At 36.5% G+C, this 60,948-nt stretch overlaps 3 protein-coding genes across 3 annotated transcripts in view; 2 read left to right on the forward strand and 1 right to left on the reverse strand.

Moving 5' to 3' along the window:
- The window catches only part of LOC128025351 (gamma-aminobutyric acid receptor subunit pi-like), a 22,330-nt gene extending 17,067 nt beyond the window's left edge, over positions 1-5,263 (forward strand). Inside the window, exons 7-10 of the mRNA XM_052611621.1 lie at positions 1,823-1,960; positions 2,286-2,438; positions 3,139-3,332; positions 4,439-5,263. Coding sequence (XP_052467581.1) covers positions 1,823-1,960; positions 2,286-2,438; positions 3,139-3,332; positions 4,439-4,774 — 821 coding nt within the window. The 3' untranslated portion in view covers positions 4,775-5,263. The remainder of the gene's footprint in view (positions 1-1,822; positions 1,961-2,285; positions 2,439-3,138; positions 3,333-4,438) is intronic.
- A 19,326-nt stretch (positions 5,264-24,589) lies between these two features.
- LOC128025765 (adhesion G protein-coupled receptor A1-like) lies at positions 24,590-38,203 on the forward strand. The gene is made up of 7 exons (XM_052612293.1): positions 24,590-24,906; positions 25,441-25,589; positions 31,344-31,471; positions 32,187-32,310; positions 35,213-35,364; positions 36,107-36,202; positions 36,410-38,203. The coding sequence occupies exons 2-7, from the start codon at positions 25,587-25,589 to the stop codon at positions 37,869-37,871; spliced, it is 1,965 nt and encodes a 654-aa protein (XP_052468253.1). The 5' UTR covers positions 24,590-24,906; positions 25,441-25,586; the 3' UTR covers positions 37,872-38,203.
- Positions 38,204-49,356: 11,153 nt separating this feature from the next.
- On the reverse strand, positions 49,357-60,351 carry LOC128025352 (zinc finger protein 518A). The gene is made up of 2 exons (XM_052611622.1): positions 60,098-60,351; positions 49,357-56,255 (listed from the first exon to the last, which is right to left on the reverse strand). Exon 2 carries the CDS (start codon positions 56,235-56,237, stop codon positions 51,783-51,785), a length of 4,455 nt encoding a protein of 1,484 aa, XP_052467582.1. The 5' UTR covers positions 56,238-56,255; positions 60,098-60,351; the 3' UTR covers positions 49,357-51,782.
- Between the last annotated feature and the right edge of the window lie 597 nt (positions 60,352-60,948).

Raw genomic sequence — 60,948 nt, forward strand, 5'->3', positions numbered from 1 at the left:
CAATATTAAAGAGGTTTTATATTATTTAGACACATAAGAATTGAGAATTGAAGCCACTGTAAGACAGTCAAGGCAGCAATCATTCAAAATATTTCAAGATTTACTCTGTCACCTCTGCTTGACCTTTTATTTATCGGCCAGTTGAATGGACATTACCCTGCTGAAAAGACAAGTATGGCTGGTCTCTAGCATATGGTGTGTTTTGGATGCTGACATCTCTACTTGGCTTCTACCTTAAAAGAAAGACTACTGTATGTGCTTTTTGGCAATACCGGATAGATTACTCACACAATATGCAGCAAGAGACGAATGAGCCAGCTACTGTAGACCATCATGAAAACTAAAGCATAGACCAGCATGTTAATTCATCACTGAATTCAATGATGAACTGCCTTTAACAGAAAATGTAATGTTTTCTATTGTCCTTTTCCATTGACACATTATTTTGCTATTTGATACTAAAGTTGCTTTGACACAATCTGTATTGTTAAAAGCACTATATAAATAAAGGTGACTTGAAATGACTTGACTATAGCCTAAACAAAGTTAAATTAACAACACAAGCTTTAAAAAAACAACTATCTAACAGCTTGAGTTATTTACTCTTTACAGATCAGTATGTGCTTCTTGTCTGATGAAATAACTAATTGCTGGGTGTATCATGGGAGCATATTTCACAATGTTTTATGCTCTAGATTGGTAGAGGTGAGGATATTTAATCTGAGCAAGGTTTTTTTTTTATCGCCTTTTCATACTTAACTGTGCATGACACAGTGCCATCTTGAGGTGCACATTATATATTACATTATATATTTTATATATATAAATACAAAATGCTGCAAGTATAGAGCTGCTTATTTAGTGGTTCTGTTTTAAATAGTTTTTTCTTAGTTTATAAGGGAGAAAAAAACCCTGGTAACCAGATTTCTGAAATGGAAACTGGGGACATTTCCTAGTATAGTGTTTAAAATATAAAGTTCTCACTTTAAAAAAATTGGGACAATATATTTTTGTATTTTTCTCTACTTAGGGTTATATTATTGATTGACTGATTGATTGATGTGTGTGCGTCAAACTAACCGTAACTTGTTTTAATACAGTTCACCAAAAATCACATTATGAAACAATTAAAAATATGAATAGCAGATTAAAACTATATTATATTATATTATATTATATTATATTATATTATATTATATTATATTATATTATATTATATTATATTATATTATATTATATTACTTTAACACATTACAACAACACATCAAAAAATAAGAAAGAGTGACAAAAATGTATTTAACAAAAAACATTTTCTCTTAATTAAAATGATTTGATTAAAACTTTTTTCAGATTTTTTTGATGTTCTGCATCTGAAAATGGATATTTATTTATCCTTAATTTGGCTTATTATTTTGCATTTCACGCAAATTTTTTTATCTTCTTTTGCAAATGTAACTGTATAATTTTTTTATTTTATTATTTATTTATTTATTTTTAAAGAGAGAGAGAAAAAATGGTTAACAAGGATGTAACTGTTGCCGTCCTTATTTAGCAACTTTCCTCAGGGAACCCTCATACATTAACATTTCAAGTTGGCCTATAAATGATTGAATTGCTCTGTTCAGAATTATTGATGGTTATGATAATGCATATATTACAGTATAATCCTCTAGTAGCATTGCATATAAAATTAGTAGTAATTAAATTCTTTCTTACTGCTGTATACAGGAAGTGTAATTTGGTGGAAATATAACAGCGCTCAGCATTGGAATTACTTATGTAGTGATAACTGTCTCCTTGATTTATATTATGTTTTTCACAGGGGGATATAATGTGAAAGATGTGGTTTTCTATTGGACAAGAGGAAACCAGTCAGTTAGCGGTCTTGATCATTTACATCTGGCTCAGTACACCCTCGAGGATCACTACACCTCTGAATCTGAAGCTGTTTATGAGACTGGTATGTCCACACAGACACACACACACACACACACACACACACAGGTTTCTATTTTTTTTTGTTGGGACATTCCGTAGACTTAATGGTTTTTCTACTGCAAAAACTGTATTTTCTAGCCCCTTGCCCTAACCCTAAACCTACCCCTCACACATAACTTTTCTGCTATTTTAGATTTACAGAAACTTAATTATTTATATTATATAAGCTTTTGTCCCCACATGGTCAACATTTATTGGTATTACTATACTATACAAGAGACACACATAATGCTGGAGACTGTATGTGCTGTATTGATGTTTTTACTTTCTTTTTAATAATGTAACAGGTAATTACCCAAAGTTGATCTTCCACTTCAAACTCAAGAGGAGCATCTTATATTTCATTCTGGAGACATACGTGCCTTCCAGTGCTCTTGTGGTCCTGTCCTGGGTCTCATTCTGGATCAGTCAATCTTCTGTACCTGCTCGCATCTGCATAGGTAGGATCGAAATGCAATCGTTAGCACATTAACATGAGATCAAAATATATAAACACCTCTTCAGTATGACACCAATCTCAACAGATGTCCTTTACACTATCATTCAAAGTTTGGGGTCATAAGTTTTATTTATTTATTTTTCCTAAAATAAATTTCATTTACACTTATAAGTTTTTGCATAAAATTCTGAACCCCCATCCCCCCCCCACCAAACTAAGTAGTTTTCACAAAACTATTAAGCAGCATAACTGTTTTAAACATTGATAATGATAAGAAATGTTTTGAGCAACAAAACTACACATTAAAAATGATTTTTGAAGGATCATGTGACACTGAAGACTGGAGTAATGACTTCTGAAAATTAAGCTTTGCCATCACAGGAATAAATTAAATTTGAAATATATTAAAATAGAAAACAGCAATTTTAAATTGTAATAATATTTCATTTCATTACTGTTTTGATCAGTATACAGTGCCTTGGTGAGCATAAGAGACCTCTTTCCAAAACATTTTAAAAATCTTTCCGTAGTGGACCTTTTGTAGTGGATCTGGATTTGCTTTTTCACCTAAATAACTTATGCAGCACTGTTGTCAAGTGATAGCTTGTTTCTGATATAACAACATACTCTCTTCATCACCACAATAGCCCAATACTCAAGAACTCAACAATAACTCAATCCTCTTTGTCGTTAACTCACAGGAGTGACCACAGTCTTAACTATGACCACCCTGATGATGGGAGCCCGCACCTCTTTACCCAATGCCAACTGCTTCATCAAAGCCATTGATGTGTATCTTGGCATCTGCTTCAGCTTCATCTTTGGCGCTCTGATTGAATACGCAGTTGCACATTTCTGCACATTACACCAGCCAAACGCTGCCAATGCATATATGGTAAGAACCTTTATCAAAATAAACTATTTATGCTGCTTGTTAAATTCACATAACACAGTTGTTATAGAAGTTTGTTTTGTTCATTCCATTTAAATGTATGCAAAATTGAAGTTTGCTTCAGTTTAATCCATTTTTGCTGCATTAACTGAAATGTACTATACTATAATGTATCAAGTCTCAATGAGAAGTTTATGATGTGCAAATGTCACTGCAGTGACACATCATTTCCAGCTTTTGTTCTTCAACATTAACAGGTCTTTCCATTTACTCAAAACACTGACTGGAATATATTGGAATCTTCTTAATATAATTGAGCTGATCTAAAAAAGAAAACATTAACTAATTAAAAATTTATTTTTAATATGAAGAATATTCAAAACCACTTAACTTAAAGAAATAGTTCACCAAAATAAGAACATTTGCTGAAAATTAACTCACCCTTAGGCCATCCAAGATGTAGATGAGTTTGTTTCTTCATTGAAATTTAGCATCATTTGCTCACCGATGGATCATCTGAATGGGTGCCGTAATAATAAGAGTCCAAACAGCTGATAGAAACATCACAGTAATCCATGACTAATCCACACGACTCCAGTCCATCACTTAACAACAGATATCACTGAAAAATGCAATATTATGGATGGAGGATTCGCATTTTAGACGTAAACGTTTATTAAATAAATAAAACGTCGTAATAATGGATTTGTTTATTATAAACAGGCAGGTTTTTAGTTCACAAGACATTCATTGATGGACTGGAGTTGTGTGGATTACTGTGATGTTTCTTATCAGCTGTTTGGGCTTTTTCTGACGGCACCCATTTACTGCAGAGGATCCGTTGGTGAGCAAGTGATTTAATGCTAAATTTCTGTTCAGAGGAAATAAAAACAAAAATACATTTTTATCGTGGGTGGTCTGATGGTGAGTACATTTTCAGCAAATGTTCATTTTGGGGTGAACTATTTCTTTAAAAATAGTGAGTAAATTCAAAAAGCTATTTTTTGCAGTATAGTAACGATAACATAATGGCCAATTATATAATTATCGTTGCCTTGCCATAGTCATAACAATAAATCAAACACATTTACGTCTCATTGTTGCATCAGTATGGCCAGGAAATGCAGGAGCGCGAGAATGAGATGAACGGCATCGTCAACTCCATTGGCAGCCACACTTTGCGGGCCCGTAAACATGAGGAGATGCTGTCCCGAATGGGTAGCGCTAGCAACCCCACCCCCAGTGAGAGTAAGGAGGAGATCAACTCCTCGCAGCCACAGACCCGCTGCACCAAGTGCATGTCGACGGCTCGCCAAATCGTACGCTGTCTGTACTGCTGCAAAGTGGAAAACCCACACTACATCGACAACTACTCAAGGCGGACCTTCCCCCTCTCCTTCATCATGATCAACCTCCTCTACTGGACATACTACTTGTACTTCTAAAGCTCCTGTCGTTTGTGTGTCAAGGGGTCTATAGTGATGTACTGTATGTGTTTCCCTTTTTGTGTCACAGTTTCAGAGATGTATAAAGTACTAGAGAACCATACTTGAGTAAAAGTACAAGTGCTCTATCAAAAAAGTGACTTGAGTAGAAGTAGAAGTGCTCTTTAAGCACCACACTTAAGTAGAAGTACTAAAGTATTCAACATTTTTTGTACTTAAGTATTGCAAGTAGTCTATTTTAAAATTTACTACTCAAGTACTGAAAGTAAAAGTAGAAGTATTGTGTTATGTAGCTATTAAAGAAAATAGTCAAAAGTTTGAACATATTGTTTTTACTATTTCAAATGATTAACCTAAAGGACAATCACAATTCCTTTGACTGTAACTTCTTGTAAACAAAAAATGGTTACTAGGGTTAGTTAGCCCAATTTGCAAAATGATGTCATTGATAACTTACCCTCATTTTGTTTCAAACCCGTAAGACATCAGAGGGTCATTTAGAATTTTTTGAAGCATCGAAAATACATTTTGGTCAAAAATTGTCTTCTCTCTTCCGTGTCTGTTGTAAGACAGTTAAAAACAAAGCAGTTTGTGATATCTGGTTCGCGAACGAATCATTCGATGTAACCGGATCTTTTTGAAACAGTTCACCAAATCGAACTGAATCGTTTTAAACAGTTCGCGTCTCCAATACGCATTAATCCACAGATGAATTAAGCTTAACTTGTTTAATGCGTCTGACACTCCCTCTGAGTTAAAACAAACCAATATCCCGGAGTAATTCAAACAGTACACTGACTGAACTGATGTGAAGAGAGAAATGAAGATGAACACCGAGCCGAGCCAGATAATGACTCGTTCACGAGTCAAGAACCGTTTCTGTCAGACGCGTCCGATTCGTGAACCGAGGAGCTGATGATACTGCGCATGTGTGATTTAGCGTGAAGCAAACCGACACACAGAGCTTCTGGAACCGAACTGATTCTTTTGGTGATTGATTCTGAACTGATTCTTAATGTAATGAGCCAATGTGCAGTCAACGCCAATGACGCCATTGCATCGAGCGCAAAAGAATCGGTGAACTGTTTTCTTCAACTGGTTTATTGAATCGGACTGTCAGAAAGAACTAACGTTACTGGTCATCCGAAAACCGATGCAACCGGTTCTTGACTCGTGAACGAGTCATTATCTGGCTCGGTTCGGTGTTCATTTCTCTCTTCACAGACAGCAGTTCAGTCAGCACGCGCAGTCTTCTTAATCGCTTGATTCGCTCAATGATGTGCCAGCTTCATCAAACCTGCCATCTACAGTTCTGGCAGTGGTTTGTAATGGAATGATTCGTAACATCATAATTGTAACGAGTAACGATGCAACACATAAAAAAAAATATCGGAGTAAAAGTATTAAACTCAGCGAAAATATGTACCGAAGTAAAAGTGGAAGTAGGAGAAAAAAATAATACTCTAGTAAAGTACAGATACCGCCTTTTAGTACTTAAGTACAGTAGTGAAGTAGTTCTACTTCGTTACTATACATCTCTGCACAGTTTTCCTAAGGGTTTTTACTCTTACATGTCAGCATGCATTTCAGTTCAACTCAAGTATGACTGATGGTGTTCATTTCACCCAAGTATGTGTCATTCCTTGAGGTATGCAGGATCTGAGTTTTGACTCAATATTTGGATATATTTGTACCATGTCAATACCTTAAAGATGCATCTACTTCTATGTGTCAGGAAAACGTGGCCTTCATTTTCAGATGGAGCTTTAGATTAACTGAAATCTGCAACAAAATCAGTCTAGCTGTAAATTGAAGTTTATGACCGCTGTACAACAATTTAAAATGGACCTAAATGAAAGTGTGATTACTTCTCTTAAAAAAACTAAAGCTATTGAAACAAGTAACAAAACAAATTCAGTACTGGTATGTCTTGATTATCAGCTGCCAACCAAAAACCAAGCTGGTTTGACTAATTTTCCCCTTGTGATTTATGGGAATATTCTCTTAGGGATAGAATTATTATGTATTATTCGCATGATTGTTTATTAATTCTTATGTATATTTTTGTATTTATTAATTTATTAGTTTTGTTAATGGAATGCATTTATCTGATCTGAGCTCTCTGACTTAATTAAAGTTTCAATATTAATGAAATAGTTGACCCAAAAATGAAAATATGTTGAACATTTTCTCATCCTCAGGCCATACAATATGTAGATTAGTTTGTTTCTTCACTGGAACAGCTTTGCAGAAATTTAGCATGACATCACTTGCTCACCAATGGATCCTCTGCAATGATTGGGTGCCATTAGAATGAGTCTCCAAACAGCTGATTCAACATTGACATAATCCACACAACTCTAGTCCAGCAGTTAAGATGCATGTTTGTGAGTAACAAATCCATCATTAATGCGTTTAACTTTAAACCATTGCTTTTGGCCAAAATATATCCATAATCCAATAATATTGCCTCCTCCAGTGAAAAAGTCAACTGTTTTGGACTGTTTTTGCTCCTTGATTAAGACAAGATATCTTTTTTCACTGGAGAAAGCTTTTATCAGCTGTTTGGACTCTCATTCTGACGGCACCCATCCACTGCAGAGCAAGTGATGTAATGCTAAATTTCTCCAAGCCTGTTCCGAAGAAGAAACAAACTCATCTACATCTTGGATGGCCGGAGGGTGAGAACATTTACATTTTTTGGTTAACTGTTCCTTAAAGAACCGCACTACATTCTTTTTGATAGCAGACTATTTTGTGAAAATGCCAAAACTGAAACATTGATGTGAAAATTTGCTAATGGCATATTCAACATGCATATTCAACATTTATGCAATGTTAATGTCAATTGCTCGTATTTGCATATAGTTTGCAGTTCATTTTGCTCACTGTCAACATGTTTTGTTATCAATATGTCATAGCGAATTGGTTTGTATGACCTTTTTCAAGAACATGTTATCCACCTGACCTTTGTGGCTAAATATTTTATTTTACTGTGAATGTCATACTTCTTATAGGTGAATATATTTTGTGCTCGAGCTGCACAGATATTTTTATGTTTTCATTTTGCACTGAGATTTTGAATTACAAAGGCAATATTACTTTGCCAAGAAGCATTTTGTTTTTGTATATACTGACTCAATATTGCAAATTATGTTGACCAGATAATATTTATTATTAATACTGTTATTTTAATAATGCATGAAAGTTGCATACAATAGTTAGAGAGACAACAGTCATGGTGTTTTCCGTGCATGCTCTGCATCTTTTCCCACAGATTTGGATACAATAAATAGTTGTACAATCCATAAGACTGGCTTTAAAGTTATCTATTTCATGACAGAACATTTTTAAACATTTTGATTAAAAAAATATTTTAGTTGTTATTTTGCACATTTATCAGTGCTCAATACTCTCTGGAAACATTTAGTAACATATTGACAAATGTAACTTCCATGTTCCTCTGTTCTGTACAAAAACAAATAATGATGGTGAAATTTAGCAAACGCTTGTAATATCCTGCCACAAAATCCTTCAATGGCATCTTAAGAGTCCAACTGCCTCTTACTGGTGAGTCCAGTTCTCTGAAATCTTCCAAAATTTATTTTTATCCTCATCTAAATTTATAATCAACTCAATTCAGAAAGAAACACTTGGCAATACATCTGGCATATTACTGCCCTTAGGATAGTATGTTGTCAGTGCTGATGTTGATAAAGCCAGTGTTTTAACATAAGCACTTCCATTTAAAAAATGAAAATAACAGTTTGTTCTAATTACACAGTTTATGCACATTCCTTTGCAGTCTTTATAGTAGTTTATAATACATTCTTAAATTCTGTATTGACTGGTCAAATTTGGATTTCAGCATGTAAATGAACTCTTAATGTGTAATATAATGTTTTAATGTGAATTTATTTATTTATTTATTTTTTATGTAGTAAGATATTTCACTATGCATGTAAATTAATGTAATAAAATCTTTTTACTGAAAGATGAATATTTGTGCATTTGTCAGTTTATAATTATGTTTTCCACCACCCAGAAATGTGATTTCTTAGCTTCCTTGTTAAAAACAATTACCAATTAATTAACCAACATTTCATTAACGTCATTATTATTCAAAGCCTGATGAAACCCAACCACATGGAGGCGCTGTGATATCAACTTCACTATGAAGGGCTCCGCTCAAAATAGACATCACAGCTGTTCTCACTGATTTTCTCCATTAAGAAGAATCTCAGTCTCTCTCGTCTTCTTCTAGAGCACGACCCGATACCTATTATCTTGGTCGCAAACCTGTGTAATCAGCTGTCTCTTAACCCAGAAGATAGCATGTCTGAGATGGTTTAATAGATGAAGAAATGGGAATATGGGCCATGGGCAGGGCCGCTGCACAAGATAGGCATAGGCATAGGCAGTCCTAATGGGCCCCCCTCCCCTTGAAAATATATATTCCAGACTTTTCAAGGGCCCTCTCTTCCTTTGGGGCCCTGGTAATCAGTACTGGTTTTACCCCAAGTCCAGCGGCCCTGGCCATGGGGTTGTTAACATCTCAGTGAGATGCCCAGTCAGCCATGCTTAGGGTAGACTCTTTCTCCTGCTTCATCTAGGATCACACAAAAAGGGAGCACTTCATCAAAACCCCCTCCTTTATCAATCATACATGTGACAGCTAGCATTACAGTTTTGTGCTGTAGTTTGGTATTAGGCTGGTAACATTGCGACCTATACTATTCATTATGATTTATTATATTAAAAGAAATTACATAAAAAAATGTCAAACTTAAATATCAAACGTACATAAAAATGTAGAATGTAACTATATATTATTTTAAATTAATTTTATTACATTAAATTAATCATTTTGTAATAATAATAGTAATAATAATAATAATAACATTCTTAGCAGTATAAAGTATATATACATGGTTTTTTAAAAATGATTAGTTATTCATTGCCTTGAATAGAACTTTATATAATCATAATAATAAGAATAATGTAATTAAAAGTAAAATAAATAAACAAATGGCTTAATATATTACAATAGTATAATAAAAATAACAGAAACACATATGTAACATTTACAATTTATAATTTATACATTGTATATAAATTATATATATATATATATCTGTGTGTACACATTTACTGTATCGCAATAAATTTAATGTAACAGAGACTTAAAAGCAAGAAACTGGTTTCATAGATTACAAATCATCCAGAGGAAATCTGTGAAGCATGCATAATGTTTGAGCTTTAGCCTTTATTTATTTAGCTTGGCGAAACACTGAGAGCTGCAGCCACGGTGCATTATGTCATTGAGTCACTCCACTTTCTGCACAGATGAGCTGCTCTCTACTCCCCTATCGCACTCTCCAAACTCTCTGAGTCAATAAGCACATTTGGCGAGTAAGGAAAAAGAGCCAGTACATTCTGTCTGCACCTGGAGCAATGAGGGCCAGGTGGTATGCATATGGCTCAGGGACAGGAAGGTCAAAAGCTGTACAACATGGATCATTTTCCACTTAAGTCCTTTTTTTCCTCTCTCATAAAGGGTTAAAGCCCTGCCCCTTCCGCTCTATTTTCAGATTTCAGGTCACATGTTTAGCACCAGTCATTTTATATTCGGTTCACATGATGTATAGGGATGTGCATATTCAGCAGAATATCCAGCATTTGAATTCAATAGTGTAACATATAGGATTTGTGTGTGTCTGTGTGTAAATCTGTTGTGTGAAAGCTATCAGAGGAATACAGCAGACAGCTTTATTATGGATGAGGTCATCTTCCAGCAATGTTTGTATATATATATACAATTTTTAATTGATTTTGTCAGCAAGACCATGTTGGTTGTTGTGTTTCAGGGGGGTTAAAGAAGCTCCCAAAGTAGCGCAATGACCATATCCCATATCAGAACTATAAATATGTAATTTCCATAACTAAAATGCATACTGTAGGGCCTATTTTACAGTCACTGTTTGGCAGATTGATTTTAAACACAGCTAAAAGGCTTCCTACCAGTGTTCATCTTTCACAAAACTTAACATCTGCCACAGTTTTATCATAGTTTTATCAAAATGTTTCAATACAAGCATTTCAATCAAATATGCAATATTTAAAACCTTCATCCCCCAGGAGAAAATCAACCAATGAATGGGAACCTAAGAAGAAGAAGAAGAAGATGCGTCACACGCTGGCTGTTGAGAACTCGCTCAGGACCGTTCAGAAATTGCGGTGAATCAGAGGTAAAAAGCTGTATACATAATGTTCAGTTTCTTGCACAGACCGATCGTTTCCTTTCTTACACATCAGTGTATCATCATGAGCTGCATGAGCTGTTTTTTTTTTTTACTCTAAAACAATGATTCCTGTTTACTTCCATTATATGATTGACAGATTGCAACGGTTTGACTTAAAAATCTTTGTTTGTGGTCTACTGAAGAAACAAAGTCGCCTACATCTTGGATGCCCTGATAATCAGATAAACATCAAAATTTCATTTTATGGTGTACTATCCCTTTAAGCAGCAGTTTTACTAGAAAACGTCGCTCAGAAACACAAGGAACAGGTAAGAGATGTACTGAGCTGGGTGAGAGACAACTTAAAATAGACAAAAAAGATGAATACAGCTGTAGGCTTTGTTTAAACAAGTAAATGACAAACACACTGTCATACATTGAGGCAACAGTAACTTTATGTTGAAGGTAGATAGGGACAGGTTGTCCAAATTGATTGTATTTCATAAATTTTAAGTACATGGTCAATTAATATTTTTTATGTTACTGTTAACATTTTTTTGTTACTCTTTTGAGTTTATGCTTCAAGAGGGTCTGGCTGCAGACTTGCACTTGCACTCTCAGACTTGCACTCTTAGTGACATCATTTGCAGTCTTTATTTTTTTATTTTGTTGAATTTTTTATTTCTTTTTGTTTGAATTTCACAACATTTCATAACAGTACCCAGGTGGCGAAGACAAGAAAAAATAAACTAAATTACAATGTCACTTGCAATCGCTACTTGCACTCTCTGTTACCTGTGACACTTGCAATCGAAACAAATCGTGCATGTTGCCAATGGAGACAAGACGCTGTGGTGGTGATTAAACGATTAAACCTAATTTAGTACTATAACATACAGGGTCCTGCAAGAAAAATACAAGCCCGGCAAATCCGTGGCCAGAACACCAGAATATGAACACTTGCGCACAGGGGCACTGGACTGGGGGTAAAACCAATACTGATTATCAGGGCCCCAGAGGAAGAGAGGGCCCTTGAAAATTCTGGAATATATATTTTCAAGGGGAGGGGGGCCCATTAGGGTCTGCCTATGCATAGGGCCCGGCAAAGTCTCTTTATCATCTTAGTCTTTTAGGCCACATTAAGCGTTTTGCTGTATGGGAGGATCTGCTTGCCTTGTAGCATTAAATAATAACTATATATCGAATTTGGTCTTTTAATTGAACTTAATGTACCTTAATACATTATGCCATATTAAGTGTTTGTTTTTTCTACAGGAGGAAAACGCTCAACAAAAAAACTTGCATTCATATTCTGCTGTTCTGGATTTGCCAGTCTTGTCTTTTTCTTGCAGGACACTGTATGTTATAGTAGTAGGCTTACTAATTTAGGTTTATTCATTTAATCACCACCACAGCTACTTGTCTCCATTGGCAACATGCACGATTTGTGTTGATTGCAAGTGACGTCACAGGGAGCAGAGAGTGCAAGTGGCGATTGCAAGTGACATTGTAATTTAGTTTTTTTCTTTTTTCTAGCTTTTTTCTTGTCTTGACCACCTGGCTACTGTTGTAAAATGTTGAGAGATTCAAACAAAAAGTTATCAATAAATAGAACAAAAAAAAAAAAAAATAAAGACTGCAAGAGACGTCACCAGCGGAAGCACTGTCGGAAGTGTCTGAGAGTGCAAAGCCTGAGAATGCAAGTCTGAAGAGTGGAAGTGCACTTTTTAAACATCAGCCCCCCTTTGCCCCACCTTTGCTAAAGTGTCAATTGAACAATATCTTTTTATTATTAATAGTGGTGAAAATGTTCAGTAGTTTATTTATTTAAAAAAAAATTGTTATCAAGACTTGGTTAGAAACATTTTCTCTCTGTGCACAGAGAAACTGGCTTTCAAAAAATAAACCTACTGAGCAATTGGCCTACCCTAAAGTAAAATATGACAACTACTCAATCACCCAATGTATTTCACCGAGTTGGTATGTTGGTAGTGGAAGGTGCAATCATTAGAAGCAGTTTTTTGTCAAGAGACAGTGCAAGAATATTTTCAGCCATTATTTTCAATTTGGCCATATAATTTCCTGTGCCAATAGATGCTAACTGGTACATACATTGACTTTTTCTGAGGTGTGGAGGAGTGTATAATGTACTTACTAAGCATACAGGGTTCACATAAGGTGTAGGACTCAGTCCCAGCACATTTCTATCCTTTTTTTTCTCCCCCATTTTATTTTTAGTTTTCAGACTGCAATCTATCCCTAAGGGTCTTCATGAATATTCATCTCCCAGTTTTTATGAGAAAAGATTCACAAATGCAAGAATAACTATTATACATTCTCAGAAGCTTTTAGACGCATAACTGCAGTGCGCCATAAATGTCTATTTGGCACTTAACGTACAGGGACTGTAAATGTCATACAGCTCGTATTTTCCTCTACATTTGTAATGGCATGCAGATTTTCATATACAGTTGGACCACAGCTGAACACGAGACCTGCATTATAACAATGCATGATGGAAAAGGTTAGAGCTGTAAACATTATAGTCTACCACTGCTATCTGGTATTGTTAACACAGTGAACTATTTCCAATTGATCACATGTTCATAAATGTAAACTAAGGTTATTAGGAGAATGAACATGAAGGAAAAATGGAATGGAAAGCCAGCAAAGGATAAAGAGGAGTGTGTGTAAATGATGAAAAGCATGGTGCGCTTCTCAGGGCACTATGCTTCAGAGCACACTGCTTCCACACAGGGAGTGGTGTTCTTTGGCATGCTGTAAATCTAGGCCATTTACTCGGCTGTACGGCAATGGCACACATACATGCACGTGCATATTTAAACACACACAGCAAGTCTATGGGCAGACAGCAAGTGCATATATGATGCAGGGGGTCCAAACATGAAGAGCCGTGTTATCTTGGACATATCTCGTGCTGTCATTCTGGCTTGTGCGGTAAGTGGGGGCAGGGCGAGCAGCTTTTCGCGGGACACTACTAATTAGAAGAAAGTCAGTGAGGTTCAGTGCTGCAAATGTTGATTCGTATGAGGATGTATATCAGCCTGGGTGGTCAAAATGAAAATCTCATAGGATATTATAATAGATTGAGGCTATTTAAATAAATTTACCAAAGTTGGCCACTGGCTTATGATATTGTTTTCTGTGTTAATGAAAAGAAATCTGAGCTGTGTAACATTAAGTCACTGAAGTAATTGCCTCGTTGGAAGTGTGAGCATTTTTCCTAGCCTGTGAAACATTGATTTCATGGATGTTTTCAGGTCAGATCATCATGTTTCAGGGGTCCACACATTTTGATTTTTAATGACTGTAAAGGGTCTTGTTATATAAATGGAAACCATTATGACAGAATATACACAGAATGCAACATCAAAATTGCTCCATTTACTTGGATGCATCCCCCTGGCCTTATTGTGAATGATTAATGCATGATATATATATATATATATATATATATATATATATATATATATATATATATATATATATATATATATATATATATATATATATATATATTTTTTTTTTTTGTAGAACAATTTGATTAAAGGTCATGAAGTTAAATATATATATATATTTAACTTCATGACCTTTAATCAAATTGTTCTACAAAAAAAATGGTTCAAATGTTACAATGAGGTGTTTACAAAGGAAGTAATAGGGGCCAATTTTGGCAGATTTAGAAGCAGAAACATGAAACTTATAATTTAAAAAATAATAATAATAACCAAGCATTCAATAGCACTTAATTCTGTTAGAATATGCATTAATTTAGATGTAAAGCTGTGTAAATTATAAATTTGCTGTTGTTTTAGTGTTTGCAGCATCCTCACTGTAACCCAGTAACTGTTTAGTAGATATTTAGGCATTGTTTTAGGCTCAACTCTGCTATGTAATGCCCATCCAATCACATTACATAAGTAAATTGGGTTACAGGCGGCATTTTTCTGTTGGTTTTAGGCCTTTTGTTTCTTAGAGCAGCACAAAAAGAAGAGTTTGACCTCTGTAAGGAGAAAGCCAAAGAGACAAATGGGCTGCTCCCATTACCCCATCTCTCTGTAGAAGCAGGCTGATGTTATTTCATGCATAACATTACATAGATGTCAGCTCACACATTCTTTCAGGGTGGCTGTGTTGTTATTTTTAGGAGAGCACAGATTTTGATCATACTGATGTTTGAGCACTTGCCCTCATGCTGACTCTTTGTACCGACCCAGAAATGTGTTTATATTTGCAAACAACATATATATAAAGGCAGACGGAAACAAGTGGATGCAGATAGGGAGCGATGGAGAGATTTATATGACTGATCACATATGACGTGTCTAATGATAGATGCTGACAGCAGATCCCCTTAAACTATGTGCTGGACTTGCAAAGGTAACTAGCTGAGACATGTTTCTTGCATTGGATGAATTGAACAGAACTGATGGGAACATGCAGAACTCTATGGGTACCAAAGAAGTGCAGGAAGTATTGTACACCTCTCTGAAGACTCACCTTATATTTTCACAACTACAACACTCAGAGTAGTCTTAGGTAGCCTTCTTTGTTGCTCTTTGTAGCCAAGGGTTGCCCACTTTAATATGAACAACGATCAACTTGTTTTGTTTTAATTTCAGGGCTGGAGTATCTGCAACGATCTGATTAGCACAGTAATTGTTATGGAATTTTTTTTTTTTTTTTTTGATTCTCAATTGGAACAAATGTTTTAATATAGCCTATATTAATGTGATGGTGGCAAAGTTACATTTTCAGCAGCCAAGCACATTGCTCAATGTTTAATGTCAAACAAGCCTTCAGAAATAGATTTTTGTTTTCTTTGATTAAAAAGAACAAAAGACCATTTTCTTTGTAATACAAATCTTTTATAACATTATAACTGCCTTTACTGTTGCTTTTGATCAAATGAATGCAGCATGCTCAATGAAATACATTCTTCATCAAAGTTTATACAATAAAAAAACAAATGGTGTAGAAACACTTTTTTTTTATCAACATTCTGCTTCTGAATCTATAAAATATTAACTAATATCAGATTTTTCTGAAAAGAAACTGTTATTTTCCTTCACATTATACAATTGTAATGTTTTTATTCTGCTTTGCATCAAAGGCCTCGGTCATGCAAATAATTTAATGAAGTGTCCTGTTGTGTCATTTGCATATTTGCACAGAAAAGAAAAGCACTGTAATCCAATATTAACTCACTCTTTCTTCAACCAACTGATGGTACTCTGGCATAATGTCACTACATTTTAACACCTCTGTGCTCTTTAACTAATGCCACGGATTGTATGGGATGTTGACCTCATAACAACAGGAACAGATGTTGATCCATAATTACCAAGCTGCTGCCAACTGCATTTCTGAAGGAAAATGACTTCATTTGATAGTTTAGTGAACTAAAAGCTGTGATTGCCACAGGACATAATAATAATGCTTTCACACTTCACACACAGTAATGGTTATGTGAGCGAAAATATTTAATCTATAACACTTCTCACACACCAATGAGAGAAATCCCACAGAGGCTCCAGCTTTGCACTGGTTTAACTAGTTCAAAATCAATAGATTATCTGACTAGCTGTTGACTTCTGTGGTGCAGAGTAAGTGTTTCTAAGATGCTAATGACACATGAAAAATATTGGGTAGTTCACTAAGCTGTAAGCTTTGATTTTAGTGCATAAAATGCAATGCAAGTTGTCGGTTAACAGTTGCCATTAACAGGTACTGAAATTGTGGAGACTAATGTTGATTTGGACCTCACTGACTTTGATTAGAAAAAATAGTTGAAATTTCTTTAATGTTCAGCATAAGATGATTCATAAAGGTTTAAACAATACTCAGTATGACATTGTTACTGTTTAATTTTGGTGGGTACATGTCGATGGCTATATTTTGATGCTGTATATCTGAAAAAGCTGCAGCCTCTCTCAGGGTTTGCCCCCTTTCACCATGCTCATTACATGATTAAATAAAACTGTGCATAGCTATCAGTGCACTTAGCTGCCATCAGCACTGACACTTGCATGGTGATGTACATTCTGCTCTCAAGCACTCTTTCGCTCTCTCTCTCTCTCTCTCTCTCTCTAAAGAATAAGAGTACTTTATTGTTTCTGTGCCAAAATGCAGGATATAAAGCTCCCCACTGCATTATAATGTGGGGTATCAGTCCTGTTCACCAAATAATGGAAAAGAGAGGATTGCACAGCTAATAAGGTAGCTAGATTTGAATGATGTGTAGTAGGTAAAATTTCATCACGTTTATTAATTAAATAAATGGTACATCATAAAACTCTAAATTCTGATTAGACAAGCCACACTCAAAACTGTTGTTTTATTATATTTCCCTAAAGGTTCAAACAATTCAATAGCAAATAGCTTCCTAAATTGATCTCAATAGATTTTATGGTGTGGTAAGGGGAATAATAAAAAAATAATTACACATATATGTTTAAAGAGCCCTCTGCACTTCTTATTGTAATCAGTGAATCATTGTGAAACCTGGTAGTAACAAATACCATTGAAAAAGTGGGTTAATTCCGTTTACAAAGAAAAATACCTGTTGCACTCAATTTATTTTCTCACCCCCAATATTGAAGTTATGGAAGTCCTACTGAGTTGATTGGATTTAATTTTATTGCATTCTTCTTCTGAATTAGAGATATGTGATTTAGCCTTCTGAGATATTTGAATGCATCTCATCTGATCTATAGAAAACATGCCAAGCTATCTTTTCCACTCAGATCTCAATACTGACAGTACAATGCAATGCTCATTCAAGCTTCATACGTGTCTTAAAATGTTAGCTTGATGTCTATTTTCAAGGGTTTGTTTGCTTATGTGTCTGAGATGCTAGGATGTACTGTAACCCTTCTTGTGACTCTTTGTCATTGCATCTTTTAACAGACATATTCTCATACACAATTAATGACTTTTTAAATCACTGAGATGGGCTGCTGCACAGTAAAATAGAAACCTCTATCACTTGCTGTCTGATAAGTGCTCTTTGACTATTTGGGGAAGTGTTGCCTTGGCAGCGGTTTTCACCATATGACACAGAATCTCAATCTGAGAATCACGTTAACCCCATATCCTCCTGAACTTTGTTGACCCCTGACCTCAATTGACCCAGACCTTTTGCTCAGAGGAACTGGATTGTTTCCATAGTAACAAAGATGTGGGCTGGTCCATGTGGAAAATGAACTGTGATTCACAATCCCAGGTGACATTTCCTGTGACTTAGCCATATCATGTTGTCCCAGTAATCCTGTTGCTTCTGTTTTACTATGACAGGACATACTTCACTTTGTTAATGAGTTTTAATTCTTCACATTTGTGAAAATCTTTTGGACTCAGTTAGTTAAAATATTTACATATTTAGCCACCAAGGACTCTATTTACTCTATTTATACAGTGGGACTAGATAAATACAGAGTTCTGTCATGAAACTCTATATGGTGCAGTCCGATAGGTCTAATTCAACCTGATCTAATGACATCATTATCACATGACACAGCTGATTCTCTCCTGTATCGGTAGCCAATGAGCTTGCTGCTTACCTGTATAGATCTGCTAGATGATTCATGTATGCTATATGGGGGTTATTTCATGTATGTTATATTTGCAGCAGCAATATTTCTTACATGTTCACAGCAGCATGTTTTGGATGTATTGGCAGTAGAAAGTCTAGGTACTTGTTCTGCCGCAGCAGCAGCACCGAAGCAAATCTATTCCGCCAAGACCAAATACATTAACATTATCATGCACATTATCATGCCAATCTCTCCAAGATTTGTCATAACAGACATAATATTAATTACCAATGTTTAAATATACTACTGTTAAAAACTTTAGGGCTTGGGATTCTGACTAAATTTTCTATTGTAATATATTTTTCAGCTGTTTTTTTCTCTCACTCTGTGATGGCAAAGTTGAATTTTCGGCAGCCAGTGGCCAACTTTGGTAAATTTATTTAAATAGCCTTAATCTATTATAATATATGAGATTTCCATTTTGACCACCCAGGCTGATATACATCCTCATATGAATCAACATTTGCAGCACTGATAATTGTAATATGCTGATGTGTTGCTCAAGTAACATTTCTTTTTATTATCAATCTTAAAAATAAATCTGCTCCTATTATATTTTTATGAAATCATGATATTTTTTTTTTCAGATTTATTTGATGAATAGTACATTCAAAAGAACAGCATTTATTTTAAATAGAAATCTATTTAGAAACACATTATAAATGTTGATTTCAGTGATTTAGTGTATGCTGTGCTAAATAAAATATACTGGTCCCAAACATATTGAATGGTAGTGTATATTGTCAGAATTTTGCCCAATGGCAACATTTACCATTGTAAATCTAACAAATTCTGTCTGGTAATCAAGCACTCTGTAAAAGCTTCATCTCCTCTACCATATACTCTTACAGTGCTGCCACTAGCTAATTATTGTACATCCATCACTTTGGCTCACTGCCCAACATTTAGCACCTTCTCCATCCAAAATCCTAAAATAACAATGCATCCAGAACACTGTTATGCTGCTGAAAATGAACAAGAAAAAATCAAGTATCTCTCATGTTTAAAGGGGTCGTATGATGCAATTTCAGTTTTTCCTTTCTCTTTGTAGTGTTACAAGCTGTTCATGAATAGATAAGATTCCATAAAGTGGCAAAGACTACAACCCAAAGAGATATACTTTATAAAAGTTAAAACTTGTCCATGTCCTCCTAAAATGGCTCGTTCTAACATGCCCCCACATCTCTATGTCACGTTGTAGGAAGATTTGCATAACACCGCCCAAATGTTCACCCAAAGAAAGAAGATGTAACTTTATTGTTGCTGCCACCACCGCCGACAAGTTGTGGAGACGCTATGTGTTTCGGTGTGAAAGAGAAACTACTTTGTTTGGTCTTCCAAAAGAGGACACAACTAGAAATCAGTGGTTAAGTTGTATTTACAACAGTGTTCCAGAACAGTTCAACACAAATATTCAGATGTATGAAGCATATTTTATGGAGGACTGTTGTCCTGATCCTGGGATGGTAGACTACAATGCCAATGTATCCTACTCATCAGATTTTCCTACCAGAGTTGCGCACATCAATATTGCGTCCTTTTTCTCATGCTGAATTACATTTAAAATATGTGCATCACTTTAAGAGTAGGTTTAGGGTTGGGGTAGGTGAAGACATTAATAAACCATAGACAACATTTTTCGTTGATTAATTGTGTACTACCTACTGTTTTAATGGAAGGTAGCAAAATCTAAAAGGGTAGCACAAATCGACAGAACACCGACTGACTCACAAACGGTATGTTTTCAAATTTAAAGGATTTGCCACTGATGATTGAAATGCGAGTTTTGAGTATTGTAGAGAGTAGTGCTTGTTGTTTGTCATTTCTCCGATTACACATCCATACATGGTTTTATGTTAACGTGCCACAACGCAATGTGTAAAACAAACAGTAAAAGTAATTATAATCCGGTTTCTAGAGAACAGTGATTGGTTGAGGCAGCCTCTCCAAGAGGATGGCAAATATTTAACATACCTGTAATCACATGTGACAGTTGACAGGCACTTCCTGTCCAAGACAATGCTGTCACTCAGTCACAGCCTCGTGAGGAGAGCCAGGCCATTGAATATCAAATTGATATAAATAATATTTTCCCTACTTTGACTCATATGGGTTAAATGAGAACACTCAGTGGAGAGACATCTGCCCCTCATCTCGCTGACTCTTGCACATTATTAAATATTAAATACTCTGTAGTAGAAGAACATGTCCCCAAGTGTGCTATTTTATATCACAGTCCACTCAAAATAGACATTTGCCACTTGTGATGTCATTACAAAACCCCATGAAATCTTGTTGTAGTCTTCTCTCTTGTGTGACATGATTTCTTATAGAAGCTTTAAGTTAGGACTGAACCTATATATATATATATATATATATATATATATATATATATATATATATATATATATATATATATATATATATATATATATATATATTTATCATCCATCCATCCATCCATCCATCTATGCATCAGCCTTTAGTACTTGCTACTTCCTTTGCTAGTCAAAGTACCTGGTATTAAGGATGACATTACATATATACACAGACTCTTTTCTGCATTTACTATAGTCAAAACCATCAAGTTAAGCAAAGGCAATTACAGCATTCATTAACAAAGTCATCAACTGATTTTTTACAAAGTGCTAGGTATGCATCAATAGCTATGTTTACATGTAGACAAATAATATGTTTGTAATCAGATTGATGGCTCAATAGGACTGAAAAGCTTTCGTGTAAATGTCTCAATTAATCTGTGCTCATCCAAATGAAATTTCAATTGGATTGGAAGGAGTGGTGTAAACCTGGAATAATCTGATTATAAGAGACATTCTAAACTTCTGACCATCTAACCAACCTAAATTTGTGCTTTTATCAAAGTTACACAATAAACTTTCACATAGACATTACTACTTTAGTTTTACTGATGTTCATGCATCCAGACATTTCCTGACCCAAGGCAGAATATTTTGTTTGAGATGCCTGATAGGTCATTTTATTTAATACATATTTTCACAATGCAATACATTGAAGTTTCTTCGGAGGAATAATTTCTTCTCGTTTTATATTGAAAACAGTCACTTGTTGGTTACAGGGTTTAATTACGCTTGGCTAGTTATGCTTTTAACACACCAACAACTGGATAAGGGACCTTTCAAAATTCTCTAGGGCAATTGCTTTATAAATTTCAATTAGCATGCTAATATAACCATATTGAATACCATTGTAGTGTAACTGCATATAATGAGGCTCATAGAAAACAATAACAACAACAAAAACAGGCACACTTGTGAAAAAACATGAGTGCATAACATGAAAGCTAGCAGCTGTTCCATTGCTGATAAAACAGGAAAGTATTTAGATGGGGACTGTTTTCATTTAGCAATGTGGGTGACAGGGTAAAACACGCCCCACGGCATTGCATTACTGAGACCTAACATGGCAGAAAACGAGTGGGTGGTCATAGTTTTAAGAGGAAATTGAAAAAGAGTGACAGTGGTACCACCTCAGGAAAAAGAACAACAACAACACATCTTTGGTATATGACTATCTTTGTCTGTATTCTGCTTCTAACCTTAATCCAGAAGTGACAACACATATCTTCTTACATCTCTGTTTAATTTATCTTATTTTTCTGAGCAGCAGAGTAGCCTATTGATAATAAGAAGATGCTTTTATTTACTTGAGTCTAACTGCGGATTAGACAAGGCTTCAAATCTGCATATGAATACGTTGATATTTTTCTCCTAAGCACGTAAGCTTATTTTATTGCTGATTTTCTATGATGTTATTTAAAATTACTTTATATATTTAAAATTGTTTTTGCATTTTATTGGTGACATGGGAAGTGTGGGTTGTGGGGACATTGCTCATTATTATTATTTTTAACTCACTATCAATGCATACGAATATGCCTACTTTCATATATGTAGCTTGGACGCTTTTCAGCACTGAACTCATTGTCTTATGTCTTCCAGTTTGTATTTCCACAGGGTGAAAATAAGGTCGTGAAAATTTATGAATGAATCGCTTGTTTTAAAATTTTCCCGGTACAATGCACATGACAACTTTCGTTAACTAAAAATTTTCCTGATCATTTACTCACCCCACCCCCATGTCATCCAAGATGTCTTCTGTCTTCAGTCATAAAGAAATTAAAGTTGTGAGGAAAACATTCCAAGATTTTCCTCCATGTAATGGACTTCAGTGGTAGACATCAGGTTCCAAATTGCAGTTTCAATGGACTCTACACAATCCCAGCCGAAATTCATGCATTATGTAATCATGTTGGAAATGTCATAAGCAGTCAGCTCTTTGACTGTGAACTCCGGTCCAAAAAGGTAGGGTAGGGCAGAGCAAAAAACTCCATCCTTTAAGCAGTGATGCTATAGAATTATACAGAGTTACTGCAAAGACTGAAGTTCAAAGTCAGTATTCCAAAGATGGCTGCACACTTGTTTCTTTGAAAAGGTCTGTAAAATGCAAAAAAAAAAAAAGAAAAAAAAAGAAAGAAGAGGTCCGAATTCATATTATTTGAAAAACACCCGGAAAGTATGACTTACTATTTCTACCAAGATTGTGGAGTGTGTATTCAATGGACACTTTACTGTAACATGGAAGATGTAATACATCTAAATTTTATTTATACTACCAATATTCATACTATATAGAGCAAAATTTTTAACTGCTGTGAAGTGTCAAACCAAATACCTTCTAGTAAGTATGTTATATTGGACACAGTGCAGGCCTATATACTCTACTGTCAATTGCACAACTAGTGATGTTGTGGCATCATCCATGGAGGAAGCAAACCGCTTTTTGAGAAATTTCATAAATTGATGGTCAATTCTTTTAAGTAGGCCTATTTTTTTTGCCAGAACATTTTTAAGTACACCTTTAACATAATATTAGCCTGAAATTAACATAAAACAGCACTTTCTTTCATTCATACACACGCATGCAAATACAGACAAACGCATAGAAATCTTATAAGAAACGCGCACTATTTTTAGTGCGCCTTTTAAGCAATAACAGTGTGGGGTGAAACCTCCCGATGATTCCCCAAAACGCGCTGCTTGCGAAGGGTAAAACCTGGTAGGTTGTCTCTTTGAATCAGCGCTGCAGCGGTGATGTGCCCGCGAGCACAGACGGTTTTACAACCATTTCCACCTCTGCAGTGGGTAACTTCAACCACACGCGCGCGCTCAACAGCCTCGCACGCGACACGTCATTCAGCATCCACACTCTCCTACAGACTGTAGATCCCACGCTAAAGTAAAATATCCAAAATTTCAGAAATTCCAAAAATTCAACCCACTATATTTCTGAGAAACTTTTTACTTTTCTTCCCACACACAGTGCTTTAATAGAGGCCATCGTCAGACCTGTTTTGGGTTACTTAACTGCTCAATTAACTATATAGCCTAGAAGAACTTTTGATTAATAATTATTTTGGGGAAAAATACATCGATTTCTGACTGAATTTATGGCCAACGACAGATATTTAACAGACTACAAAAAAAAAAAAAAAAAATCAAAATTACAACCCATACATAAAAGGTCTGTTCACAAATACAAACACTTTTTAGGGGTAACTAATTAATCCTAAATATGGTAACATTAAATGTATTCATTTGTTTTAACAAATTACTGATTACAACAAAATATAATGTGAGCAAGATGTCAGTAGCCTGTCGCAAGCCTAATAACAAGCCCAATTAAGTCCAATAACACTAACAATTCATTTCGAGTCTGACATGACGAAAATAATAATTTGGCGTTCAGTAAGTCATATAAATTCAGTAACAGCTCAAGGATTCAAAAGTGTTTTGATTCTCAATAAAGAACCGACTCATTGGAATCATTTGCTCGAGAACCGGACTAAGGATATTGTATTATAGGCTATGTTTTTGACTGACTTAAAGATCCGGCTCATAAGAGTTATTCGTTAAACACCGGTCGGGCTGTGTGTCTCACGCTGTAGAGATTCAGTGGCGGACGGTGTTGCGGTGCATGGCAGGATACACACACTGTCAGAGTATTTCACTACGGTGGTCCTTCTGCATCGGAGGAACAATGCAGATTCGAGAACCATTAATGGAGCCGAACGTCATGTAAATAATTCGGTTCCGCTTAGTTATTTGAAAAATGGAACATCCCAAGACCTGATATTTGGCTTCCTTAGAGATGGATTTTATTACATGCGCTCACGCTCGATCAGATAACGGGACGTAAAGATGGGGTTCGACACCAGTTGCTCTCTTTAAAATAGGTAAGGATGTATGCAGTAAATGTTACCTTTAGTAGCCTATATATCTCGCTCTGATACGGTAGCCTAAGTGATATTGCCAAAACATGGTGGCTCATACTCCTGTATTCATTTAAAAACATTTTCCGATTAAGTCCTGAGTGTGCCATTCTGGTTTAAGGTAAGGGGTGTTGGCTTTGTTTGCTCGTCATATGATTATGATTTTGGAGACGCGAGAGTGTTAAACTGTTCTTAGGGCTCTCAAACGGCAGTAAGATTGTTTTATAACCATCTTTACACTACCTACCTTGTCAAGAGGTCGTGCTGTTATTTTTCTCTAATGCTTGTGCTTTAACGTTTCACGAGTGATATTTCTAAAGACTTACGTCACGGCGAATGCGCACGTGCCCGACTGAAATCACCTCAAATGACTGAAGTTCATCAGTTCGAAACTGTTTTTAACAAGGAATGGTTTATGGTCATGCTCGCTTTTTTTGTTGGTTTGTTTTGTTACTTATTTATTTCTTTTTGTTGCTTTTTTTCTGGGATGTTCTGCAGCCTCTCCTGCTGAAGAATGACCCCCCCTCAGCGCCTTTCGGAATGCCGTTTCTCTCCGCGTGCGCAAGGGCCACGCGCCAGATGGCCACATCATAACCGACTGTGAAACTATTGCACTAAAGCTGGAGCTTAACTTTGCGGATCTGATGGTGAGTGACTTTAAGTACCTCCTTTATATTTATTTTATTACATTTTAAGACAGATTGTTACAAGATAAAACTTTGGTCGCTCTTCCTGTGTTGACAACACGCAAAAAAAAAAAAAAAAAAAAAAACTTCGGTGATGATATAAATCAACTGTTTTTTCTTTTTAGTTGAAATACCAGTGAATTGAGAGTTTCTCCCAAACAAATAGCCTATGTGTTTACGTGGCCATTAGCATTGATCTCAGGTGTGATATACGAAATTAAAGCGATGCAGCTGCAGAGAAAGAGGATCCATTTGTAGCAGTAACAGACGCTTGCTCAGTATCGCTGCACTGTTAAATAAACTTTATTCAATTACGTATAGATGCAATGTATTTGAATCTTTGAAAATGGTAGAGATTGTGTAGACGGGATTTAGTCAGAGGGTAACCGCACTGGTGGCTCTGGAAGCTGGAGAGCGCGTGCAATGAATATCAATTGTCATTGTTAGCTAATCATCAAAAAGGGCTGTGGCTTGTCCGTGGCGATCTTACTTTGTTTTCCGATTACACTGTTTTTATCTATGACAACACCAAGGTATACTCGTGGCGTGGATGGTGGTTTTAATTGTGCGTTATGACGTCTACATTGGCTATATGACGTCGGCTGTAGCCGCTTCCTCTTTTCAGATATCCAGCCAATCAAGTCACTGGTATTAGCCAACCAGGCAAAATGTTTTTTTTTTTTTTTTTTTTTTTTTTTCATCATACGGAAAGCACATAGGATCACTGCAGCACCATGGAGAGTGCCTTAAGCGCTTTATCTGTTTTAAGCACCAAGGACAGAGACCCGAATCAACTAGGCCTACAGTCAATGACAATGTCCGAAATTGACTTGATCTAATAATTTAAGAACATAGATCTGAGCAAGGGCATATGTTTGCCTTGAAAACAAGGACATATTGCAAGGAGGCAGGGGAAATGATTGAGATAAGATTAGAATCTTTGTAAACAAACCAGCTATTAAAACAGTGAATCACAGGATCAAATGGTGATGATGTTGAGAAACGTCATTTAGGGACGCACATCTGTGATGAAGAGAAAATAACATTTATTCCATTTTATCACATTTTGTATACTTTTCTCAGCCCCACAATATTATGACAGCTTACCGATTCTGTAATTTAGGGATCCTAAAATCTAGCCCAAGAGATCCACTTTCCTGCAGAGTTTAGCTCTAACCCTAATCAAACACCTATTTATTTTCTATATATTTCTTTATTTTAAAGAGGACCTATTATGCTTTATGTTATTTCACCTGTACTATGTAATATAGCTTTTTGTGCATGCAAATAATCTGCAGAGTTTAAAGGGAGTTAATTGTTTAAACAGAAAACATGTCTTAAACACCTAGTTTGTAGTCCTCACATTACTTCTGTAATGTAGCTATGTCCCCATGCATGTAATACACATGAGCAGACTGGGCTTTTCAGAAGGCGGGCTTTAAATAGAACACCAGTTAAAAAAATGTTCAGAAAGCAGGTGAAAACAGAATGCTTTTAAATGTAGTAAGCCACAAGTTGTTTCTTCTATTTATTCGAGATCTTCTTTGTTTCTATGTAGTGTCTTAGAAAGCTTCTACCGTTTTGAAATTAAGTGATTAGGACCACCCTGAAGATATTTAAATATTAATAGATATAAATAAATAAATAAATGGAAATTAAATATTGATTATTTCATTATCCTTCTTGTAGAGACCATGTAGGGGTGGAACAGAAGTTAAATTGGAAACATACATAACCTGGATGGAGGGTCAGTTGCACATCATTGCCTGTGTATGAAAATATATGAATGCTGCGAATGACCAATGAGAATCACGTTTTCCAGAGAGTCGTGTAAAATACAAAGTATGTTCTCCCCGTTGCCACATTATACATTAGACCTTGCAAAAGAGCTTTTTCAGATTACAGAGGACATGAAAGTGCAAGGGATGCGCAGAGCAGCTCTTTTAAACTGCACACAAGTGCACACTTTCCACAAGGATTACAGTGAAGATCATAGCTCCCTACCACCAACATTGCATATGAAAATTGAATTGCATACTGAAGTCAGTTTAATTATAGATCATATGGTAATTCATTTTAGTTGTCTACACGGAAGTGAAATTTTGAATATTAAACAGTATTTGTTGAAAGAATGCAAAGATGGTTGTTATATAATGAGTGTGTTACTGCTTTTTGTTTTGTGCTGTGTGTGAGAGTATAAGAGAGAGAAAATGAAAAAAAGAGAGTATGTGAGCAAGACTGTAGGCCTTCTGGATGCACATGCACGTGACTTTTATACATTGCACTGTGTATGTTTGCAACATTTGTCTACATGTCTAAATGTGAGTGCATAGTTGGTATATGTTTATGAATATATCTGTAAATGCCTGCAACAAACAAAGCAGTCATATTCTGTTGGAGAGATGAGTCTGTGCACTGGAGCAGACTGATTGACCAAGTTTTGTCTCCAAGATAGGCATGCTCACTGAGGCACACAGAAGGAGAAGCCAAGAACACTCTTAATGCTTAAGATGCATCAAAGACCTAAATACGGAGGAGTCATGACAATTTTTATAACACCAATTTAATATCAAACGAACAAGTTTTATGAGATTGAACGCTTTTAGCTTTGTAGAATGTTGTAAAGGTGCTGTATTGATCAATTAATTCCAATGCCTCTTTAAATGTCAGTTTCTTCATATGACTGTGTGAAAAGTGTCAATCACAATGACTCCTGAGCGTACAATGTACCCCTAAACGATTAAAGGGCCATAGTCTGATGCTTTTTTGCTAATTTTTCTTAAATTTTTTCTGCATCCACATGAAACCACAAAAGTGACACAAAACAATGTAGTATACATTCCAGACCAGTAAATGGCGCTATAATTCTGCCACAGAGATACACTAAAAACAGAGAAGAAGATTTGGACTATGCCCATAAACCTTGCGGATGGTATACAAATGAACATGGAACAATATATTTATTGATCTGTGTTAATGTTAGGTAAAACAAAGACAATCGTTCAGTGTTTGTGTTGGTTGCTGTTACGTGATGTAGCGGTGTCTGACTAGGGGCAAGATGTGAACTGATGATTTCATCGTTTCAGAAAATATATGGATTCGCTAGTGTGACGTTTTCAAAATTTTTTCCACTCTGGGACCCAGGTTTTAAAAAAATATCAGTTTCAATCTCCAAAAAACATCCGTGTAGACAAAATGCCTATGCAATAAAAAATTTATGCATAAACAGCTATATGCGTCTCCATTTTGATGGGGGCTAAGTGACAGCTGCAAGTTTTTTTACTATTGTTCACTGCTTGTGCACAGTTATCAAAGGCACGAGTGCGTGTACAGTCGTGGGAAATGTGTTCGGCAGTTAAAGACACGATGCGTGTTTGATTGATCAAATTATGCAGCCTTGGTAAGCATAAGGAGCTTACTTCAAAAAATTTTACTCACCCCAAACTTTTGAATGGTAATGTATATATTTAGGAAGCAACTTTTGTCTGGAAAAAGACCATTTATAGTCAGTGAAAGGGGTGGTTGGTCAAAGAGCTTGAAGATTGGGCACAATCTCATGAAACTGCCATAGATGGGTGGATGAGCAATGGAGTGCATGTGTAATCACCACAGACATCCGATGGAGTTTATTTTTACCCATCCCTAATGAAAGATGGTATTTTGGCCTGATATTTTGAGATTTCTTACAAGTGAAACCAATGTTGCCTACAAGAGCGTTGGCAGCTCTTCTGATATCAATTAAAACTATAAAAGAGTGACAACATAAACGCTTTTACTCAGGCCTTGTCATGGGCTGTCCAGTATAAAGTGCAGAACAAAGAAGTGGAGTCTAAGAAAGTATTTTTAATAAATCCACAGGGAGAACAGAACAGCAACATAGGCACACAACAATAGCAGACAAAGAATCTGAGCAAACACAGGGCTTAAATACACGGGAACATAATCAAGATGAAAACAGAACAGGTGTGGAGCCGATTAACAATTAAGGGAAAAAAACAAACTAGGGTGTTAATGCAGGGGAACAGAAAACATTGAAAACTAAACCAAAATGGAACAGAACAGAACATAAATGTGACAGGCCTAAACCATAGCGTGAAAATCCTTTTTGTTTCTTTTTTCTCTTTTTCCTGTAGTGAGGTGACACTGATTATATCTTTATTTAATACAGACTCTGACTATAGCAGGCCCCAAAGCCTTGATAACCATTTTATGGGCACGTTGTTTGAAATTACTTCCTCTGCTTTGGGGCACTAATGGAGTTGATATTAATCAGCATTAACTTTCAGTGCAATAGTGGTTTGATGTCTTAGGGCATTAAAGCTACAGTATCTTTGCTGAAGAACTGAGGTCAAAGGATCAATAATGTGACGCTGAGTGATACTTTATGGGAAACTGATTAATGAGTAGCAATTGTGCTGATGTCACCTTGGATTGAGGCAGACATGCACTCTCTGAGACAGGGCGTAATGCTAAATCATAAAATATAACCAGGATTTTAGGGTTACATTTGTTTTTGTTTTATGATCATGTGTCAAATTTAGATGTAACCGTCTTTTAGTTTTAAAATAACCAATCTTGTGCATAATAGCATTATGCTGACCTAAAAAATTACCAGTTCTGATATGTGCTATTCCTGAGCACATACAGCTGCCTGATTACTGTACTAAGTTATCTTTCACATATTATTGTGCTAATACTGTCAAAACAACACAAGGTTTACATATAAACACAGATGCATTTAATAAGAATCAGTGTATAAACTGTACAGTGAATTATATGTAGTGTTTTACTTTATATTTGTTCATGTAGTTTCTTGAATGCTACTGCTAACTACACCTATCTGAAAAATAAATCAGTGTTTGTTTTATTTGTATATTATATATGTTGTATATGTTCTTATCTTATACTGTAATAACAAATATTAAATAATAACAAATATTTTTATCTTCATCCACTTTGGGCTAAATATCTGTAATTCTTTATTTTCTTTTATATTTTGCAATTCTTTTTTTTTTTTAAATAGGCAAATTAGTTTGGTTGTACTACTGTACTCACAAAACGTGCAAAATAATAAAACCAAAATGATGAAGAATTGTGATTGTCCTGAAAAAAAATCGGGATGTGATATTTTTGTCATATCGCCCACCCCAGCGCAGAGCGTTTTCAGTCTGTTGGAGTGTAAAGACATGCATGTACATCTGTACAGAGGGGAAGAATCCCTTCAGGCACACAACAAAAGGGCTCTTCGGGCCGGATGATAAAATAGACATACTGAAAGAGATTGATGCAATGGGGGCGTAGTCTTTGGCTCAAAGGGACAGTGCTCCTGTCTTGTATTGTTTTTCTTTCTTCCTGTCACCTTCTCCAGCTCTCCCTCCTTTTCTTTTATTTATAAAGCTAAAACTGTTTTAATGATCAGTTTCTTAAATCCAACATCTTTATCCATGTTGTGCATCCGTACTGCAGTGCATACTTTACCACTAAGAGACTGATTGCTACAATCACTACATGAACAAAATGATTTTGCTTAAATAAGAGTCTGCAAATATTAGAACCAGAGACATACGTTATCTGTATGCATTAATAAAAACATACAGAAGCAAATTTGAAGACTGATCCTATTATGGAAATGCATATACAATATACAGATTGGTGTTTTTTTATCATTTGACATGCAATTTTATTTCTAATTTTTTCATCTGATTTTATTGACAGGATTTAAAGAGGGTGCTGTCCTTTCCTCCATATCCAGGGGATTATTTGCACCCAGTGGTATATGCCTGCACTGCAGTGATGCTGCTCTGCCTGCTGATTTCTATCATGACATACATTGTACACCACAGGTATATGCTTTTTTCTGTAATTAAGCTGAACAAGAGGCATAACAAGTGGCACTGTTTACAAGCTTTAAAGTATTATTGTAAACTGATAAGTTACCAAGCCTAATTTTGCTTTTGAAATTAATTAATAGTTAAATAGACACTTGTCAACAAATATCTTTAGGCCTTATTTGCATAACATAATAGGTTTGTTTTGGTCAAGTGTATTTCTTCAGCTGAATTTCAGCAATAAAATTTACTAGTGCAATTTTGTATTTTTAGTGCTGCCTTTTTGCATTGTTAAACTGCTTCAGTCAAAAATAGTTTAAAAGCTTTCCCCTATTCAAAACATGCCATTTGCAGCGCCAGTACTAACACTAAAAGATCACAGTAGGCAATGTTTTTGGGGCAGACTGCCACAATAGTGCTGTGATCCTGAGACAGACCGCTAATATTTATAGTATCATCACCCCTGACTGTCACAGATATTTCCAGTGAGTAATGCTTGCTCTGTGGAGAACGGGCCACTTCTAACCTTAGAGGGACAGTGCCAAATTTAGTGAGCTGCTCTACTTTGCAGACACTTTGCAGAAAGGGTCAAAAGATTCTTTAGTCATAGCATTGTACTTCAAGCGCAGTTACTTGTCCCCTTTACTAGTGAGCTGTTGATGTATTACTCATGGTGCAGCTCTTTCTTCATCTGAAGTGTGTGTGTGTGTGTGTGTGTGTGTGTCTACAGCATAATCCGAATCAGCAGGAAAGGATGGCACATGCTCCTCAACTTCCTCTTCCACACTGCCATGACGTTTGGGGTGTTTGCAGGAGGCATCAACCAGATCAAGTTCCCTGTGATCTGTCAAGTGGTAAGTCTCCCAGTTCTCTACCCTGTATCTTTGGTCTGAGGGATCCACATTATTCATGCTCTGTGTCTGTGGCTCTCAGTTCACAGTCACTAGCATATGGCCTCTTTGACTCTCGAACTGGCATTGTTGCTATTTACTAAGAAACAGAGGGCTTTGTTTGACACGGCTGCCCAGTGTTGAGAAGCTAATGCACTGGGGTTTCTAGGATAGGATTGCCATAGCCTTTCAAATTGTAGCGCTTATGCCTTCATAACAGATAATTTACAGCCTGGACCAGTGAGTTAGATTAATTTGATTATGTTTATAGCTGCACGCTTATTAAACATATTTTAGTTAATAACAGCAGTTGATTCACTTTCAGTAAAGCTTCAGAATGAAAAGCATCAGATTTATGACTGGAAGCATAATGAGCATAAATTACAGATGCGCCTATACATATACAATACAATATCTACAATATAAATGACTGTCTTTCGTCAACAAAAAATTATATATGATCTGTCTATCAGTCTATTTTGTTTGGTTTGTTTGTCATTTTTTTAACTTTTCTTTTGTAGTTACAATTACATTTATCCACCCTTTTCCTAGCTGCGTTTTAAATTATGGGGGGCACTTCCACATTATTTTCCTCCTTATTATTTGTATTTAACTGTAACAATATGAAAAAAAAAGACAACGTACTGCATATTAGTGGTCTGCTCTCCAAATTTATTTTATGTTATCCCATAAATAATTAACTGGAATCCATTAGAATCTCTTGTTTTTCTCCACAAATCCTCACTACTCTTTCCAGGTGTTCACACAGGTGTTTTAAAATGTAATTTATAATCCCTATCATTTGTGTTTATTGGAATATTTCTAAAGGAGGTAATTACACTATTTGTTATCTATTAAAATGATGGAAATCACCTTGAAATATTATAACTCATTGTTATTATTAATGAACATTTTTGATTAAGGCAAAGTATGTTATATTATATAGACATACAGTGGATATAGAAAAGAATCACCCCCGTTTGAAATAAAATAATAAAAATTAGTTGGTGTTATAGCTTACTTGGATATTATAAGTAAATACAACTGGATAAAATAAAAACGGTGTCTGTCTTCATTTCAGGCTGCAAAGCACCAAAATGTGATTCTTTTAAAGGGGTGATACTGTGATTCGTTTCTATATCCACTGTATAATGCTACAATGATATTTAACATGATTTAGCATGATATTGTTGAAGAATTTATCAGTCTTTTGGGGTTATTCAAGGCATGTTTAAAGTAATTTATTATTGCTTTTACAATTTTAAATTTCCTTTTAATGATCGATGGTTGAAGGGTGAGTGAAATAATATAATTTTTTTCGGATTTCAGTTCGTTTCAATTCTACTTTCTTTAAGTTCAGATCACAAATCTGTTTCCTGTTTGCTTCAAAATAAATTGCTCAAATTAAATTTAGGAACTGAATTGGTGTTTAAAAAGGAATTCTCACTACATTCTGAACTGATGCACAATACTGGAAACTAAACTGTAACTGTGTGTAAACATGGCTGACTGAGGAAGTTTGATTGAAGGAAACTGTTATTAAGTTGATCAACACCAAATGTAGTGTTTACATAGCTGTGCTAATTGTGTATGTGTAGAGATATGGATTTTATGGAAAAATGTAGATGATTGATTTTGATGTGCAGTACAGTGCCCTCTCAAACAAGCAGGCATGGGCCAATGCCCAAGTTGTGGCCATCAGAAGGAGGGAGTCACACCTTGACAGATGCAGCTAAATTAAATCTAAATCTGAAAAATTTTGTTGGATTGTGGAAAATGTATATAATGATTAATGTTAAATGAAAAATTTACAACTGTAGCAAACTTTGTGAGAATTTGTAGTTCTTCATATATCTTTCATAGTTTCTGTAAAAAACAAAAACAAAACACTGACACAAAAGATACACTACTGTTTAAAAGTTTGGGGTCAGTAGGATTTCTATTTTCAATTAAAATTAATGTTTATTCAACAATAATGCATTAATTTGATCAAATGACCTTAAAGGTATTTGTAATGTAAATTACATTTTAAAATATAGTAAAATAGAAAACAGGTATTTAAATTGTAGTAATATTTGAATATTACTGTTTTATTATTGGATCAAATTAATGCAGCCTTGGTATAGGCATAAGAGACTTCTGTGATTTTTTTTTTTTTTTTTTACTTTAAAAATCATAAAAATAAAAAAAACTACTACCACTTTTGAGTGCTAGTAATTTGAATCTGTAATTCTGTAAAACTGCTTCTAGGTTTTAGGGTTTTTAAGGTCAGTATGTTTTGACAGGTGTGAATGTTTGCTGTTATGGAAGATTTAGTTGATTTTGAGACCTGTATGAAGTGTTTTGGCGCTTAACTGCTGTCTCAAGTTGGAAAAGACAATTGTGTATGAGTTGTATATTTTGTATTGAGTACACTTGTCTGGTTTCTGAAAGTGTTCTGTATTTATGTGACAGTTTTTCCTTACGTTTATTTATAAAGTATTTTAATTTTCCTAGATATAAACAAAAAAGTGAATTTCACATTCGCTTTTTATACATTTATACGTTTTCTGAAAAAGCATGAGAGACATTCATAGCACATAATTTACATCCAGTTCCCCAAATAAATGTCATTTATTTTATATATGAATGGATGGTTGGGTGGGTTTGATGCAGTATGTGCACTGGAGCAAAGAGGACAACAGCATGACCTCACTGTCTGAGGAGGATTACCTAAAACTCCCCCTCAGTACATCCTTCCTCACACACCATGGCGGCTAAACACACACACACACATACATACACACTGCTGCTTTAGTTTTCTGTGCCAGTCTGCTCTTTGTGAGTGAGCTTTCAATGTTTAATGTTTCATCTTGTTCATTGACAGGTTGGCATTATCTTGCACTACTCCTCCCTTTCTAGCATGCTATGGCTGCTCTTCACTGCCAGGAATATTTGTATGGAGGTGTCCAAGGCTCCACCCATACCTCAGGACCGGGACCTTCCCCACCAGCCACGCCCTAAAGCCACCATTTTCAGGTACACAACATGAAGGCTTATGAATTTACTAAAGGTTGAGAATTCTGATTCAGTAGTGGTTCTTCTTTAGAACTGAATTTGTTTATTAAAAAAAATTGTATTTAAGATATTTAGATTGATTGATTAAAAATACATACCCAATAAATGCAACAATAAATACTATAGATTAATTAAAAAGTAATAGTAAAACATTTTAAAACGTTAAGCTGATAGATACAATAAATAGACCACCATTCAAAGGTTGGGATCAGTAAGATTTTCAATGTTTTTCAATGTTTTTCAATGTCAAGTCTTTTATGCTTAGCAAAGCTGCATTTATTAATCAAACATACATTATTATTGTTATCAATACTGAACACAGCTCTGCACAATTAGACAGTGCTGCTTAATATTTTTGTGGAAACCATAATAAATTTTTTTCAGGACTCTTTGAATAGAAGTTACAAAAGAACAACATTTATTTGAAATATAGATATTTTGTAACATTTTAAATGTGTTTACTTTCACTTCTGATTTTACTTCTGAATAAAAGTGTTCTTTTTTTTTTATCGACCCCAAACTTTTGATAGTAGTGTATATTTTGCTCTTTTAATTGGTATGCCATGTATTTGTTGTAAGGCAAACAAAATGACATTCTTACGGTTCACATCTCAGACAAATTAACTTAATTAGATATGAAATTCCTTGTAAGACAAAATGAAAATCATTTTTTTTTGTCTTTTTTCCACCCTCATCTTGTCAGGTTTTATCTGGTCAGTGGTGGAATCCCTCTAATCATAGTGGGTGTTACGGCTGCTGTTAGCTTGGATAACTACGGTAGCAGAGATGATGCCCCTTAGTAAGTATCATATTTCCTGGTAGTGTCCAGATAGCTGTCAGATGTAATATGTGTATTTTGTTTTTAGTAAGCCAGTAAAAATCACAAATGTCACTGATTCCGGGAAATGGATCTTAATTAAAGCTATAAATTACCATGAGGTCCGTAATTAGATCTACAGTGGTAACAACACTGCCAGTTTAATCATTGTATCTGTCTGTGTTGCAGCTGTTGGATGGCCTTGGAGCCCAGTCTAGGTGGCTTTTATGGACCCACTGCCTTTTTGGTCTTGGTAATGTGCATCTACTTTCTGTGGACATTCGTGCAGCTTAAGCAGCACCCGGAGCGCAAGTATGAGCTCAAGGCTATGACCGAAGAACAGCAGCGTTTAGCATTAGCTGAAATCAGGCACTGTCACGCCATCAGCGGAGAGCCAGGTGAGCATGGTGATCACACTGGCTGCACAGCCATCACAGCCTCCATGTTGGCCAATGAACACTCTTTCAAAGCTCAGCTGAGGGCCACAGCCTTTACGCTGTTCCTCTTCCTGGCCACCTGGGTTTTCGGAGCACTGGCCATATCACAGGGCCATTTTCTAGACATGATCTTTAGTTGCCTATATGGAGCATTTTCAGTCACATTGGGGCTTTTTCTGCTGATTCAGCACTGTGCAAAACGTGACGATGTGTGGCACCGTTGGTGGGCCTGTTGCCCCAACAAACCAAAGGTGGAGGTCAATGGAGAAGCGGCGGGGAACGCCACCCCCCCAACTCTAAGTCACAGCCATAATCCGTCCCATGGGCAGAACCAAATCCACTGCCAGATCGACTCATCTTGCCTGGGTAAACCTTTGCTTTCCCCACACCTACACTCCCCTTTGCCGCACTGCAAATTGGATACACTGCCCTCCACCCAGAACCACACGAGCACCTGCTGTGCCACCCTTCACAGTCCCTCCTCTTTGACGACCCTCCCGCAGACCCTCCCTGATGAACTGCCCAGACCAACCCTTCCCCTGCAAAGCTGCTTGAAGGACAGGTCTAAGTCTCGCTCCTTCAATCGACCTCGGCCCTGCCTCAGGGACTATTCTTACCACATGACCTCCACCAGCATGGACGGCAGTGTGCACAGCTCCCACCTGGACAGCCCCCACAGTGTGCAGCTGGACAACCCTCTCACCTGCCACATGTCCCACATGGATACTCAACTCTCTTGTCACAGCCCCCACCTGGACAACCAGCTGCGCTGCCCCAGTCCCAGTCCCCACCTTGAGAACTTGGCCTCACACGGCCTTCACGATAGCCTCTCCTGCCATAGTGCACACTTGGACAGTCAGCTCTCCTGTCATAGACACATGTGCTGTGCCAAAGCAGACCCATTCTCGAGCATATGCTGCCATAAAGCTGACCCATTTGTCAGCCCTTGCCAGGCAGAGGATCCTGACACGGGTCTGCTGATGTACAGTTGCACAAAGATGGCCGATAAAGAGGATGAAACCATGCTGCACTTGGATATAACCCCTCCGAAGGTCACATTGTCATGCTCCCAGGCCACACTCAGCAGGAAAGGCACCCTCAGCCGGAGAGGGACACTGAGCCGGAACAATAGTCAGCAGGAGGACTATGTACTTACCTCTGATTCCACAGGTAACATTAGGACTGGACCTTGGAAAAACGAGACAACCGTGTAGGCCTGTAAATTATGTGCTAACCTGTTTCTCTCGCCTGAGCTAAACTACTGTGTAGTCCCAGGGCTGTTACCCAAAGGACCTCTCTTCTTTGAGCTAAGCTACTGTGTAGTCCCCCTGCTGTGACTTCCCCTTTAAAGAGGTTTGAACCTCTGCTTACCTCTTCTCAGACAACATCTCACGTCTCATCCCAGCTCCATTCTATTTGTCCTCTTGCCATTTTAATATTGTTGCAAAGATCACATGCCATACATTTTAATTTGGATGAACTTTTATAATCAAACTGATATTTGTACATGTGTTTTTGGGTATGGTAAAATAATGTTCAATTTTATTGTTATGGGTGTGTGTGTGTGTGTGTGTGTGTGTGTTGGGGTGGGGGGTGGGGGTCTATTTAGTAGGTGAGAAAGATCCGAGTGCATGTGTTTGTGTCTAATTGCATGACAACATGCCCATGTGTATATATATAGCAAGATTTCCATCCGTGTAAGAAAAGTCCTTTGTTTTAAAGCCAAAATCTTCTACATGTCTGTTTTGCCTTTTAATACAAAAAACAAAACAAAAAACAGTGAATCCAAAAGTATCACCATGTGTGAAACCACCAGCACTTAATTAGATTTTACACTTTTAGGGAAAACTGTGAATCACCACTAATGAAATTAAGAAGAATCAATGAACATATATGTGAGTTACAGTATATGTGGCAATGTACTGTAACTCACAGTTGAAGTGTTATGATTACAATTCAACTTTTAAAACTGAGATCTAACCCAAAGTACTGAGTAGTCTGTGATATGTGAATAATGGTATGTGGTTGTCACAACAAAGCTGTCATTTTTTTCCATCTGCAGACATAAAAACAGCAAACAAATAGGCTCCCTGTGTTTCCATGGTGACAAATCATGAGGAGAGGTGCCCGGGCAGAATGCATTTTGAACTGCACATGTGATGTATGCACATACAGTATTTAGTTACTGGCAATGAGGTGCAGATCAGTTCAAGTCAATGGCCTTACAGAACGTATTGGCTTTGTGTTGATCAAAAGTCTTACGTTGCACTAAAGCATTAAAGCATGTTCACCATAATGTTGGAAGCAATCATTTACATGCCTAACGAGATACATATAGCTACATATATTCAAGTTATTGACAGGAAAGCATCTTAGCTTACTGGAAACACTCATTGTTATTTATTCTGAGCCAAAAAAGAGTAATAATAAAAAATAAAAAAATGGAGGGCTTCATTTTCTACAGAAAGGATACTCATGTTGTTTATATCACTTTATATCACTCATGTTAGTTTATATCACTGTCACTATGAGGGCAAACAACCAGAATTTTGAATCAAGAAATGGATCAATTTATATGATGCAACAAGTAAGTAACTAAAGTGTGTCACTGTTTAATTATTCATTTTTGTTCAGTAAAACAATTGGTCTTCTTGTTGGTCTTCTTGTTTTCATTTAACTCAATATGTGATTTGTTTATTGAATTCTATATCTTAGATTTACTTGTTTTGTTTTGAATTAGCACACTTGATTAACAGTAAATTGGTGCAGATGCAACTGTCTTTTTTTATTAAACTTAATTTGTGGTTAGGTTTGCATATTCTATGTAATTCTTAATTTAAAAGGAGACAAACACATGATCACAGAAATCTGCTAATAGCTACATGTATCTATGTTCATTTAAAGGGATACTTCACCCCAAAATGAAACTTTTGTCATTAATCATTTACTCCCACATCGTTCCAAACCTATAAAAGTTTTGTTTATCTTCAGAACACAATTTCAGATATTTTGGATGAAAACCGGGAGACTTGTGACTGTCCCATAGACTGCCAAGTAAGTTACACTGTCAAAGTCCCGAAAAGTATGAAAGATGTCGTCAGAATAGTCCATCTGCCATGTAAAAATTTATAGCCTGAATGTAATGTAAGTCGCTTTGGATAAAAGCATCTGCTAAATGCATAAATTAAATTTTAATTAAAGTTTAAAACCTACAATGGTGTTACTGTATTTTTTACGGTATAATTCTGGAAAACCACAGCTGCCAGTTTTTTACCGTATATTTTTACGGATTATGTTTTACAGTGTGTTCTGAAGACAAAAAAAGCCTTTACAGTTTAGGAACGACATAAGTAAGTGATTAATGACAACATTTTCATTTTGGGGTGGAGTATCCGTTTAAGGAGTAATATAATTTTTTTAATACAATGTGATCGTATTTGTCTCATTTTGTTCTTAATAATATGTGCCATTTATTTAATCAGAATGCCAACTGAAGAGTAATGTGAAATATTTGGAAGATTCATGTTCCTGAGGCCAAGGAAAGTGTTGAAACAAATGCCTTTACTGTCACCCTTACCTAAGTGTTTAAACTAAACATTTCACTGTAGTTTCTGGAAGCATACGGCAACGGCTGCCGCGGATGCTATAGTTATTACAACTCACAATGATCAGAACATAAAAAACCACAAACCTACCTTTACTACAACCACAACTGAAATATATTTGTGTTATAGAGAATACAAAAATCACAAAAAATTTAAACCAAACTGGACAGAGTATGAAAAGGCTATTCTTTTATGAATTTCAAAAGGCCCACAGTTTGTATATTAAAATACATTATTCATGGATACCGAAGACATCACTTCTGCTAGGCTTGCTGCACATCTAAATAAGATTTAATAAACAATAATATATTAAAATAATAAATGACCTTTTGTGACGAGTGGGGCGGGGCAGAGAGCCGTGGGCTCCAAATCACTCCACCGGCCTTGCTCCATTCCCACGGCTCTCGGCCCTGCCCCACTCGTCACAATCTTTTACTACCATTTTCCACACTGAGCTTTGGACCTGATTGTATTTTTAGGACCCTAACACACGGCCACTAAACAGCGCAGATGTTAGAGTGAGTTATACTAGTTTTAAGGGAAATGAAACAGCACTGACATTCTCAACAACACTGAACAAAACGAGAGAAACACTCTCCGACAACAATCTATTTAGAAGACTTTTCAAACCACAAATCACCAACATTTTAAAAAGATTTTTTGTAGTACTTTAACTGTAACTGTGGCATTGTGGAAAGTAGGATATTCATATTGAATCGAATGAATCAATTCAAGAAATCTTGATGTCAAGTGCACAGAGTTTTGAAAAAGTATGAAAATGTAGTTGTGAGTTCAAGAAAAGAAATAACTAACCACCTTGTTCTTCAATGCAAATGTAGGCCTTTGGGCAAGACTTCCGATCCATTAGCCACTATAGGGAAATAACGAGAAGAAAATAAAACCAGTGTCTATTCATAATTAAGTTAATACATTTAAATAATATGGTAAAACACACCAATTTGCTGTATAAAGCAGCAAAACAGGCTGAACAGCTAAAATTAGCTGGACGTGGATGAGCCCTGAAGCCAGACACATAAAATTTACAAATGGCCGCACCCACTCTTACGGAAAAAATAAGGTTGATAAAGAAGAATAATGAAAAAATGCCTTTAAGCTTGTGCCTATTGTATCAGAAGGTATTGCACTTGTTTTGGAACAATGTAATAATTTTTTTATTTTGTAAAGGTGAAGGGGACTCAAGACCTACAAGACCTATCCCAAACAGGGAAATTGGTTCAAGACATATTAGGGAAGAATTCTCCTACTCTAGTTGATATTGCTGGTGTTCCTCAAAGCAGTTTATCATGAATTCATGCAGATGAACGTTAAGAATTAATAATAATAATAAACAACATAAAACCAGCCATCACATTTGAGTTTAAGATGACTTGAGGGACTTGTTTCGGTCTTTTAATTTTTTTAAGGTGAAATGGTTACTAAGAACTTTGTAGCAATGCTTAAGGGAACACTTAGATAATAAAGGAGGAATAGTTAAAAATGATAGACTTAAAGTTCCTTAAGTTGACCATTAAGTTTTTATCTTAACCTTATAACTATGGGATTTCTTATAGATTAAGGGCGTTCATGCAACCGGGCCCAGGGATCATGTTGCATTTTTACAAGTACAACCACACAATATATACATTTGCATGACATTAATATTGGCTACTGACCACTGAGTGTTTAACCAAATTAAAAAAATAAATTATAAAAATTAGATTTTTTATTTATTAATTTTTTACTCAAACTGTCCTTCACCAACCAACCCATGCTTCTTCAGATGTGTGTGTAGCACATGGATACAATTAAGCCCTCCCTTGAATCCTTGGAGGAAATGAAATTTGTCTAGCTTCCTGATTTACATTGTGTTGTGCTTTATCTTTACCCACACAACCAAGTACTGCAGTCATTTTTTGGTCAGTAAATGTGATTTGTGCTCTTACCTGACCTGAAGCTAGTCATTTTTTTTTTTACATTTGTCTTAATTTTCAATAAATGTATTTTATCACCTCACACTGCATTCCTGTTCTCTTGCTCTCTTTTTAGAGGCATCACAGTAGTGAGCAAAAATGCAATACATAATGCCCAAAGTTGCCTGAGTGCTTCCTTAACTAGATTCTCATTCTATCCATTCGCAGTGTTGTGTGAAGGCCAGTGCGCTTTGTCAAAATCATCCATGAATTCGGCAGGAAGAAAAGGCATCTCCTTTGCCTTGAGTTGGTCATGTGTTTATCGTGCCTACGTCTCAGCTCTTGCTGACAGTCTTCAGAGCTGCAGGGCCTGGACGATTGTTTATTCATCAGTCCTCCCCATTCTGCAGCTGATCCCTGCTCACGCATTCTGTTGTCAAGGACTCTGACATCATCTCAGAACTGTAGGAACCAAGAGATGATGAAGAACTGCTAGTATGTCCTTACTGAACCTGTATAGAAGTTTTTACCTCCCAACTAAACAGCTGTGAGAGGTTACCACTGGTACATGCTTGGAAACTTTTCAATGTTTTATACTGAACATTTGCTGCAACACTAAGTTGCCCACTGGGTTTATTGTGGTTATGACAAGAAGACTTCTTGAAACATAAAACAACCCTTTATGTTTAATTAAAGAGGAGTTAAGTCTACTTAGAAACATGTAAGAATTCAAATGAAGAAGAAAAGGAAAAGAATTAAGGGGCAAACATAGGTCATTCGTTAAAGTGGAAGGCAAACAGCAAAATGCATTCACACGGCTAAATTGGATTTAAGCAATGCTGGGTTCACTGAAAAACCCATCGGGTGCTGTTGTTAAAATGTTCTGTGGAGACGGGCACATTCGCTTCAGATCGCTTCAGAACGGCGCCGCTCCTCACTTCTGTCTGCTGGCAGATTTCATCACTCTCACTGAAACAGTCTTGATAGGCTCAGATCAGGAGACTTGCTGTCTGAGATGATGTGCTTGACCAGCTTGCATTTTGTGCTAAAACTGTGGCAGTGTTCATCTCGTAAAAAAATAATTCCAACTATAATAAGGATGAAATATGTGCATTGTGGTGATAATTTAACAATTTGAACGATTTAACGCAAGAGATTAATCACATATGAGATCTGTCTAAAATTAATAATTAAAACATAAAGTATTCCCAACATTGTTAGTGCATTTAGAGGTCTAGCACCCATCCCCCCCCCCCCCACTAAAGTGCAAACGCAAATCCCATTGGCTAGTGGTCACCTTTAACCATTTAACTCATTAGTGCAGCAGACACTACTGTGTAACTGAATGCTGTGCACTGGTTGGAAAATGTGAATGTGAAAAAGAATAGACTAGATTAGATTGACTGTAATGATGTTAAACAGATTTTACATTTAAGTACTTATAGCGGGTTCCTAATCTCTGACTTTATTATTGTCAGTTTTTTTTTTTCCACAGGAACACTGAAAGAACTCAAGCTCCACCGCCAGCTCATAGTTCTGTAAATTCAGTTTAATGTCCAAAATATGCATTTTCATGTAGGATGACATGGCTGCATCATTTAAGTGGGTTATTAATGAAGGAATTCAGCGGTTTCAAATCTTTTTTCTATTGTTTCATTGTTGCACTTCTCATCAACAAAAATGTTATTTAGCCAAAATAATTAGATGTAATTTTGGATAAATGTACATTTTATATTAAATATTGACTGCATTTATATCATGTTTTGTTAAAGACAGAAAGTATGACTAAAAAAAACTAAAAAAAAAAAAAAAAAAAAAAGGATGATTTTGATCAATTTATTCACTATTTTTTCACTACTTATACTTTTTTTAATCGTGCACATCATTACTTTTTTTACATTAATTTGACCAAATATTTAAGCAAAAATATTAAAGGGGGGGTGAAATGCTCGTTTTCACTCAATATCCTGTTAATCTTGAGTACCTATAGAGTAGTACTGCATCCTTCATAACTCCAAAAAGTCTTTAGTTTTATTATATTCATAAGAGAAATATAGTCTGTACCGATTTTTCCTGGAAAAACACGACCGTCTGGAGGCGTGACGTGTGGGCGGAGCTAAAGAATCACGAGCGCCAGTAGGCTTTTGCGTTGAGAGCGTTTGGAAGTTGTGACATTACCGTGAGGAAAAAAAAACATCATCCAAAAGAAACCATGGCTAACAGTCAGATTCAGCCATTTATTTATGATCCAGAATCAGATCCCGAGGCTGAAACTGAACGAGAGCAGCAGCAGCAATGACTCGCTCCGAGCGGGGCTCAAACCCGGGTCTCTGGCATGGGAGGCGGACGCACTAACAAGGAGGCAGAGATATTTTAAGCAGTTTTACTCACGCATGGGAATCCAACTCTTTAACAGTTTAAAAAACTCAGTATGCATGAAATAGCATTTCACCCCCCCTTTAATGTCTCTTCCTACTTGTAATGAAGTCTCTTCCTTGGTTGGGAAGAAAAGTTTGTCGCAATTTCAGATTTAGGCTACTTTAACCAAACATTGCTTAGTCATTATATGACACATTATAGTCCACAGCAATCAGATAGCTCTCAGTATTTGAGCACCACTAGAAAACTGCAATTACTTCAACCATTGGCATTCACGGGATGGTGTGACCTATTTATTTTGTGCCTTATAGAGGCAAGCGTAGGCCTACTCCCTGATGTTCTGGTTTTGGTTTGACTGGTTATGGACAAAACTCTCAACTCAAAATCAGATGACATACTATCTGAGAGAGTGGGAGGAGGAGGCAGCCATGAAAACGAGGCATCGAAGAAAAGGAAGGAGGACAAATAGATCCATAGACAGAAGAAGGCACAGACAGGAATAGAACAGCGTGGTGAGCTGAATACGTGGATGGGTGTCTTATAAATAGCCTCCTTTGCTTAAAATTTAAGGATGGTTCTTTTTTGTAAGCATTTTGGAATTCTTGGCCATAAATGTCAAATGTGGGATAAGATATAATATTTATGAATGTGTGTAGGGACATATATATGTTACAGTGAAAATTACCCTGGTAAGTTGGGGCAGAAAACTCAGATTGGCTTCTTGTTGCTGGTATTTTTACTGGTATATTTAATAAAAATAATGACATTTAAAATGTCATTATTTATTCTAACATAAAAATATATAAATAGGAATAATTCATTATTAAAATAATGAAAACAATATTAATGATAATACCTAATTTTTCAATGATATAATACAATTATATATTCCTATTAAACAGTGCAACAAAATGGTGACTGTATAACTAATGCTTAATCAGTATTGTCCTCTTCCTTTTCTCATCTTTGTGTGTTAATGCTTTATTTCTCATAGAATGTGCTGCCATCCCTCCTTCCCGCAGGCCACTTTATGGCCTGAACCACTTCAATGACAGGAAGTCAGAGGCAGTCTGCAGACAGCTCTGGTACAAGCATGACCTATTTAAATCCTGTCAAAGCAGGCGGACCTGTCTCTCACTTTCCTGTTCAGTGAGGGTCCACAGATTTTCTGGAACACAGCATTGAACACCAGCACATAAAATCAATCGGATGATCCCAAACTAATCATTCATTCCCAGATCTGGGATCTGTTTGATTGTGGGTGTCATGAGGCCACAAGTCTCCCCCTTCTACAACGCCTCTTTTATGCATCTCAAATATCCTCGTAGTGACAAAGGATAATGACTCACAGCAAATCATAGCCTGTTAGAGATTTTGCCCTTATTATCATGACAGAGCCTTCATGAGAATGAAGATGAAATTAGCGAGTGTATGGGACAACATCTAAAATAGGATAATAAATATATTCATTTGGAGTGTCATGTACTGTTAAACTTTATTCATGTATTGATTCTCTTGTTTGATTTGATAGACAACATCCACACTATCATGACTCTCTATTGAACCGGATTCACTGTATTTCACAACAGACTGCAGAAAATGGGCTAAGTGTCATTGGAATATATGAAAATGGTCAGGCTCAGAAATTTGTTGGAACAATAAAAAATTATTAGAATACACGTTTATTAGAAGAGGAATGAAGAGACCACTGCTTAAACCCCCTTTTTTTCCCTCTAAATAATATATTTTTACTATCATTATTTTGTTTAACCGATACATTCCTTGATTAATACTTCTATATACACATGTATTGTAATTTATTATATTGTATTATTTACTCATATGTTTACTAATGCCATTCTAGATGCATGCATATTTTATTCATGTTCATAATAAAAAGGCATAAATAGGAGGCACATTTAATATTTTAAATTAATAAAAATATTTATTATTACAATATATGTTGGTCAAAACAATGGTTTCATATTTTTGCATGTTACCCTTTGCTTGTTCATAATTCTTCTAGGGCAATAATTTGAATACCCCAACAATCTGACACAAAAATGTTTTTTTTTTTAGGTTATGTTACTAAACTGTGGCTGACACATATTAGAATATTAAAGTAATTAGTGAATTTACAATACAAAATGATGCAAGAAAAGTTATCTGTGCAATATTAGACGCTGCGGTCCTTATAGGGAGTATTTTTGTGAAAGATGTATAAATTGTTTTACCATCAGGTTTGGGATGTAACGGAAAACATGTAACGTCATTTTGTGTTTAAAATACAAAATAGGAGTAAGTATTTAATTATATAAAATTTTTACATTTTAAATGTGTGGTAATCAAATTGGCAAATTGTTGCTGATGATATCATATCTGCTCAGATATTTCAGGTTTTTTGCAAGACCTTATTGATGGTGGGAAATCATATACATATCATGTTGGGTTTGATGGCACTACGGTGAGGCAACACCCCCACCTTTTATTATAGATTTATGAAGGGTCACCCTTCCAGTCACCAGAAGAGTAGTTCTAGTATCGGACCTCTCCTTGGTGCTGGAAGCCTTGTCTCAACAGCCTATTGAGCCCCTGGGAGATAAAGACAGCTCTGCTCCTGGCCTTGGCATCAGAGATTTGCACACACTCTCGGTTCATTTCTTGTGCACTAAATTCTCTTTCAGTGGAGATAAGGTCTTTCTCAGGCCTAACCCAGCCTTTATGCCAAAATGATTCCCAGCTTTTACTTGTGACGTGCTTGAGCTTACTGCATTTCGCCCTCCTCCATTATCCTCTGTGGGGGATCAGAGGCAACATGCTTTGTGTCCTTTTTTTCCCCCTGCAAGTTTACATTACAGGACACTTTCAGGATGAGTGTTCAGCTCTTAGTTTGTTGGACAGTGCCTCTCTCATTAGCAAATGAATCTAACGGAATGCTGCCTCCAGCCTCAGAGCACACTCCACTAGGGACATGGTGGGCTCATGGCCTTTATTGAATGGGGTTTCCTTGCATGACATTTGTGCAGCTGCAAGCTGGGCCTCACCACACATTTGTCAGATACTACCAGCTTGAAGTTACCCAGACCTCAGTAGTTAATTCAATTTTAGGTGTGGGTTCTTTGTATCCTTGTGCACTTACACCATTTAAGCCTGGGTTGTCTAGCTTAGCATTTTCATGTCATTAAGCAGGTCATCTGTACTTGACTGTACCCTGACACAAATTAATTATGTGACAATATATAATATACTATATGCCTTCAGCATGAGATGTGTTGTCATGTTTTGTACCACATCATTTATATTGCTGGTATTGCTTTCTCACTTTGTGTGTGTGTCTGATACTTGGTGATCTGTCAAGCACCATCTTTCCAGGTGACTGTCCTCACTGTGAGTGTATTGGGAAACCGGGGAGATGTCCATAACTCCCAGAGGTAGATCTTGAACATGAGATGATGAAGACGAACAATAGGTTCCTGTTTGTAACCCCAGTTCTCTGAAATATTGAGTGAAGAGATCCAGCAAGATTTCCTCGCTTTATGTGATCGGTTAGGGGGCAGTCCCTCACCTGCCATTGGGCACGCTCCTGTCTGTCAAGCCTGATTTGGTGTTTAATTGGATGATTCTGCAAAGGTTGGGCACAGATGCCCTTCCCATAGGTGTATCTCGCCGCTCAGTGTTTCAGAGAACTGGGCTTCAGAACTGTATTCTGTTGTTTATCAAGTAGTGACAGGTTTCGGGAGAAGGTGTTGGGAGGGCTTTGTCTCATATTTCAATGTTCAAAATGTTATATTTAAAACATTAATTTCATAATATTATTCATGCATTTATAATTGCTTCAAATGCATCAATGTCACTAATGTTAAGAGGTGGTTCTGTGAACATCTGCCTCTAATTATAAAAAGAAATTCTATGCCTTTACATTTTATATTCTCTCATTATCATTTTTCCCTTCCTATTTAAGCTTTTACTATTTTAAACGATGACTGAAACCTTGTGTAACGGCACTCCTCATATTTATTACCATTTTATGATAAATCGCTTTTTGTATTCCTCAACCATAAATTCTTTTGGATAAAAGCGCCAAATGAATAAATGTAAATATAACATAAAAACAAGACATCAAAGTTAATATGACCCTTACCTTAAGTATCCCAAAGTATTTAGATTTAAGTTACTGACTACTTGAGAACTAAATTACTTGAGTAATCTAACGAAATAGATTCTAAAATAATTTTTAAAGCATGCATTTTGTAATCTGCTGTGAAATACATTTTAAAAGTAACCTTACCAGCCCTGATTACTATTCAGATCGCTCTCAGTTCGGCATAAAGATCTCTGAAATGATTCAGCAGTTGTACATCTGCAACTATGTTGAAGTGAATTATTATATCTATTGGATTAATAATCTCAAAAAAAAAAAAAAAAAAAAAAAACATTGATAAGCAGTTGCTCTATTGTGAATTCATTATATGTGTAGCTGACTCCACACAAACGTAGAGAATACGTTTCTCGCCAGAAGAAAAACACCCCTGTATTTGCATCATACTACTGAATACCATTGAAGTCAATATTATGCCAATGTGCACATAAAACACTATTTGCATGACAGTACAGTATTATATTACTACCTTAATGCAATACTGCCATCTAGAGGCGAAAGCTCCCTTGTAACATCTCCCTGCAATATTAAAAGTAACATCACACACACACATATACATATATATATATATATATATATATATAACTGCCAACCACAGAAGCGACAAAAAAATTTTTTACAGTAAAAAAAAAAAAACCCACATCTCTTTCAAAGGTATTTACATTTATTAAAGAAGGAACTGCAAGGAGGTAAATACAGTACAATATAGTGTCAACCTGGTGCATCACATTTTAGGCACTTAGCATAAAAAAATAAACTTGTCTCTCAAATCCCAATAAAAGCTGTCTGACATGGGCAATACAACAACGAAGGAAAGAAGGAAGAACATTTTTGCTTAAGGACAAACATTATTTGGTTGACAAGTGTCTGAGTGAGGACTATATTTTTGCTCATTCGTGGCGTGACTTGTTGCAAGTTAGGCCATTTGAGCTGAATATTAGTCAACTGTTATGGTTTTGCATAAACAACTCCACTATTTCATGTATAACAGTGATTGTCATGTCACAAGAAGGGTGACAAGAATACAGAGTGAATACTGAAAAGAAAACTTTATAGGCCAACAACATTCTCATGTGTTAGAAACAAAATGAACGGACCAAACACAGGAAAGTAAAGCTTCAGAAAAAAAATAATAATAATAATAAAAAAACACTTATTCTGAAAACTATAAAACACTGGACACTAGCTACATAAATCAAGGATGGATAATTACTAATCTGCCATCAAAGCCTCTTTCAAGCACAAAAGACAAAGAACAATTAAAGGACACAGACAAATGAATACATCTGTCCCTACAATAAGAGAGGTCTCTCAGGGAGACTTAAGTGTGGCAGATCGGAGAACTTGAGGACTTTGTGTAGATTAGATTTAAAAGAAATTCTATAAAATAAACTTATAAAAAATCAGCAGACTCAGATTAAAAGCACCACTGAGTACACCATCAGTTCTCGACAGTGCTGAAAAGCTGCATAACATTGAAATAGTAAACCGAGCTTTTGATGCAAAGGATATCCTGAATGTTATAACTGCGAAAACAGGTGACCATCTCAACTTTGTTTTGATTTGGGTTTTAAACTCAATTTGTGATGTAAACCAGTAACCAATTGTTTCTATGGAACATACACTGAAAAGGCTTGATATTAATACTATCAATGGGAAAATAGTGTCTAAAAATAGTTAGGGAAGTCTTGACTCCTAATTTTACGGTTTACAAATCAGTTGAAAACAAAAATCAATGTAGCGAGGATGAATGGTCACAACTTAAACTTTGAACTCTGCTAAGCACACAAGAATCTTACAAATCTGGACTTTATCATGAAAAACACACCCTCTTGTTAAAACTTTGAGGCAGAATGAGGCACTCAAGTATTACAGAAAATGAAAATACAGTTAGTGTTTGGTTGGCTTTTTGAGGTTTGTTGGCTTGCATCTCAATACATCCTGTTTTATCTTTTTATCTTTTTTGTAAAGAATAATAGTACATTGACAGGTGCATTACTTCATTTCAAATGTGAAAAAAGACAACAAAAAGCACCAAAGCCATAACTAACAGATGAAGGTTCAGAACACCTTTACAGAGAAAAATTCCAACTATTATAAAGTCCATTATTGCTACTGAAATGACACCGGGTCTGATTTGACATAATGAAGGGAGATGCATGGATGGAACCAGCAAAACATGAAACTGACCCGAAGAAACAATATGAGAACAAATACAGAATATTAATGGTAAAAGGACACAATTTTAACAGGATGGTTTCCACAGGAACCAGCTGGGTTTGTTTATAGGCAATATCATGCCTCTCAAAATTCCTAAATAATACTTTGATTGTTCACACCATCATCATTTACCCACCCTAATGTCACATCAAACCTGTAAGACTTTCTTTGACCTCATTCACATTAATTGCATGAACAAAAACTTGTGATATACACTTCTGAATGTATTTTTGTGTGTGTGTGTTTCACAGAAGAAAACGTTGCACAGGTTTAGAACTACATGAGGGTGAGAAAATTTAACTTTCATTTTTGGGTGAACTATCCCTTTAAAATTTGCATTAATTGGAAATCAAAATTGGTTCAGTGATGTAGGTATGACATATGTAGCCAACTTAAACTATCAAACACAGCTTCAGAATGAGAGATAATTATTTATGAACTGGACCATTCACGCACTCAAAAATGATGGAATTACCTGAGAAATCAATTCAATTGTCTGCATTAAAATAGGTCTATAAGAGACAGCACCATCTTATACCAGTGATCTTTCTGCTTGCACCATAAACATACAGTGTGTCCAATTTTCACAGTTCCGTTCTATACATACTCAAGGGTTTAGATTTAAATATACAAAAGGTGAAAATTATTTACATACAAACTCATTTCAGGTACCTAACTCTTCTCTATTACACTGAAACATTTAAAAGCTTCTGAAGAGAATTCTATGGAAAAATATCATAGACAGGTTAACTTTATCTTATTGTACTATTAAAAGAAGAAAAGATTACAAAAAGTCTGTTTTCTACAATGAAGGATGGCATTTGAACCCAATCCATGGGCTGTGTACTTGCATTACAGCAGCTTATTCCAGTCTCTTGTTGCCTCCATTAGATGCCGTTGACCATGGCCGATCCAGTCCTCTTGATTGTTGAAAACTCGGCCACAAAACCAGCAACAAAATGTTGACTGCTGCTCTGAACCAGAAGAAGAGGACCTCACCACCTCATATTTATTTCTGCTAGTCTTTTTTAACTTCAGTTTCAGAAAGAATCTTTCTTGAACAACACCTACTGGCCTTATTCTTTCACCCCCACTGCCATTGGATGCATTCTGCTTTGAAGGTGTTCTTGGAGGCTCGGCGAGGGCTTTAACTGTATTTTGGGACAAAGCCACTTTGAGAACTTCACCTTTGTATTTGTTCACGGACCTCATGATGCTAGCTACTTCAGGAATGTCTGCATCCGGATGGTTCAGCACAACCACAGGCTGGTTTCGATGGGGACGTTTGATTTCTTGAAGTGGACTAAAGGGACAGAGTCTCAGCGTTCTCACAACATCTTTTGCAACAGGCTCCCAAATTGAAATGGCGTCTTTCTCAGCAGACAACTTGCTTGAGATTCTCCTCATTTTGGAGGAGCTCTCCAGCATTTCCTCAAACAAAGCCCTTCGCCTCCGTTTCCTTTGGCTTCGTGGACGGATGGAACCGGGAACATGCGGCACCTTCTGTAATGCTACATCATGATCAGACCTGCTTTTGATTTGAACATTGGACTGGGGTAGAATGTGTTTAATCTGGGATGCGGGAATCAGTTTATGAAGTGAATTAGTAGAGGTTTGAAGACCTGACGACACGCTGGTTAAAGATTTATTTGAGGACATTAACAAACAAGGTGACTGCAAAGAGCTTGTGGCAAGGTATACTGACTTTTTGTCTGTGGTGTATGGAGCAGTGGAGAGAAATCTAGTGCCATTAGGACCTCTTACTACCTTAAGGAAAACCCTGTTTTTGACACCCTCATTTACCCTGCCCTGGTTCAAATTTTTCCTGTCTGAATTGTTCAAAAGTACACCTGACTTAGCAGGAGAAAGGTATCGAACCAAGTAAGCTTGTCTCCCAGTCTGCATAGGACTGGTTTTATCTGCTGAATTCACAGGCATGGCCAATACAGGACGAGTTGAAAGCACAGAACTTGAACCACTTGACTCACTAACAGAGGTAACAGGGAGTGGTCTCTGAACTAAGTAACAAGTCTGTGGCACGTTGCTTACGGGTTCTCCAGATGGGGACTTGACAGAACCTGATAAGAGAAGAGATGTTTTAAGAGCAGAAGCACTGACGAAGTAGCGGTTTCCACTGCCACTCGGTGCCATCTGGGCAGATGCTTGATCTTTAGTTTCAAGATTGGAACTTTGTGCAGACATGCCAATTCTGCCTCCATTTAAAGTGAGAGCTACTCCTGTAGCCTTGCTGGCCATCTCAATCCCGGGTTTCACATAAGACACATTAATGTTGGGAGAACAGGATTTAGTAATTAGCTTGAACCCCGCTCCACTTTTCAGCTGAACTGGCACAGCATATGGAGTGTCTGTGGTTTGAAGGAACATCTGCTGTTTTCCTTCAGGTGTCTGCAAGATCCGAAGTGTGGTTTTGGTCGGCCTAACAGTTTCCTGTGCTGTAACCGAAGACCTCTTTCTTTCTTTTTCAAGCTGCTGGCTGATGATGGCATCTGAGTGCTTTTCAAGTATCTTGCCCAAATCAGCTGCACTTCTCAAGCTTGCCGCTGCATTCTCGGTTGCAAAGGTGATACCTTCCTGTTTCTCCTCTAGTGCCGGTGAACAACTTCCTTTTTCTGGAATCACAGGAACAAGTGAATCATCGACAGTAGCTATGCACTCATCGACCTCAATATCACTATCTGACACTCTCTCTAATGCTTTCTCTCCACTTTCAGAGACCGGATCACTCTCATTAGCCCCTCCCTTGCTATCTTCTTCAGTTGGAAGAGGCGGCGATGCTGGCAGAGTTAAGCTCCAATCACCAAAGTCCTCCTCACACTCTTCTTCCTCCAGCCCCTGCGGTGAGTCTTCCTCAGGCAGCAATGAATCAGGAGAGCTCCCAGAGGTATCTTTAGAATAATTGTGGAAACTAAAGACCTCTTGACTTGGGGAACTGAGCAAGTTATTTTCAACTTCTTTGTTACAATCTTTGGCTTCAGTTGATTCACTTTTACTAGTTTCATTTTGCAAGTTTGCCTCTGTGGCTTCATTTTTAGTTACTTCAGAGGACTTTACAACAATGCTGTCTGAGGCTGGAGTACCACTCCTGCAATAATGAGCATTTGAGCAAAACTGAGACCTCTCTCCAACTTCTGTGTCAGAGGTCTTAAGGTCAGTCATCTTACATATGGTCTCAACTTTGTCAGAACCAGAGTCCTGCCCTTCTTTACCCACTAAATTAAGGATGTTATTCTTGACAGGTCTTTTAATAGGAGAGTTTGTTTCAATGCTATTCTCAAGTGGTTCACCACATTTTGAGCTGAATAGAGGTTCCTGGATAAGAGATTTCTCCGACAGCACTGAAAATGTTGCATATACAGTAGTTCTTGATGGAAGTTTAGATTTCAGGATATCAGTGTTTGTGGATTTGACTTCTACAGACATTTCAGGGTCTGATTTTGAATCAGAAACTGCATCATGACCTGTGGTTTCATCAGCAGGCGACTGTGATCCTGAGGATTCATCCAAAATTGAAGCTAAGGCTGTAGCCTTATATCTAGATGAATCTATTTCAGCCATCTGCAGATCAGAAAGTATGGTCTCAGAATCAGTGGAGGAAAGCTCTGAAGTTGAAACAGGAAGTGTTCTGGCTATCTGGTTATCATCAGTGGAGCATTTCTCACTTGAACACAGGAACGATACGTCATGAATATGAGGTGATGACCTCCCATTGGATTGACGGCTTTGACACTGGGAAATTGCAGCATCTTTAGATGTCGCAGACAGTACTTTAACACTATGCAAGACATTATCCTGCCCTGTTTTACATGCACTTTCAAAGCTAACTTTGTGCTCTTCTGTCAATGGGAAATGGTTGCCAATGTGATTTTCAACTTCCTGTGACTCTTCTTTTATTGAAGACGTCTCATTTGATTCTCCTGATTCTAAACTGAGGAGAGATCCTATGCTTGGTGAAGATGAAGAGCAGGAGCTGTTGGTCATTTTATCTTCGTCGTCACCGATGTGTGAATCAGAAACCTCATTTTCGGTGGAGTCCTCTTGTTTTGTCGGTATGACTTTTAGAACTAAATGTTTTTTTCCATCTACCATCTTAAAGCCCATGACTTTAGTGGTGCAGTTCGGTGGAACAGAAATTTTATTCTTCACCATCAGAACAGTCAGTCCATTGCTGTTGGTTGAATTCAGAAGACCTGGACTAATCTCAAGCTCTTGTAACTTTGTTTGTGGCGTTGTTGATGGAATGAGTTGCAAAGTTTGCGGCTCACTGTTTAGGGTAGACTTTGTCCATTTAATACTCTCTTTTTTAACCCCAACAGCTCTTTCAAGGAACTGCTGGGTCTCCTCCAAGTTTTTTTCAGGATTAAACGACCTACCTTTATGATCAAGCAGACCTATACCAGGGATTGAGTTAAGTTTTGACATCCACTGTGGTTCTCTGGATCCTCCAACTGGAGGAGACTTTTTAAGCAACTGTTTTACTTCTGAATTGTCCTCATTTGTTTTCCACTTGTTCATCTCCTCACCATGTGCCACAGTAAGATGTTTGTTCAGGTACTCTCTGCGAGCTGCACTATATCCACAAATCTGACAAGAGAAAGGAAAAGTCCCAGAATGCACCACATTATGCCTCTGAAGCTCCCCTTGTGTGGGGCTACCATGCGGACATTTCACACATTTGTGATTACGTTCATTGTGATGATGAATGTGTTGAACAAAGGTTCCTGCATCTCGAGTGGAGAAGTCACACTTTTTACAGCGAAACTGTCCATTACGGCTGTGGCAGTTGGTAAAGTGCCTTGTGAGCAAAAGAAGCGAATACTGCACCCCATCGTTGCAAATCTCACACGTGACCAAAGTGTTCCGATGTCCGATGCGATGACGTTGAAGAGATGAGAATTCATTGGTGACAAACAAGCAGAGATCACAAGGATAAGTTGGAAGAGTACCCTTGTGTGTACCTTGAAAATGTTTCAGCAAGTCGTTAGGGCTGTAAGTGGTGTCATCTTTGCATTCTGAGCAACAAAAACTCAGTATTTTTCCAGAGAAGATTGCACCCTGCTGCATCTTACATGGAGTCTTTCCAGAAGCTTTTCCGTCTACTTGAAGATTATCAGTGGTTGACTCCTCATGGGAGGCTTCATCTTGGGCACAATGCTCATTGCAAGAGGCTGTTTCGGGAAGCTGATGTGCCAACTCAAGAGGCAAACTGTGGTCCAATGAGGTTTCATCATCCTGGCTCTGGTCATGGCTTTCAGGGGGATCATCTGATGTTGTCAGGTCAACATCCATGCTTTGGAATAAAGGTTCCTGCAATATTAAAAAAACAAACAAACAGTATTATATTGTAATATGGGAATAATACCTCTGCACAATTCATGTTTTACAGCAAATGAGGAAATTTACCCCTTTAGTAAATGACACTGTGCTCTATGTAAGTTTTTTCTCAAACATATATGCAACATGTACAGTATATAAGTATTACACAAATAATTTAACTTCTACTTATAGTAATTCATTTTGTTGAAAATTACTGTACGCTGCATTCTCTCTCCAGTGCAGTCAACAATAATAATATTTGTTTAAAAATTACAGACATACTAAAAAACTGGTTGTCAAACTATAGCAGGGCTCCAGACTGTGACCATTTTTTCTGCTGGTGCAACATATTTTACTGAGCGGTAACACTGGCACGACCACTGCGTTGCCCAGCTCATAAGCTCTGCCATTTATGTGGCATCTGAGAAACATCAAATGCAAACAAAATGAGAACTAAACTAAACCATGCTAAGTTTCAGCTGTGCAGCGCGGACCATTTATCAGCTCGGACCGTGACGCAAACAAACTTGTCCGAGCTCAGAACAGCTTTCCTCAAGAGCCAAAGTTGATTTTACAACCCTTTTTTTCATGATTTACTGCACAGATGCAACAGTTCTGTGAGATCCAGTGATAAGCGTTTGAATTCGTCACACAATGATAAGGTTACTGTGAGATCTAGTGAGAATCATTCAATTTCTGCACAGAAATTTCTCTTATAAACAGCACTGACTTACGTCAGGAAACCAGAAGCGGTAACGCTAACTGTTACCATGGTGTTGTTGTAGAAATAGTCGAATGCATTATATCATTCATTTCAGGGTTTGTACAACCTTTAGAGAGAGAAATTCAAGCACTTTTCAATGACTTTCAAGCATTTGAGCACTTTTTAAACTATTTCCAGCACTTTAAAGCTCTAATATGACACAGTTTGAATGTTATTTTTAATCGGATAAACAAAAAATACTGTGGTAAACAAAAAAAACAAAAAATAGATTACAGGTGCTGGTCATATAATTGGAATATCATCAAAAAGTTGATTGCACTAATTCCATTCAAAAAGTTAAACTTGTAGATTATATTGATTCATTACACACAGACTGATATATTTCAAATGTTTATTTATTTTAATTTTGATGATTATAACTGACAAATCCCAAATTCAGTATCTCAGAAAATTTGAATATTACTTAAGACCAATACAAATAAAGGATTTTTAGAAATCTTGATCAACTGAAAAGTATGAATATGAGAAGTATGAGCATGTAAAGCATTCAATACTTAGTTGAGGCTCCTTTTGCCTGAATTTAGGGATGCATCGTTCCAATACGTGGGATTGGTATCAGATCCGATCCTGGTCTTTTCTGCGGATAGGGTATCGGACAGACGAGACCGATCCAAATCCAATACTGTGCGTGTACTATTCTGTGTTATTGTTGAGCTACACGAAAGGCACAAAAACATTATAAACCACCAAAATGTTTTTGTGCACTAGAGACTAGAGTTTCAAGAGTCCTGAAGCTGTTCCATAATTCAATGTGAGGTACAAAATAATATATTTAAGTCATTAAATTCAAGTTCATATAAACTCTTTTTTTCTGCTGCGGCTGTCTGTCATCCTCCATTCAGCAATCAAACTGTGTGTCCTGTTCTGTCACTCTTTGTGAATCTCCCCCACATTTTGAATGGGTTTTATTTCACAATTCTCTCCAGGGTGCAGTTATGCCTATTGCTTGTACACTTTTTTTTCTACCAGATCTTTTTCTTCCCTTCGCCTCTCTATTAATGTGCTTGGACACAGAGCTCTGTGAACAGCCAGCTTCTTTTGCAATGACCTTTTGTGTCTTGCCCTCCTTGTGCAAGGTGTCAATGGTTGTCTTTTGGACAACTGTCGAGTCAGAAGTCTTCCCCATGATTGTGTAGCCTACAGAACTAGACTGAGAGAGCATTTAAAGGCCTTTCCAGGGGTTTTGAGTTAATTAGCTGATTAGAGTGTGGCACCAGGTGTCTTCAATATTGAACCTTTTCACAATATTCTAATTTTCTGAGATACTGAATTTGGGATTTTCCTTAGTTGTCAGTTATAATCAAAATTAAAAGAAATAAACATTTGAAAGATATCAGTATGTGTGTAATGAATGAATATAATATAGAAGTTTCACTTTTTTAATGGAATTAGTAAAATAAACTTTGTGATGAAATTCTAATTATATGACCAGCACCTGTAAATCACAATTATAACCAGTAGACATCAGTAGAGCACTTTTTGGCTTATTAGTCATAAATTTCTACTTTTTCAAAGTCTGATTTATAGTAAATTCTTCCACATGTACAGCACATATACAGATAATTTATTTTCTCTATATTTTGAAATGATAAAAATCACTACTCTAAAATATCAAATCACCAAAAAATAAAAAATAAAATAAAATTAAAAAAAAAAAAGTACACACTTGTCTATGAAGCAAGAAAAGGAGGAAAAGTCAAAAACTTTTAAATTTGCTAGTAAATCACACAATCACAGAAATTGGTCGGTTCCATGTGCTAGAAAAATAGTCAACATTTTATTTTGAAGATCACAAAAAGAGCTGTTCTTATCATAGTTAAGATCTTAAGATGTTCTGTCATAGTTATCATCTGTAGTGCAGTTTGTCTTGATTTCATGTGATCACTTTTATATGGCTGGTATAACGGTCTCATGACTACAGCAGTTTAATTCTAGTTTGCCCCTCTGAAAGATGAGTTTGTGTGTTGAAAGCTTCATAAAAGTAAAATAGGTCAAAATACACAATTTCTGAAACACAAAATAAAGTGCCTATTATTAATATATTTTAAGACTAATTTGGCACAAATAAACCTATAAACGTGTAAATGGGCCAAAAGTCAACTTGAAAAGTCAAGCCTTGAAACTAATTTTGAACAATTTAATTTTGGATTCAATAACAACAAATTTCTTATTGATTGCATCTTATTGAGCAATTTTGACTCCCATCGGCTGTAACTGTGATCAGCATCACTAACTTATTCAAACCTTTAGAAAATACATTTATTTCACTGAGCTATCTGGTGAGCTGTGGAAACACTGGGGCTTTCCCCCGTTTTTTCATGACCGTTTTAAAATATATAATGTGGTAAAATTAATATACTAATATTTTCAGTGCCCCTAGAAAGTGCATGTAGAAACAAGTAATGTATTAAATTATGTGCTATAAATCATTTCAAATGTGAACTCGCGTGTGAAGTGTAAACTTCATAATTCATGCACATCTTCGTAGACTGCGTTGATTTATTTTCCACAACTACTGTATTAGTCAAACTTTTGACCAGGATTTCATTACTTCACATTAGCTCTACAGATGCACGAACAAACTTTTTAAAAACATGATACAAAACCAGTAACAACCAACATCTTAGTTATGCATCTGCGAATGATTAATTTAGGTTAGGTTATCTGAATTAACATGACATTCACCAACTTTGTCCAACGCGGATCCGCACAATGCACATCCAACTAAAGGAAGTGGCATGTCAAACGACTCAACACGACAATTATGGCCGTGCATTTTTAGATGCACACCGACTATCCCGCTACTCTCTTAGCGAACACGTCAACAAATGTCACTCAGTCATTCACTCAAAAGCCATGCTGTTTATCCACATCAACAAAAATAAAGCAAATCGCCCCCACCCACGTTGGATGTAACAAAACGATTACAAACAAAGAAGTCCACGCAACAGCACACTACTCAAAAAAGTGACCGTTACGGTCGAACTGAATTCCATTATGCATTAATTGAGACTGCTGTTTTAAATAAGCGTAGTTTAGAGAAATGTACCTCTTTTTTCTTTAGACTGGCAGGTCGGTGACGGCAGCCATGACAGTTCCATCCGGGTTCCGCTCCCTTCACTGCGCGTGAGGCAGGAACTCAGAGCGGATGAATATGGATTACCTGAAACTCATTAGGTCGTCTTTACCAACACGCACACATACATATATATATATATATTTAAGCCTCAAAACAATGCATATAAATGGAATACAATGTTCCTTTGGTTAATTAAAGAATATAACGTGTTGTTTAAAGTCCATGCAGTTATCACTCTGTTTGAAGCAGTTTAGTCTATTCTTAAAAGTGGCCATGCATAGTGCTGTTTTGTAGACTCTAGGGACGCCATGACTCACTGATGATCATGGCGCGCCATCTTGATCTACAATATCATTCTTCTAACGATAAATAGTGGGTAATTAATATCTACACACTGAGTTGATGCAAATAGATGTAATGTAAACATTTTATTCAATATCATTTAACTCAACTTTATTGTCATTCTTCCACATAAGCAGGAAAGCGAAATGTCGTTTCTGACGAAAGTTGCAATTGACAAAACAAGTATAAGCATGTGTTCATGACAGCAGGAATTTAAACATACGGCACATTAAACATAACGTAATAAAAGCAATAATGCAACATCATGAGCAAAACAGGTAGGAATGTTATATTGTAGTAATGCGAGAAATGTAAGAATAAAGTGCTAATGCACAATCGAGGTGGATCAGAGCAGACAAAATACTGTTAAATAATGTGCATTTGTATAATGTCTTTAGCACACATTGGGTGGGTAAGTGCGGCTGTATGTAAACTGACCGTTGTGCAGTTGTGTAAAGGTGTCTATAGTGGACAGTTAA

The sequence above is a fragment of the Carassius gibelio genome, chromosome A12, assembly GCF_023724105.1.
Source record: "Carassius gibelio isolate Cgi1373 ecotype wild population from Czech Republic chromosome A12, carGib1.2-hapl.c, whole genome shotgun sequence".
Taxonomy (NCBI): Eukaryota; Metazoa; Chordata; class Actinopteri; order Cypriniformes; family Cyprinidae; genus Carassius; species Carassius gibelio.

Excerpts from the sequence above, each read along its gene's own strand:
- LOC128025352 (XM_052611622.1), bottom strand. The coding sequence starts at position 56,237 with ATGGATGTTGACCTGACAACATCAGATGATCCCCCTGAAAGCCATGAC.
- LOC128025765 (XM_052612293.1), top strand. Across the intron at positions 32,311-35,212 it reads TCCCTGTGATCTGTCAAGTG|GTTGGCATTATCTTGCACTA; the intron begins GTAAGTCTCCCA and ends GTTCATTGACAG. Across the intron at positions 35,365-36,106 it reads CCTAAAGCCACCATTTTCAG|GTTTTATCTGGTCAGTGGTG; the intron begins GTACACAACATG and ends TCATCTTGTCAG.